This window comes from Solea solea, chromosome 5 (assembly GCF_958295425.1).
Source record: "Solea solea chromosome 5, fSolSol10.1, whole genome shotgun sequence".
Taxonomy (NCBI): domain Eukaryota; kingdom Metazoa; phylum Chordata; class Actinopteri; order Pleuronectiformes; family Soleidae; genus Solea; species Solea solea.
The window spans coordinates 29,533,491-29,602,743 of record NC_081138.1 but is presented as its reverse complement, the minus strand read 5'-3'; the positions used below and the strand labels follow the sequence as shown (position 1 = coordinate 29,602,743).

Here is a 69,253-nt window from a genome sequence, read left to right as displayed (position 1 = left end):
ATATGACATGATTTATGTGAGGACAATATGACATGTAACAAACATAAACATACAAACGAGAGCTTTAGGGTTCCTGTTGGACACACTTCCCTCATTTGCTGCTCATCATCAGTGCTCTGTTTGAATGTTTCCATGTTGTCAAAGGACTCGAATGAGTTAAGGATTAATTTTGCAACCATTTCCAATATCAGAGAAAAAATTAATCTCTCTCAGACCACAAATCAGCCGCACTTTAATTTTCATTCCAGCCAGCATCAGGGTAAACATGTGACCTTATTTTTGTAATTTTGCTGTGTAGTGGAAATTAAGCTTTTGTAGACTGGTGGACAAGAAGGGTAGCTGAGGATCTGGACAAAGTGTCTTCAGGAAAGTAACGCCTCCAGGCAGCTATTGTATTTCAGACGTAGAAGACGATTGGTGCTTTGGTCGGCACGGCGCGACTCGGAACATTTATTTTTACTTTTCCATTAACGATCATGCAGGAAGTACTGAAAACACAAAGATTCTTCTACCGACCTCTTGTACTTAAGCCTTAACAACAAATGCTTCTGCAACATTCATGTTGGATGTTCTGTTGAAAATGATTCCATATGTTCATTTACCACCAGAACCCAAAATGCAAATGAATCAGTTTTTCATAGACGTCCTCGTACGATCGTTGTCTCGCTGTCGTTGTGTATAACCCTGAACATGTGCCGCAGCTGATGAATAATCTAATATTACATCTTTTTGTTTTGCTTCAATCTCCCCAGTGTGTGTTTCTTTATATGAAACCGTGACCGGTGAGGGAGAAATGCCGTATCACTGGTACACCGACCAGCGGTTCGCCCTCTTCATCATGTGCCTCGTCATCATCCTACCACTGTCCATCCCCAAAGAAATCGGCATCCAGAAATACACAAGGTGCACAGCAACACACACAACACATACTCAGCCTGACATCCAGCTGAATGTGAGTCCTAACTGTCTCCTCCTCCTCCTCCTCCTCCTGTCAGTGTGCTGGGGACGTTGGCTGCGACGTATCTGTGCATAGCAGTGATCGTCAAGTATTACCTGATGGACAGTCACCCAGCCATAATCACTCCAGAGCCCAGACAAGGGTCAGTCACACTGGGATTTAATTAATGCACGAGTGTATTAAACATTTGTATGTGCATCAGTAACAGAGCGTGTGCGTGTGTGTGTGTGTGTGTGGTTTTCAGTGTGAGCTCATGGGCCTCGATGTTCAGTGTTGTACCGACCATCTGCTTTGGCTTCCAGGTACGATCATGTGGTGTATGAGGTCATCTATCTATCTATCTATCTATCTATCTATCTATCTATCTATCTATCTATCTATCTAGTATATTGTGATAATATCGTATCATGACTTAAATATCGTGATGATACCATATTGTGGTATCTCTGGCGATTCTCGCCCCTAAAGTCCATTATCCATTCATCATCCATCCATCCATCCATCCATCCATCCATCTATCCATCATCCATCATCCAACATCCATCCATTTGTCCATTTATCTGTCCTTCCATCATTCATCATCCATCCATCCATCGACAGGTCATCAGACTCATCAAAGGGCCAAAATACCGAGACAACCATTGGCACATATCATACAATTAACTTGAATGTGAAAATGACAAGATAAACTAATTCCATTTCTTACAGACTAGTGCCACCTGAAAGGAAGCCAGCGTTTCCCCATGTATTCTGAGCTTAATAAATATCCAGCTATCTTCTATTACTTACCCTTTGGTAGTTGGAGTTAGTCACCGTTGACAGCCTAGCAGTTTTTAGACATAAAGTTCTTGGAGTGTCCATGAAATTGGGTGCGGATACAGTATTTTAACTCGTACCACCACTGTGTCGTGTGTTTGCAGTGCCATGAAGCTTGTATAGCAATCTACAGTAGCATGGAGAACCAGAAGATCTCCCACTGGGTGGTGATCTCTGTTCTCTCCATGTTCTTCTGTTTGCTCGTCTACACGCTGACGGGTGAGTCCAACTCTAAAATATAGTCCTCACTTCCCGACAGACTCACCGGTAAGACGCTAATCATTTCCACTCTCGATACGTCCAGGTGTGTACGGCTTCATGACGTTCGGACGAGACGTTGCCTCAGATATTTTGATGTCGTATCCAGGAAACGATGTGGTCATGATCATCTCCAGACTGCTTTTTGGGATATCGATTATCACCATCTATCCAATCATTCTTCTTCTGGGGAGGTCAGTCTTTCCTGAGTTGAGCTGTTGTGACTTTGTGTTTTTTTTTGTGTGTTTTTTTTTTGTTGAACAGTTTGTTTCTCTGTTGCGTGTCGCACAGATCGGTTATCCTGAACCTGATGTTACGAGTTCAGAGGCGTCGCCGGGGAATCGTGTTGCCCTCCTTTGAGACTCGCTGCAGGGTCGTTCTCACTGTGATCTGGATCGCCGTCACTCTTCTCATTGCCATGTTTGTGCCCGACATGGGCGAGGTCATCAGTGTCATCGGAGGAATCAGTGCCTTCTTCATCTTTATCTTTCCAGGTATCGAAACAAAAAAAACTTTTTTGGGGGGGCTAATAGACGTCGCCTTTTGCCACGAGCTGTGCACATTTCAAAGAAGCAACAGTTGACCCGTGCCATGTGTGGCTCCTTGCTCGGTCAGACTGTGGTTGTGTTAAGATAACCCTTGGCGTTAGCAAGACCCCAAATGCAAACACAAAAAACTTAAAAGTAAAAGTTAAATCAAAAAAATCAGTCCAAAAAAACAAAAAAAAAAACGACAGCAGGGCTTGGTCAATGACAAGATCTAAGGAAGTGGGAGGAATAAACGAAGTAGCTTTAAAAATCAAGGCGGCAGTGGAGACAGCCCAATCTTTCCACATCAAGATGTCGTGTCCTTTTCAATATTGTGTATTTTTATCTCATAGTGTCTTTATTCTTACAGGTTTACAATGCTGTCAATAAGTTTCTGATCGTGTGTGTGTGTGTGTGTGTGTTCTACAGGTCTTTGCTTAGTGTTCACGATGCAAACAGAACCTGTGAGTCCAAGAATCAGGTGAGTGCACTCTCCCAGTTAATCCAACCAATATCTAATTAACTGTCAGTGAAACTGAGACTCCTCATTTAGTCATTGAGTAGAAGTCGAGTTTCAAATAACAAATGAGTCAAAACTTTGGTTGAAATGGAGATTTCTGCTCAGGGAAATTGTTTGAGCTAGAACTGTATAACGGAAAAGCACCGTAAAGATATTCTGTATGTTACAGATTATTTTCAACTAAAACCATCCCCTCTGTCCCAGGCTGATTTTAACAGTGTGGGGTGTCATCACCATCGTGGTCGGAGCCTTCATCTTTGGACAGAGCACAACCATCGCTATCATGGAGCTCTTTCACAAGTTCTAAACCATCCCATCATCACTATCCGCAACACATGGGATCATTCCTGCAGCATTCATCTGTGTGATGCTTACAATAGAGATAAATTCACTTTTTTTAGTTTCATGTTACTTATTTATGTTTAAATGTATGGGTTTTATTGTGTCGCTTTACCAATAACAGTGAAAAACCAGCAATGTGTTGCCTTTGTGAACGTTTGTTTGTGCATACAAAGTGCAGGCAGGGGGCAGCATTGCACCACTGAGCGTTGTTTATTTATTTTGCACACAGTCATCCATTCAAGCACGTGTGTCACTGTGATAATGTTTATATTACTCAAATCTGACAATACCAGAATGACCATAGACGCTATTTTGACTGTAATTACAAATGATTTTTATGAATTCACATGGAATTGAATGCATTTATTAATTATATATTAATTACAAATGACATTTTGACTGGTCCTCACATCTTTAAAGGGTTTTTGGGGGTTAAGACCTGGTTTTAGTATAAGGGTTAGAACTGGGTGTACATTAAGGGGTTAGGCACTTAGTTATGATGGTTAAGTTAAATGACTAGGGAATGCATTAGGTCTAAAAGGACATTTTCACTGGTCTACACACCTTTAAAGGGCTTTTTGGGGTTAAGACCTGGTTTTAGGGTTAGAATTGGGTTTAGGTTAAGGGTTAGGGTGAGGCATTTAGTTGTGATGGTTAAGGTTAGGGTAATTGGGGCTATGGGGTGTCCTTGCTAAGTTTGTGTGTGTGTTTGTTTTTGTATGTGTGGCTTTGTGAGGACATTTTGGCTGGTCCTCACATCTTTCAAGGGATTCTTTGGGGGTTAAGACCTGGTTTTAGGACAAGGGTTACAATTGGGTGTAGGTTAGGGTTAGGCACTTAGTTATGATGGTTAAGTGAGTGTCCTCATTATATATGAAGGGCAAACGTGTGTGTGTGTCATAATCAAACATGTCATCATAGCCGTACTCAGAGCCTGGACTCGTCTGCTTACAAAGCAGAGGATCAGCTGTGTTACCCTCACATACATGTGCAAACTTTGTTCAAAAATAGGGCATTTAAACACACAGCTGCCCCTTTATCCACGCTTCAGTTCAGTTCTAGTTTTTTTTCCCCATCTTGTGCAGCATTAATGTCCTGAAGCGAGGAAAGAAAAACAAACTCAAACTGTGATTCTCTGCTTGTCTTTGGCCTATAGGATTATACATTTCTCAACCTGCTGACCCAGTGATTAAATCCACTAAAAGCAAGGGGGGGGGGGGGGGGGGGGCTAGGAAATCACTGCAAACCACACAAATCACACACTCCACTGCACTCACGGAAAACTGGCCAACAGCAGGTTTGTGAACGCAGCACGGCAGCACTTCTGTCCAGAGCTGAGCTCTTCACTTCTGTGACGCTTAAACACATTTCTCCTCCTCGGGAACAATCGGGAACAATCAAATCAACCGATACAGTCAGAGTCGAGTCTTAAGCTCGATTGATGTAAAAGTCCCTGTAAAGCAAATGCAGAGATTCTCCTCCTTCATATACCAATGATGTTAGAAAACGGTGTCTGAACAGCAGGGGGACACAAGGAAACACAGGTGTTCGCCACTGATCGACAAGCTCAACTAAACTAAACTAAACTAAGGTCGTTTTCACACGGACGAAGCGGCAGATGTTTTGCCTCGTCTCGCACAATGCTGCTAGCATTGTTACACAATCACCCATCATCCTCTGCGTTCATTATCTTTTAATTTTCCTGGGTGTTTGAACATTTCCAGTCCTCATTATAACACTGTCCCCTGAAGCTCTTTGTTATGGAGAGATTACTGTAGGCTTCTCACAATGCTAATTAATGGAATGGCACTTTGTGGCGACGTCCCTTGTTAAATGTTTAATTGTCCCTGATAAGAACATCAGCACAAAAGGCCCGGAATGTTCTTGATGTTACTCTGTGTGTGTGTGTGTGTCTATACCTGGATTCAAGCTGCGTTCCATTAGCATCCAAAGTTGGAAGTCGGAAACTGGGAGTGACATCATATCCGAATTCACCACGTTCCAGACTATGGGGTGCAACGATGCAACGCGATATCTGTGAGAAAAGTGCAGGATTTCTTCTATTTATTCACAACATAGAGAACAAGGTAAAACTTTTAAAAGTGTTTAGACCTGGTTTTAGGGTTAGAATCAGGTTTATAAGCCCAGCGCTGGTGCTCAGGTTAGCTTTAGGCATTTATGGCGCTTTTCCATTGTACAGTTCTACTTGTTTTCTTTTCTTTTCCTCTCCATCAGTGATAGCACCTGGTACCTGGTGAACCCCACTGGACGATTCTGTGTACAAATCTTTTAAATGAACTGATTCTAATGATTCAGTTACACCCGAAAACAACTGCTTTGCTAGTTTGTGTCGCGTTTAAAACGGCGTCACGGCAGTTTCGTGCAGCCGTGCTGTGACGACCACGCCCACATTGAGGAGGAGCTATGGAGGCATGGAAGACGACGTGACTGATACCAAACCGAGTAGAGCTAGAACTGTATAATGGAAAAGCGCCATTAGTTGTAATGGTTCAGGTCAAGGTCACGGTGTAGGAAATGTATTATATCTATGAGTGTTCTCACCAAGGCAGCTGTGTGTGTGTGTGTGTGTTATCAGGTGTATATGTTATACCAATTGACACTTAAGTGAGTGGAGTTTTAAAGGTGAACAAAAATGTAATGCACTCAGCAAATATGAAGAGAGACATTTACACTCATGGTGTGGACTCTGTGTGTTACATTATTTCTAAAGGGCACATTCTGTACAGCTCAACGTGTCCCACAAAACCAAACTGAAATGCAGTGCAGAGATGTTTTTCAGACTCTATTTAACACAGTTAGTTCTCTTTATCTTGATCCACTGCACTGACACACACACACACACAAGGTGACAGAGGCCTCTCCTTCACCTGAGCTCATTGCCACTGCAGCAATTATCTTCAGGTTCAGGTCAGAGGTCAAATATTCACTGTCACTGCTTCAATAAAGGCTGAGCAGCTCAGTGATGGACACATGATAACGCCATCACGGCGCTCTGTGCACGCTGCTCATAACCTTGACGCGCAGAGAACGAGGTCAGACACGGGCAGGCGTGAACACAATCGTGTCGTACTGACAGAAACACACAACACAGACACACACAGGTTCCTTTGTTTTTAATATAAAAGTAATTCAGACACTTTACATACAATGTGTGTATTATAACATGAAAAGGAGAAATAAAATAAATATCAGGTGTGTAATAAATTGCAGTACGTTACAAATATGCCGCAGTGACTGACCCTGTTACACAAACACAGTCTGGTTTCCATGGTGACTGGACATTATATTTACCTACATTTCATGCTTTTCAATTTCTACAGTCTTTTGTGTTGTTATCTTTCCAAAATATTTGTTTAAGTTCACTCACTCACTCACTCATCTTCTACCAACTTCTGAAAATTATACGACATACACCTTTAAAAAAAAAAAATCACCCTTCCCCGCCCACTTTTTCCTGCGCGTAGTTGTTCCGGGTCACTCGCAGCTTGGTTTCGGTTTCCGGTTCGCATCGACAAACAGACCCGTGAGTGTTGTGCCTTTTTTTTAGTTTGTTTAGTTTGAATTACTGACATGCAGCGACACATACACCTACGATAGAACGGGGACGTCATCTGAGACGATTTAATGATGAAGGCGAGTCTTTAAATCCGTTGTTTTCGGGATTGAGGTGACCTCAACATGAACGCGAGCTAATTGCTGCTCACACCGGAACTGTATTACGTTTAGCTGCAGTAGCTGCGCACAAACTTCCGGCTACGAAATGTTTTGTTTTTTGTTTTACTGAATTTTAATTTAGACTCATTCACTCATTTAAGTTTGAAATTGGGGGGACATTAAGAGAAGAACACATTTTGCAAAACCAGCATCACAGAGAGATAACACAGATCTAAGCCAGTCCGAAATCACTCTGAATACTAAAGGAAGGAGTAAAGTTAAGAAGCAGTTAAAATATATTGACATATCATCTAAACATGAACAAACACTATGTGCTTATGAGGGGACATTACCTTTTCCTATGACAATAAATATGATTAAATTAAGCATTACATTTACATTTAAGCACCATCAACTATTTTGATAATTGATTATTCAGTTTTAGAGAGTTTTGTCATATTTCAGCTCCTTAAATATGAATATTTAAAAATTGTGGACATCATGTTGAGGTTTGGGAAATGCTAATCAACTTTTTCTGACATTTTATGGACCAAACAAGTTATTCCAGCATGAGAATAATCATTAGTTGCCGCTTTAAATAAGAGTGAATAATAAATCGAGTGTGTGAATGATTTCATCCATGTACAGAAAAACTGTGCCTTGAAATAGAGACTGTTTAAAATGTTATAATACACGTATTGCAAGTACTTCGTTACTGCACAATGTTGGACAGTGATAGTTGATTTATACCAGTGGTTCTCAAACCTTTTAAACCAAGTACCACCAGAGAATATATTAAAGTAGCACCTACATTAAACAGTGGTGGAAATAGGCTGAGCAAAGTCAGCTACGGACTTTTCAGAGGAGGAAGATTTATTCTCTAATCATCCTCCTCTTCCTTAAAGCCAAATTAGACTTAGATGGAGCGAGAGATAAGATGGCTCTCTTACATCAGAGTAAATAATAGAGTTTGGTGGTATCTAATGTTCTAAATGCTCCTTCCTGCTTTAAATCTAATAAATATAGAACTAAATCTTGCACTTTGTAAACCAAACTCTGTCAAATAAACTTGTGGTTGAAAAAATGTCTTGCACTTTGCAACATTTGTCAAGTTTCTGGGAACAGAAATTGTATAAACTTCCATGAATGAGTAATAATCAGATGATTGGATTAATTAATTAATAATCAGGAGGTGCTGATGGCAAAAATCAGCCTGATTAATCAACATGTACTTGAAAGTAAGAGTCAGATTTTCAGGACTAGATCGTTAGAACAAATGTATTCCAGTGTTGAATTACAGTGTAGCCTTGAACAAGAAAAATAGCGTGATGTAAAATGAGATGCTAATTCTCAGATTGGAGAAGCCAATGATGTACCAGTCAAATTAATTAATGCTATTGTTTATACATTTTCTGTCATTAATCACTAATTGTAATTCAGAGTCCCTGGAGCTGACAAGCACACAGATAATTAACATAATTATTGTTCATTTACATGATAATTGTTACTCTCATTGATCCTTTATAATAATCTCATGGCACATCTGCGATGGCACAGTTATTAATTAATTCTGTTTTCATCCGTGTGGGTGGGTTTATCTGTAAGTCCTACTGTTGGCAACCTACCGTTTTTTTGAAATTGTATGTTCGTATAAAATAAAAAGAATCCATCCACCTATGACATCAATAAAAATATCAAACAAGCAAGTCTCTTAACTCCAAAGCAGCCCTTGTTTAAATTGTGCAAGAAATAATGGCACAGCCTTTAATTCCTTTTTTTCCTCTTGTCATTTATATGGACATTTGGTAATGGGTGTATAGCCTGCTGGAAATTATTATTCAAAGAAGAAGAAGAAGGTTTTAATTAGCAGTAAGAGACTCTGTGATGTTGTCAGCTGTTTTGTTTTTTCTGTAGTTGAAGCATCAGCCTGAGAGCAAACAGCTCAGAGCTGGAGATGGAAACAGTCGCACACTTTGTAATTACTTCTATATCTGAAATATCTGTGGTCATTACAACCAAATGCTGATACCAAAATGCCAAATCGGCCCCCAATAATTAGCCAGGCTGATAATTGGTCGACTCCAAATGTGTATGGAGGATCAGACACTCTGTCAACAGAATAAATCCATGTTTCCATCAAGTGGAAAGATTTGGGTTGGTACAGTATTGAACTTTTTTCCCTTACTTTTCCATATTTTGGTGTCCTTCCCTTAGGGTACCAGGGTAAAATGCTGTGGTATGGTCTAGTAGCTACACTGACGACAGTCATCTCATTGAGCGACAGACTCTCCTGTCTTTTCGGCTGTCTTTCTCCTCAGTGCCTTGTTGTTTGCTATGTTGTATTTGATGTCTTCATTCGTTGACATTGCACCGGTACAACAAACCGAGCCGAACCATACCGTGATGGAAACAGCAGAAACTTCATCCGCACCCAATTAGGGATTTGGCGGCAATTTAAATTTACCATGACTGAGTAACATTTTTGGCCGGTTGTTCCAAGTTCAGATGTGTACGTATATCTCGGCGAGGTCTTAACAGATCTGGATGAATTTTTTTCATGTCTATGCAAGATGGTATTCGCAACAAGCAGGTTAAGTAAAGCAGGTTAAGTTAAGTAAATATTTCAAGTGCTGTTTTGTGACAACGTTTATAAGCCTTGGCGTCAGTCCGTGACCTTGTTCAATATAAAACTGATCTACCGATCTATAACAAATGCATAAACCTCTGAGTCGCTTACAGATAAGATGGTAAACATCTTGCGGGTGAAATGTTTACAGCGGTTGAACCAACAAACACACAGCACAGGGCAGATGACTTTCATACACAGCAGCAGCAGCTTTTTACAAAGATTTATGATGAATCGCTGATGAATGTGCCGTCGTTAGCTTTATGCCATATATTGCCATTCATCACCCAGCCGCTCCAGCTCTAATCAAGAAATAAGGCCAGAAATACGCCCGTTCCTGTCCAGTGTTGTCATCTAAATCATGTGCACATGAGCAGAGACGTTGCTCTGGGGTTAATATCACTCTGACTGTAAATTCTTATCATGTCGGGAATTAGAAATTGCTCAACAATTGCGTGAATCGTTCGAAAGTAATTCAAGCACAAACAGCTTCTCATCAAACATGTAGTTTTTCAAGGCGACATGGTGTTTCTCACCACACGGCAAATAACAATAATCTCATAATTCATTGATCTGTCGATTATTTTCTCAGTCAATCTCTTGTTGAAAAATGTCCAGCTGTGTTTCCTAAACCCAGAGATGATTATGTTCTCAAATGTTCTCAAACCCCAAATTATTTAGTTTTAGTGATTTTAATGATTCTTTGAACACATCATTTCTTCATGATGTTTGGTAGTTGGTATTTAAAACATATAAAAAATAATTCTTAACTAAAATGCTGGGAAAATTCATCAAATGTGTTTGGGGACCCATAAAAATCTCCCATGGTGCGTTTAAATCGTTATTGTAATAAGATTGCAAAACTGAAAATGTGAACCCAACCCTAAAATTGATAATGATGATTCAATACTGATTAAAATAGTATTTATATGTACACGTACGGTAAAATTCCACCATTCAAAGTGATGGTGTGTTTTAGTGCTGCTGTAGAAAACTTGTTATTCTGAGTGGGTGAAGCCCGACCTTGTGAAGCAATCGGCGGTATTTACAGCTTGTCCTGTCCCTGAGGGCACCACATCACAATGAGTCGACATTTGCTATTCAACACCGCTCATGCATATTACGGATAATAAAGGGCTTGCAGGGTCTCGGTATAATTCACTGTGAAATGTACTGTCTGCAAAAATGTGCAGTAAGCAGGTCACGTTAAAAAAGAATTGAGCAGAGGTTGGATTTTTTTTAATGATCTGAAGATCTGATCTCACGTGGACAGGTCTTAGTTCAGGTCTGAACCAAAGACTGAATATAGGATAGAAGTACTAGTTAGCCACCAGCGGGCAGAAAGTTACCTGATTTATAACGTCAGTAAAGATTTTCTTAAGGAGTCATTGGTCTCAATTATGAGTTCCATTACTTTTTAATAGAACACAGTTCTGTCCCCTTTCAGAGCATGCATACTTCTCATTACCAAAACTCCTTGACCGTTTGTGAAGAATCCTAGAAAACTCAAAAATGTTGGGCTGGTGATCAGGGTGTACCCCGCCTTTTGCCCTATGTAAGCTGAGATTGGCCCTGCGCCCCCCTGCAACCGTTCTGTGGATTGTAAAGATTGATTTAGTGCAGATAAGGCCTTGGTCATTCAGTGTCTAACTCCTTGTGTTGGTCCACAGCAGGTTTGGAGGATGAGCTCCAACAATGGGACCAGGAGGAAAGCCAAGCTGAAGCATTTTACTGACCTGGCGCCATCCGACCCTGAAACACGCACTGAGATTCAGGGCCTTTTTCGTAAAGTTAGAACCTACGTGAAGCCTCCCACTGGGGAGTGGCACGTCCCCAGTCCCAATGATGCTCTCAGACACGCGGTGAAGGGGCACTGTCAGCTACAGGCCCTGAAAGAGTCCTTGAACACTGTGAAGAACCAGCTCAGTGACAAGAATGTCCAGGTTTGGCATCAGCACACCAACTCCACCAATCGAGCAGGGAAGGTGATCGCCGCTGTGCGCTCTGCTGCCAACGCGGAGATCTGCACTCAGGCTTGGTGCAAGTTCTATGAGATCTTGGGAACTTTTAACCTTCTCCCAGAGGAGGCTCTTCAAAGTGGAGAGCTGAACACAGTCCACCTGTGTGAAGCACCGGGTGCCTTCATAACGGCTCTGAACCACTACATCAAAACCAGTGAGTCCACGCGTTACTGTGACTGGAGTTGGGCCGCAAACACTCTCAACCCATACCACGAGGCTAATGGGGGGAGCACAACCATCGTTGATGATCGATTGATTGCAAACACGTTGCCGTGGTGGTTCTTTGGTTCAGACAACACAGGAAACATCATGATCCAGAAACACTTGCTGGAGCTGCAGGTGTTTGTTTCTAACATGCGTAGAGTAGATGTAGTGACGGCGGACGGTAGTTTTGACTGCCAGGAGAAGCCAGATGAGCAGGAGGCTCTTGTGGCATCGCTGCATTACTGCGAGGCCACGGCAGCACTGCTGCTCCTGAGCCCGGGTGGCTCCTTTGTGTTGAAAATGTTCACGCTGTACGAACACTCTTCTGTCTGCTTACTCTACCTGCTGAGCTGCTGCTTCCACTCCGTCAACGTCTTCAAACCTGCCACCAGTAAGTCTGGGAACTCTGAGGTCTACGTCGTGTGTCTGAATTATGACGGCAAGGAAGCTGTGAGGCCTCTGCTCTCGAAACTCATCCGGAACTATGGTCCCCATCTGGCCGATCAGGAGGCACTTTTCCCAAAGGCACTGATCCCAGAGTCGTTCCTGAACCAGCATTACGAGGTGTGCTCTTACTTTCACACGCTGCAGGTAGAGACGATCACCGAGAACTTGCAGCTGTTTGAAGGAATGAGCGCAGAGCTGAAGCAGCAGCTCGACCACGTCAGAGATTCTGTAGCTCAGGAATATCTGCAGCGATTCCAGGTAAGGTGTCCCACCTTTAAACTGACTGAAGGTGTACTAGATGTTTGCATCAGAAAGTATTCTATAATGCCTTTGTATTTGGTATTTTAAAGAGAACTATCGTGGCCTTAGCCAGTCCAGGTGCTTATAGAACTGGGTCTCTAAAGATGCTGTCGTAAGAACCATTAAAGATGGTAAAGATAAACAAAATTGACGTCAACAAGCACGTTCTCCTTTCTTTGTCCAGTCTGATAAACTGGTTCCCAGCTGGGGAAGTCAGATTTAAGCCACCTTATTAAATCTATGATATCTTCATCAGTTTTCTTGCAATTTAACAGTGTTTTTGGACTTGAATCATTCACTCCCTGCACCAAAGTCCATACAGAAAACCAGTCATTTTACATCATAGCACACAGGACTGTGATGTACCAAACCAAATGAGGCAGCAGAAGACCAGCTCCACCTTTGTAAGTCTGCAAAGTAAAAACACAGTTTTTCTTTCTGGACTTTTGTGCAGGAGAGTGATCAATTTACAAACATATTCTCAAGATATCATAGACTTGTATAGGTAAATATTTTATTAGGCGAGCCTTTTAAGTAGGTAAAATCTTTTGTGTTGTGCCAAAACAAAGGCCAGAGTGGCCATTCCTTATTTTTTTGGACGGTGCGGTGGCTTTTTTGAACAAAGATCAGCTGCTATATGGGCAGTAAACATTAATTATGCACATTAAATATTTAAAATAATGGCAGTGATCAACATGATAAATTTGACAGCACTAATTGTATTGGATGTACAAAGTATTGTATTAACAGCTTAATTAAGTTTATTGCTTGGCACAACCAAGTAAAAATAACAGGAAAGGCGGAGTGGTTCAGGAGAAAAAGCCGCTGCCGCAGCAGCAGAATGTAAATCTCATCGTCATTTGTCTGCAGAAGCCGCGTCCTGTGTGCCAAGACAATAACATTGTGTAAGTGAGGCTAATAGGAGACCAATATAAACATGCATGGTATCATTTTTTGTTTTTTAATCACCACCATGTTTTACTATCAATTTTAATGTCTGGAGTTGAAGCTTAAGAAAAAGAAAAAAAAAGTGTCTCAGCGTTAAATAATGCTGCATGTAGGGAATTCAGTGGTCAATTAATCAAGGCTCAGTGCATAGCTTTCTAATGAATCCACCCATTTGAAATAAAAGTCAATATGTGGTGGTCAGTGTTGATACTGCAGTGGACATAAAAAACCCCGGTTGTAAAAAACAAACAAACTCCTGTTTCTTTGAAGCCTTAGATTTGCAATTTGACCGGCATTGTTCAGAGGCGTCACCTGCAGCCAGGCTCCTATTGAACAATACTAACTGTCAGTGATGCTGGTGTCCACTCATGTGCTTTATTGTCTTATTTTTCTCTCAATGTGAACACAATTTACAAAATCAACATCGTGTTCTATTGACTCTGAGTTGCCCTGTGTATGAATAGTCCTTTTTTCCCCGTTTATTTTTTAGTGTATATTTAGTGTTTCAGTCAAAGACGAAGAAAACACAATCAGGTTAGTTTGTATCCATAAAACCAGATTATTAATCTATGGTTTTTCCTTGACAAGGCGCAAGGAAGTAGCTTTTCATAGGACAAGTGATTCCTGTAGCTCAGTGTTTACCACATTTTTTACCCGGGACCCACGAATGTAGCCGCTAATTTGCTGCCATATCCATAGCATTTAATATCACTTTGAATTGGTAAAGGAATCATTTGCAAAAGATGTTTGGTAAATTCATTATTTAAATCTTCACTTAAATTTGGGGAAAGTTCTGCTAATTTAGTTTGGAGACCCAAAAGAAATATTCTGGGTATCCAAAGACCCATATTTGAACCCTGACAACCAAAGTTTGTGTGAACATGATTAGGTTTCTCTGTGTGTGTGTATGTGTGTGTAGGTGATCTTCCTTCCTCGGAGCCGATGGATTTCCCGCAACACGGTGACTCCCGCCTGCTGCGTCGCCTCTGGGGGCCGCTCTCAAGGACCGATGAAGCAAACAGGCTCCTTTAATGAGCGAAGGGAGCTGCAGACCCTGACCTGGAGGCAGCGCATCGAGAGGGGTAACCATGCCAGCTGGATACAGAGACACTTCACTGATGCCGGGGGGACGGGCTGCGTTCTGGAAGGCCCCCTGTCCAAGTGCAACGTGGATTCATGGTATGTTGTGGTTGGCGCGGCACTTCCCGCGATCATAAACTCTCCGTTCTGTGAAGGTGGATTGTTAAAGCACCTGAACGAAGCCCTGGCGGACACAGTGGTGGACTGGACCCGCGTCTCGCCCTGCGACTCTTGTCGTACGGCTTGCGCAGCCTCCGCCCTGTCCATCTCCAAAGACGACAGCAGTAAGAGCAAAGATAAAAAGCGGTGTCTGGTGTTTGGCAGCCGCTCAGTTTGGGCAGCATGTGAGAGCCAAACGGAGGATTTAATCCTGACATTTTCTGCAGAGCCCTCATTTCCTCAAAGAGGCTGTGTCACGCTGCACGACGGGGAGCCGCTCTACCAGCAGCAGCTCGTACGCTGCGCTGTCCTCTCCCTGCAGACGCTGAACCCCGGGGACGCCCTGCTGTTGCCCGTGTTTTCTGCCCTCACCCGTGTCACGGCAGCCGTTGTGCTCTGCCTGCGTTCGTGCTTTCACTCTGTCACGTTCAGGTGTCCGCCCCCATGCGGCGTCATAGGGGCCGCGCTCGTGTGCGCGGGCTTCTGCGCCGAAGCCGCCGCCCGGATACTCCCCACTCTCACGGGCGTCCGCGACTGCATGGGCGAGCTGTTGGGCGGAGATGAGGGTAAAGGTCAGTCGCGTGACGGGGACAGACAAGTGCTGCAGTTTGTTCCCATGGAGGAGCTTCTCAGTGCAGGGCTGACGGAGTTTCTGTGGACCATGAACTCTGAGATCATCCAACAGAAGCTTCATCTGCTCATGCAGCCGTAGACGAAGCCCATGTTAGTGTTCACGTATATCACACGACCAATTGGGTACACTGAGTTGCACATACTGGTGTAAACAGGAAGTTGATTCTCTGCCCTGGAGGTCACAGAGTATTAAGTTCACTGGGCATTCCTGTGCCAAACTTCACCAACCGTGACATATGATTCTACCACTGTACAAACACTTGTACTTGTACAGTTAACAGCACTTCTATATCATTTGTTTCACATTAAGTCGGTGTTACACATAGTAGGCTACTATTCAGTTTGAGGGATACGTTTGCGCCCATTCTGACGTCTCTCTCTCTGGATAGACGTTGGTGAGCTCACAGGTGATGTCACTCCCGGCTCCGTATTCCTGCTTTCACTAACAGCCGATTGTCGGGTTGTGGCCGATAAGAAACGGCGAGGAAGTGTGAACGCATTGTTTGTTTGTATTTTTGATTGTTTAAACTAAAAACGCAGCCAGTAAATTTTCTTTGAATGGACAACGGAGCGGGCAGTGTCTTTCAAACTCGTCGTTTGCCATGTCGCAGCTCACTGAGCTGTGACTCGTACATGTTCCAGGAGCTGTGCGTCATAAAGCCCGTTTTAGGGCCGTCAGTCAATTACTACACGAATCACCAGCTGTTTTGATGATGATTTTTTAAATAAATTAATTCAATAAATCGTGATTTTTTTTCTCAAATTTCAGCGTCTGAATGTAAAATGTCTCCTGGTTTACTATAAATCACAGAAAAGTAATGCGTTTTTCCCTAAAAAAAAGAAAGAAAAAGAAGCTTTAAATCACATTAGCTTTAAAGCTGCAGTGTGTAACTTTGAGTGATTTCTTTTTTAATGATATTGTAATTCTGCCTCTGTTTGGTGTTTTTAACATTATTTGTTTGCTGTGTCCTTCACATCAAAACAGGCTGTCAAGCAAAACTATCAGACCTGACTGAGGGAGTGTTTGAGTGTATACAGCAGCAGAGCAGGGTGGGCGGGAACAAGACGTATTTATCTTCCCAGCATGTGGCCTTGTCGTTTATTTCTCTTTCTTATTTTGTCTGATTTTATTCTTCTTCTTCTTCTTTTCCACTTTGTTTCCGGTTGCTAATATCAGTAGAAAGTTTGTCTTTTCATACAAGAATAATAAACATTTGCACTGACACGTGAAACGACGTCAGAGTCTTCTGTTCTTCTGTGAAGAAGAGTCCGTCAAATGTAGCCAAGCCTGGTGTCGTCCAACCAACTACCGTGTCAGTGAAGAGATGAAGTGGTGACTCCTCTGCTTTTCTCAGGCAGGTGAAAGTTTTCATGGAAACCAATATCTGGAATAAAAACTCTTCTTTGTTTGTGTTATTACGCGTGTGTCATACGTACATACAACATGATGAATTTCCCATTTTGAATTTAAATTCCTTGTATTGATTTACGTGTCTTCTGATTCTCAAACGCAGGATTATGAACTACGGAGCCTGTAGCTTCACCATGGAGAACAGAGGAAACAAAGGTATTGAGAGCACAGTGTTGTTTTTGGGGGGGGGGGGCGGGGGGGGGGGGGGGGGGTAAAGCAACCATACCAACTTTTGGCTCATGTTTATAAAAAAAAAGGATATAAGACACTCTATGTTGCACATTATTATAGCCTCTGTATATAATGTAGGTGTAAACATAGTGATGGATGATAGCAGCCAAAATGCTCTGTGTTCTAAGGGTTAATCATTAAAAAGAAAAACTCAAACCGATGAGTCGAGTTGAAGATGAATTGCAAACATCCGTTCCTTCCTTTGCCCCCGCTTGTGTTCATACATATGAATTATGGATTATCTTAAGGCACAAAGGTCGATATGAAATAGAGGAAAGAGATATGACCCTTGTCGGGTGTGGAGCGGTGGACAAAAACTGTACTTTTACAGAGTAAACGGCAACGTGAATAGATATTTAATTATTTAACATGAAAATGTGGACACGGTAAAACCCAAAGAAGATGTTAATCCAGTGATATGACGACGGGCTCATTTGGAATAAGTCACTTTCTGAGATAAAACCATGAGCAACTTTGCAGATCAGATTAATGTATAAAATATTTATACATTAATCCCGGAGACTCTACTTTAAAAAAAGCCACGAGTGGAAGGAATGAACAAATCGGGCTTTCAACGGATAATCTTTTATTTGTCCCACGACAAGTAAGAAGCAGTTAATGGTCTGAGGTTGTAGATACCGCTGAGGAGTCTGCGGGGAGAAATTAAAAAGCCTGTGAAAGAGAATAGAGGGATGTTGGTGTGGGGGGGTGACAAATCTTCCCGTGTGTGGCAGGCGTTTTCTGTTCATAAACAACAAACAACCAATTAACCTCTGACACTCGGCCAGAATTGGAGTGTCAATCTCTGTCGATTCCTGGAAATATTGCCGTTTAATTCCTCTTCAAATGGCTGCGTTTATGGATTGAGTATGTAAATCATGTTGGACGATCTTGTATTTATTGCCAAAGAACAAAAGGTTGTGGGGTTTTGTTTTTTTCTTGGTTTTGTCCTCTTAAAATGCAAATCAGTTGAAATGTCCTCCCGTTCTGTCGATACTCGTCTGTGAAGAAGAAGGAGAGGCAGCAGGAAAATTCTCGACACGCACTTTGTTTCTCCCGCTGCTGATGAAGCTGTGTTTTCACTGGAGTTATTATCTCTGTGTTTAATATCGTCGTTATAGTCGGATATTAAAAGTGATGTGATGATACATTCACACTTGCATACATAGTCGATGCAAATTACAGACGAGACGAGAGTTTACTTGTATTCATGACATGGTCCATTGATCTGTAAATTGGCCGCGTTTGTGTCCTGTCCTTAGCATAGCATTGCATTAAGTTTAAAAGAAAAATGTTGTTTAGTTTAATCAAGTTTTACTTTGATCTGGGTTTAAGACACTGGGTAATAGTCCTGTCTTTAAGTCACATGGATGGTATTACTATTCGTTTGTCGACTTTACGCAGACGACCCATTCAGATCGGCTGGACACAGCAATGTTTCTCCAGGATCAGTTGGACAGATATGGCATGTATGTGCAGGCAGGAGTCACCATAGGTCCATGGGAGTCACTTGCAAAATAACTCAGAAACACAAAAAAATGACTACGGAAAACAGAAAAAAAGTATTTCAAAAAAGAAAAAAATTACTCCAAAAATCAGAAAAACTAATCAGAAAAAATAAACAAATTATTTAAAAGAACAAAAAAAGGAAAAAAAAATACTCCAAAAGACAGGAAAAAAAACGGGGGAAAAAATTCAAAAAAACAAACCAAAAAATAAATTACTCATAAATTACAAATTTTTTTCTTGTTTTGTTTTTCAAATGAATACAATGCACTAACGTATGAGCTGGCCCTTCTGACAATCATGGGCTCGTGCTGATTTTAGGCTGGTTTGAACAGATTATCTGGCCAAATAATCCTGTAGCGTAAGGGGAAGTCATTGACTTTCTGTCAGATCCCAATTCCCTGGAATCTCCTTTATGATCATCCAGTCTGTGCTCTCTCAGGATTGAAAACATAATTCAAATTTGTGAGCGTTTGTTGTGTCTGTGGTCTCCCACGTTTTTAAGATCAAGTCAGATTTGAAAAGTCACGTCAGACAACAGTGTTTTTCTGTTACTTTGGTTAAACTTGGCTAACCCTTTAACAACCGCACCACGAAAAAAGCAATGAAAAAAAAAGTTTTTGTTTTCCATTTTTTGTTCCCTTGCATGAGTAATAACCACAATCAATGACTGGTTTTAAAATATATCGACCTCTGCCAAATGGTCGATATTTCACCTCATGGTTAAAGTTTGAAATTTCATACAAATGCCACAATGCCATCATTTGTTTGACTGCCCCCTACTGACCAGATGAGACACTCCAGGCCCTTTGAGTCGGACACCCTTGCTTTAAATCAATCAACTGAAAGCGTTAAAGGGCCGGTGTCACCTGACCTAAACCTACACCCATCACTCTTCGTCTTCATCATCATCTTTTTTTTTTCTGTCTTTAGAGGAAACATAAACCTGCACAGACAAACGCGGACCTCGCACGTGAAGGGGAAAGACGTTAAAGTCCAGGAGCTCGTGAATCACCGCCCGCCGACGCGTCTCCATATACAAACGTACTGGAGCGCGGCAAACGCTCCCACATGCAGGTATAAAAGTGCATTATAAGTACCTGACAAACACAGTAGTGTGTGTGTGTGCACACATATTGAATGTCAAGTGCGAGTGTCCCTGCGGCCCGATTTGTGCTCTCTGCCCCCTCCTCCTCCTCCGTCCAGGCAATCCCTTTTATTGAGCTGATTCAATCCAGCGGGTTAACTCAGGTCCACTGGTGAGGTGCCCTCAGGAAAAGAGCGAGAGACTCTTCTGGCAAACAGGTACAGAGAGAGAGAGAGAGAGGGAGGGTGTGAGATCAATGTACAGTGAACAACAGTGGCAAAAAGCTCATTAATCAGCCTTTGATTCCCATCGTCGATCAGAGAAACGGGTGAATCAGTCCCCGAGATTACAAGTCCTGAATCAAATTAATTAACCTGAACTAAAACCAGTGGCATATGCGGTTGAATCGAGCCGACAGAAAAAACATGCGTGAGCTTAGCAAAGCAGCATCTCACCCCTACAACTGCACATTTAAAGGTATAGTGTGTAGGATTCAGCTTCTACTGTGTTATTACACAGTTGTAGCACTACTCGTACACTAGCTTTTCCATCATTGATCGTACCTGCTACCTGAGGCCATACCAAAATGTGACTTTGACAGACTCTTGGCCACTGATCCACCGGTCACATGATGCACATACAGAAGAGACACCGGCATAAAAAATAAGGGATTATTGGAAAGAAACGGTGAAGATAAAGAGGTCAGATGATGATCATTCATTTATCCTGGTATCTCGCCTTCCGCTCAGATCAATTGACCTTTGACCCCTAACTTCCGAAGCTGGAGGTGTGGTTTGGTTTATTGGATGTGGATAAATGTCGGGGGAAAACTTGGAGACGAAGAGTTTGGAGACGACTTCTGTGCAAACATTTGCAGAAAGGCACGAGCAGGTGACTGTGGAGCGTCGGCAGGAGTGAGATGATGAGGAACAGCAGGTGAAACACTTGTGGAACTCCGCCTGTGGTGACGCTGGAGAGTTTGGACATAAAAAGTCGCTGAGGCGTGAGTCTGATCATTTCTGACACTGAAATCTGCTTCACACAGCGGCCGACCTGTGAAATGTGGAAAAGGGGGTTAGAACTTTTCCCAGTGGGGTAGTGTGGTCTACTGGAGTGAGTAAATTGTCACCTGTCACCCACCTCCCCACTCTACGCCCGCGCTGTCTCGCATTTCATTTTCCAGGGCTGTTTGGACCCAGAAATTCAGAGTTTTCCAATCAGATAAGTAGCGGCGCAATACACACTCATTATAAAATCAGAAAAGTGATTATTCAAAAACTGTAATTGATATCAAAACTTTGATATTTTTTTAGTTTTTGTTGCTATGGTTACTGGAAATGCTTAGAAAAGTCATAGCACACCATTCAAACTGCACATTTTGATATAGGATGTGTGGAAGAGTTAAAATAATAATGAGAATAAGAAGAAGCCCGTAGAATTTGAATAGATTGCTTTGCTTTGCATCGTTACGACAATGCTTAAAAGAACATTACACAGCAACACAACACAAATGTGCTCGCAGAGTGGGATTCTTTGTGTGTAGATGAATTTATGCCTCCTGAGTTTGACAGCCCGAGACATTTGCTCTGGTGTTTGCTGCAGATGAGCAGTAGAGTGAGGGGGGTGCGCTGTATGATTTGTGTAAATTGGAGTGACAGAATGTCTCATCGCACTAATCAGCCTTTTTTTTTTGTTGTTATCAGCTGCACAATGTCCGTCTGCGTGATATTCACAGATAGAAACTGCCGGAGTTGCCAGGGGCTGAAAAAGCTTCGCTGAATACAGATAAAGAGAAGCAATTTTCAGATTGTCTGCGCGGAGAGGGGCCGCCGTGCTGAGATGACATCCCGGGCAGAACACTGGGACGGATAAACACTTAGCAACTGCATCATTTACTGCATTTGCACAGGCAGTAAATATGTAGGGGGACTGCGTCTGCACTGCACTGCACTGCACTGCACTGCACTGCACTGCACTGCAGCCTCCTGCTGTGATAGAATCTCAGAGTACACAATGCGACCCAAACATCACATCGCCACACATGGCGTCTCGCAGATGAGGCAAGTGGACTGGATAAAAGTGCAGTTTTGACTTGGTTGAGTGGTTAGCAGTCTCTGTGTGTGTGTGTGTGTGTGTGTGTGTGTGTGTTCTCCCTCCTCCACAGGGAACAATTAGAACGCCCGATCTCCAAAGAGCAAATTTCTCAAATGCAAAAACAACCCCCGCCAAGTGCAATCGTGTCACCTGAGACGAGAAGTGATTATTTGTCCTTAATGATGCAACAGCGGCGCCGTGGGACGACGTCTGAAGAATTTGAATGTCCAGTGTAGTCACACCGACGGTGGGAGAGGGTTCATTGGCAGGAATTGAATGTTGTGACCTGTTTGTGTACGCATATGTACATGTACATGTACATGTAATCAGTTTTAAAACTCGTCATGTGTAACTTTTAAATCCTGTCAAGTGCAGAACGCCAAGTCTGACTCCAGTCCGACTAAGCATATACACACAGGAGTAATCGGACTATGAGTCACATTATCCAGGCATGTTAGTCTGACTAAGACTTTATTGTTTACATGACACTAAGAAAACCTAATTATTGCCTTAGTCTGACTAAAATTGGACTTTTAACATGCATGTAAACGCACTGTGAGAAAGAAGAGGAATAACAACTGCACTGTGCATCTTTTCAGGCTGCTTTTATTTACTTTCCATTGAAAGTAGATGGCAACACTGTTCAGACCTGCAGTGAGTGGATGTGAACGGGTCTTGAACGGATACTGTGCCGTCTTCTTCTTCTTCTTCTTCTTCTTCTTCTTCTTCTTCTTCTTCTTCTTCTTCTTCTTCTTCTTCTTCTGCATCGTCCCCATCTGAATCCAATTGGCCCCCATCCCTCACACCACCAGCATATGGGGGCCAATCTGGAGCGGGAGGTGCAGCACAGAAGATGAGAAAAATAGATAGAGGAGGAGGAGGAGGAGTGCATGGCTCATCTTGCAGCATGAGCAAAGGCGTGTTGGTGATTTACTGTCCATGCAACAGCCACTGCTGCTGCTGCCGCTGCTGCTGCTGCTGCTGCAAATACGGGTTCAATTGAGCGAGGAGAGTGAGCGCTCCTGCGACCTCTGCAGGTCAAGGATAATGATGGAGGATGGGGGGAGGTTAAGGGAGCGAGGGAGGGGGATGAAAGTAAAAGCAGAGAATATGAAGAGGATGCAGTGGTAATACTGTTTGGTGACACCTGCGTGCTGCCTTCACTGCAGCATTAAGCTGGTTCCACACTAGAGGATAAAAGATAATAATTCTGGACATGATCCGCTCGTCCTGACAATCGCGGGGGCGTTCCAATTTGAGGCCGGTGTGAAGAGATTATCTTGCAACATGATCCTGCAGTGGGAGGAGTTTACAGGCGCTTTTCCATTATGCAGTTTTAGAACTCGGCTCGACTCTATTCTACTTGTTTTTTTTGCTTTTCCATCTGTGAAACTACCTTCTTTTTTAAGTACTTTGCTCTGGCGAGGTTCCGAGCGAGCTGAGCCGATGCTAAAGTGTGGCGTCGACAGACTGCCGGCCATTGATTGGTCAGAGAGCTTCGTCACATGACGCAAGAATCAAAGCAAACAATGGCAAACTGTAGATCAGTTAAAAAGACTTAAAAATCCCTCAAAACATTAACGTTAATCTCCAACATTTAGCAAAGCAAATGTCTAAAGTTGCGTGTATTTAGCGATTCTGTGAACAAATCTTTTTAATGAAAAAGATTTTCATTAAAATCCCCCCCACTCCCTCTGAAAGTGCTTGTGTGTGCATCAGGCGTTCCATCAACTGTCCTGACTCCCGCGGACGAATCGTGTCTAATGTATTCATGCTTTATTAGATCAGTCACAGTTCAGTGATGACACAGGGTGCAGCGGAGAGGTCAGCTGACTCGCTGCCCCTGCAACTTTAAAGTGTTTGATGTGATTTTCTCTCCACAGCAGCAGCAGCAGGTTCTGATGATGAATAATGATCCGAGCAGGAACCTGGACAGTAGATAATGGTAAAACCCTGGAGAACCCCCCCCCCCCCTCTGTAATTAGTGTCTTGGTGTGGCTCCCTGCAGGCTGTCAGCACTGCGAGGCGCCCCCGTGTGGCAGGAAGGAGAAGAGTTGGAGAGTGGAGGAGGAGGAGGAGGAGGAGGAAGAGGAGGGAGGAGGTTTAAAAGCTCAGGCTGAGGAGGAGCCCCTCACACAAGCAAGAAGACCACGGCGAGAAAAGTTTCACTTCAGCTCACAGTTTTGAAGAAGAAAAGGGGAAAAAATAACGAGGAAAAAAGAAAGAAAAGAAAAGATGGCAACTAAAACTCAACAACCTCCTCTTCTTCTACTGTCTGAACTCACCGCAGCGCAGTTCATCGACATCTGGAGACACTTTGACGCAGACGGTCAGTGATCAGCTGTTCTTATGATCTTAAACTACAGTTATTGAGTTTTTTTTGTTATTTCTGGGTTTTTAAAGTTTGAAATAATTCAGAAGTGCTCTGCTTTCATTTTTGCACAGGTTATAATCTGTGTAAGATGTGCAGATTTCTTTTTTTGTCTTTTACTGTGAGAATCTCTCTCTTAGTATTTTTTTATTTAGTATTTAAAGTTTAAGATTAATTGTGTGTCTGTGGAGGAAATTTTAAATCTTGACTTTTAAAACCTTGAATCTTGAAAAACACAGCTGTGGTGGATTTTAATGCATTTTTGGTGAATTCAAATTCAAATGAATTCATCTGCCAAAATGGGATTGAATAGAGTAGAATTGAATAGAAACAGAATTCATCTTAACATACGATGGTAATTGGTCTATTAACACTAATTAATAGCAAATGCAGCCTCATCAAAGTATTTATGATTTAAGAAGAAGATACACACACACACACACATGCTGTACTGCTGTGTGTGTGTGAGTGAGTGGGTGAGGGAGTGAGTGTAAAAGGAGAGAGAGAGAGATAGTAAGAAGGGGCGTGTCTTGGGAGGAGCCTCTAGTCTTATTTTGATGCGAGTGTGTGTGTGTGTGTGTGTTTTTGCTCTTTAAGACATAAACACTGAACTTGTCAGGACCAGTAGTCCTCATAGAGACCAAAAACATGGTCCTAATGGTCTTCATTTTTAAATGAAATGGGGTGACAGTAGCTCAGTGGTAAATTGTCTTTCAACTTAAAGGTTGTGGGTTCATTTGCCGGCATCATTAGTCTACATGTCAATGTGTCCTTGGGGCAAGACACTTAACTTAAATTAACCTTATCACTTAAGGGCAGCCCATGGATAAGTGTAAAGGGAACTTGGCTTTTAATGGGAGGGTTGCTGGTTTGAGTCCCCACCAGGTCAAAAAAGAGCTGGGGTACCCAACGCCCCCTGCTCCGCGGCGCTGCTCAATGCTCCTACTTCTAGGAAGGTTTCTAGTAGAGGATGGGTTAAATGCAGAGAAGGACTCATTTGCAATATTTTAACTTAGTCTTATCTTTGCCGTGATCACGTTTGTAACCCGACATAATAACCACTTTGAAGTGAGTTTGGGACATTTTGACAACTGTCTGCTGTGAATTCAGATAGCACACGTTCTCCAAACCTGTGAGGCAGTTACAGGTGTGTTTTTGCTGTGTAACGGCCGGACGAACAGTTTTCTGCATTTCACAGCTGTATTTTTGCCAGAACAATCAGCAGACATCGATTTAACTATAAATTCAGGCGCAGTGCAAATGGCCCGCAGGCTTATTGATCCAGAACCTTTGAGAGCTGGACAGATGCGGGGACTCCTTTATTTACACCATCGGCTTGATGAAGGGGGAGTCGTGCCTTTTTTGGGACCACAAATGAAATGAGTGAGTGAAAAAAGAACTTTCCTCTAAAGTGTGGGCAAAATGTTACATGGCAACAGGGGTCTTCCAGAGACTTTGAAGGCCCCAGGCAGTACAGGGACCTTGGCGGGGCCCTACATGAAAACATATAGAAGGATGCTAGCACTAAAGATACTGTTTAAGTGAAGGATGTTAACCAATAATTGTATCATCACGCACACACACACACACACTTGTTATGACAAGGCTTCTTGTAGATAGTGGACTTCTTGTGGATAGTGGACTTCAAGCGCATAGCTGACTTCTTGAAGCTGCTTCTCTAAGGTTTTACATTATTTACAATTTACCAGGGTCGTTGAATGCCTCTCGTAAGCTGCTCCTGTCCAGCTCAACATGCATGTAAACCCTGCATTATTTTTTTTAATGGTTTTCAGAGTATTTGAATATTCCAATATTCCAATTACAATATAATACCATAAATTTGAGATTTTGGTCGTGATTTAGTTAGATGTTGATGACGTTGGTCATTTGACTGAGTGCTATTGTTTATGTCCCTGTTTATCAAAGAGATAATCTCCACAAATGTGAAGGATAATCCTGACGTAATTATCAGCAGTTTAAATTTGAATAATCGCCAGGTTTTAATGCGGCCGCACGCACGCACAGACGTCGTGTTCTTGTCGGCCCGTTTACTTCATCTCCACACTCAGAGCTTTGCTTTTTCGGCGCCTGATTTGCGTCTAATACACTGAAACGTCAACTCCGACGAGCACAGATGGCGACGTGGAGCACCTATCAAATACGATGTGTAAATGAGGATGATGGGAGGACGGGGTGGGTAGGGGGCTGGGGAGAAAATGATCAGAAAAGAGAGATGAGAGGATCAGATTAAGAGATTGGAAAGGGGAGCTGGGTTGAATCTCTATGTTTTATTCTCTACATCTGTGTTTTGTTATGAAGTTAAGTAATAAAAAAAAAAACATTATTAATATTTATTTTTGAGATGATATGGACCTCCAGTCCTCGCTCAGGCTGCTGGCACAGACAGATGGGACTCATTCATATGATTAAAAAACTGACTGTTCTCTGTGTTGCTGTTACTTATAGGCCAACCAGTGGAGTAAATGATTGCATGAAATCATCTGTGGTGTTGTGACTGTCAGGAGAAGGACAGAATGCCCCAGTAAGCATTAGGCTCCGACTGCCCACTGTCACCCTCTTGGGGGCAAGACGACGCTCATTATGCTGCTTATGTTTGTTTTCACTGCTCCAGTACATTACACTCATTTCATGCCATATTAATGGGAAACTCCTCTAAAGTCTTTCTTTAAAGTGTTTATTTATGCAGTCAGTCACTCATTAAATTAAATTAAATTAAATTAAATTAAATTAAATTAAATTAAATTAAATTAAATTAAATTAAATTAAATTAAATTAAATTAAATTAAATTAAAAAGTATTATTCTGTATGCAAGTGAAATAAAAGAGAAAAAAAGAATCTGAGCTGCCACCGCGTAGAGTTTCGTAAATTGGCCATCATTAGGTCAACACAATTTACCAGGGTCGTTGAATGCCTCTCGTAAGCTGCTTCTGTCCAGCTCAACATGCTGTAACGGGAGGAAGTGACGTGTAGTCGTGCTACAATGGCTACAACCACCTCTAGGACGTCACTGCGGGGACTGGTTAAATCCTCGACTCGGGATCACACTGCAGCTTTAATGTTAGTCAGGAGGTTTTTACACAGTTACTCCAGTATTTTTGTTTCATGATGTCAAACTTCTACTTAACCAATTCCATTTTACAGTTGTTATATTAAGGACAATGAAACATAATTCAATTAAGATAAGAGATCAGACAAGATAATCCTTTATTCATCCCACATGGGGAAATTTGCTGCGCTACAGCAGCATACAATCAATGTAGAATGTAGAAAAAAGATAAGGAAATAAAGCCTATTAAATACAATATGTGCAAGACGACAAATGTAAACAATAACCTAGTATGTACAAGCAAGTTTGCAGTATTGCACGGGGATGGAGGCAGTTTTTGGCATGATCTTGGTGCTGGTGTGGTCTACAGGACTGCAGCAGGGAGGAAAGACCTTGCGATACCTTTCCCTAACACACTGAGGGTGCAGCAGCCTGTCACTGTGAGGTCAATTACAGACGCCGCTTTAATCAAACCATAAATTGCAACACAATTGCACAGCAATAGGTTGGGGTCTAGTGAGGTCTTAACACTGTTGTACCAGGAAACAGATCAAGCCCTGACGCGTGTCCTGCAGTCAAATCCATGTGATGTTATTATCAGTTATAATTTGCTTCCATAAGATATTGGCTCTTGCATAAACCGGTCGGTGCAGGAGAGACTTAAAAAGTTCTGCTGGATTGTGTTGTTAATCAGGACTGGACACTGTCTGTGTCTCAACGAGCTCATCTTGGTGTTTTTTTGTGCTCGCAGTCTTTACTCGGGACAGAAAAAAGGGATGACGCAGAGCTAAACTAACCGAGATCCGCTGATTTAAGCACTGCTGTAAGCACATAACACGCCCTGGATGCGATCCAAGGTGGCACTTAAAACGTGCACTTAACACTCAATCAAACTGGACCTGAGAGTCTGCGATGAGCATTCAAGGTTTGGACAAATGTCAGACCCTGCAGTGGCTGTTAATCATCGGGCTTAATCGACGTTTTTTAATCAAACCTTTAAAGACTCATCAAAGTTCCAGACAACTTAACGGCTTCGCTCGCTGAAGTCGGTGCCAAATTAATTTGGTTTCTCTGCTGCTTCGCAGGAAATGGCTACATCGAAGGGAAGGAGCTGGAAAACTTCTTCAGAGAGCTGGAGACTGCGAGACGAGGAGCTGGCGCGGTGAGACAAGTCACTCTTAAGTGATTATTTATCAATTACAGAAACAAGGAATCTGATTCTACAGCTTCTTGACTGTGGATATTTTCTGGTTTCTTTGATGCGTAGAACAAAGAAATCGTTCTCGATTAATCGAGAAAATAAGCAACAGCACTTATTGGTAAAAATGGAATATATTACCCATACATGGAAGTGCATCATTTATAAATAAATAACTACAAATAATTATTTTGTTGTTTTGGAGCCTGAGAATAAGTTTCCAACATGTTCAAATGGACAAAGGACAAATTAGCCACTTACTGTGCAATCAAAGAAGAACGACATCCTCTCTGGGATGTGCAGGCCACCGTAGTTCCCTGAGACGAGTCAGAAATGGAGGGACGAGCGTAGGAGTTCTCGCTTTGTTGCAATCTGCAGTTTCACCATTAGATGTCACTAGTTCTTACACACTGGGCCTTTAAAATAATGGCGCTTTTCCATTATACATTTTGAGCAATAGACTGGTGTCGTGCTAGAACTGTACAATGGAAAATGCCAGCTGATTTTAAAGTACAGAGGATAGTGTTTAATTCAAAGTACATTACATTACTGCACTTGCAGGAACCTTCTCATGCTGCGTTCAAAGAGAAGATGAAGGAATTCATGGCCCATTTTGACAAGAACGCCGACGGGAGAATTGAAATGTCAGAGGTGAGAAGGTGCAAAAATATAGCGCCACTTGATTTTAAATATTCTTGACAATAATAACGTCTCTGTCTCTTTGTGTTTCTCTCCGTAGCTGGCTCAGATTCTGCCAACAGAGGAAAACTTCCTGCTCTTTTTCAGAGAGTTTGTGGGATCCAGCAGTGAATTCATGGCTGTGAGTGTGTGTTTTGTGGAGCCGGGTGTTAGCCCACCTGCAGAAATTGTACAAACCCATGACAGATTTTCTTTTACCACGTCAAAGCAATAATCCTCTCACTGTAACGCATTCCCTTGAACACCGGTGTAAAACCACATGTAAAATACTGCGTAGAAATTCAGCTCTGAACCTCTGGCGAAACCTAAACAGACGTTTTTATTTGACGTTTTGAAAAGTTTTCGGCATCGTTTTGGCAAAATGTCTCCATCCACACGGAACGACTCAAACGCTGCAGTACTCATGCCAGACCTGTGAGTGGCGCTGTGAAGGCGACCAGGGTGACTGCACAGCATTTGCTTCCCTTCTCTTGTCAATCGTCTCTTGACCGATGCTTTTCTAACAGTAAATGTTTACATCTGGTCTGATGAAAAAGGGGAAGAGTTGTTATTTTTATTTCAGTTTTAGTTTCCGTTATTTCGCTAGTTTTCACGAACTCTTATAACCTTGCTGTGTTTCTAAGGGCTAATAACAAAACACCATATTTAAATCAGACTGTCACATACTGAGTCGTCTCTCTTCTTCTTCTTCTGTTGCGTGAGAAGACAAGTTTTTTCCGTGGTGTGATGTTCAGGCTCCTCTGTGTGTGTTGCTATTCTCAGACTCCCATACATTATGAATGGACCTCAGCTTTTCTGCCGGGGGAGGGGGGAGTTTGCCGAGTGTATTTCTGTTAGTATATCCATCTTTGATGAACTCTATATTTACACAGTGTCTTTTACACTGTCACTTTACTTATATCACAGTGTTGTTTTTGTAGTTGTTGTTGTTGTTGTTGTGAGTCAGTGATGGTTTGTTGTAGTAAAGCGCTTGTTCTGTATTTGTGTGAAAGTACGTGACAGCGTGTCTCTGTTTCTTCTGCAGGCCTGGAGGAGGTATGACACGGACCGCAGTGGATACATTGAATCAAACGAGCTGAAGGTAAAACCGAATGTGGAATTATTTGAAGAGCAGCTGCTGCTGCTTTACGATATGTTTTTTCCTCGCGTGACTTGATCAAATCTGGTACTAGCATCCTTTCTTAAGATAAGAGAAGATACGATAAGATAAGACAAGGCAAGATCAGATCAGATCAGATCAGATCACATAAGATAAGATAGTCCCTTTATGAGTGGGTAAATTAACATGTCACAGCAGCAAAGACAGTAAAGATAAAGGTAATAAATAAAAAACATGCACTTCCACATCGGTGAATGTTAAATACAGAAAAACTAGAACAAGAATATCTGCAAAAAAACATTGGTCCCGTCCCATCCCGAGTAACGAGTAACAAAGACAGTTAGAGGAAATGTAAAAGTATACAATTAGCTTTAGTGGAGTAAAAGTAAAAGTTGCCAGAAAAACAAACAACAATAGTACAGTAACAGTAGTACTGTGTTTGTGCGTCGTTACACTACAACACTGCCGAGTTCATGTGTGAAACCCTGGTCTACTGATCGGCTGCTGACCTGTCCCAGTGTGGAGGTCACGCATGCTCCGCCTCTTACCCAGTCTCAGCTGGGATTAGCTGGGACACTCTAGGATAAGCGGTATGGATGATGGATGGATGGATTTTCACATTTTCTAAACCAATAATCCACTCTCTCACATCGTGAACTCTATCTACACAGACATCATCATCCTGATTGGTTTTCACCTCAGCGAGTGTGAAGTTAAATGTTACATCATCTCTCTTCTCTCCACTGACTCTGGTCGTTTGTTCGTTTGTTTGTTTGTTTGTTTGTTTCACTCTCTCTGCGCAGGGCTTCCTGTCAGATCTGCTGAAGAAGGCAAACAGGAAGTACGACGACAAGAAGCTGAACGAGTACACGCAGACAATCGTGAGCGTCACAGAAACACACACAACTCAGATTTTCTTCTTTCCACTCTGATACCAAACCATCTTTAGTTTCTGAGATACCACCGTAGATGCAGGAGAAGACCGGTAAATGGTTAAACTTCAACTTTGAACTGTAGATCAGTTAAAAAGACTTAAAAATCCTGGAAAACCTGCGTTAATCTACAACATTTAGCAAAGCAAAAGTCTAAAATGTCAATATTTAACAGAGGAGTCTGGTGTATTTAGCGACAGCACTGCTTAAAGCTGAATCACGACTCAATCAGCCGTCAGATTCTACTGATTCTTCTTTAATCGACTGATTCTAATGATTCAGTTACACCCAAAACAACTGCTTTACAAGTCACTCGCTTGTGCGTTTGTGTCGCGTATAATTTTGAAGTCGTTTTCTGAATCCACCACACCCTCAATGTGCAAATTCCTGACGTAAACTTCCGTGTCCAAATATGAATATAAATAATAATTATTAGTAATAACTTACATTCATGTTTACTTTCACAATTCCCTGATGAGTTCCATGTTGCATCTTCTGTTCCGTGCAGCTTCGTATGTTTGATCTCAACGGTGATGGAAAGCTGGGACTCTCTGAGATGGCGAGGTGAGACCAACTTCACTTTTCATTCCTAAACCTTTTTTATTATTATTATTATTATTATTATTATTATTATAACACTAAAACTTGAATCTGTGTTTCACCACAGGCTCCTGCCAGTGCAGGAAAACTTCCTGATGAAATTCCAGGTGAGATTCAGCTCGTGTCTCACAACTCTCTCTTTAAAATAGTGTGATTCTACATTATTGGATTCACTGCAACGGGATTAGTCAGAGTCCAGAATGCGGGTCCGTGTATCTTTAGGCCATTGGATTTTTTCCCATTAGTTCCGTGATGAGGAGAGTGCGGTGATGCCATCCATCCGCCACGTTTCCAAGGCTAAGAGTTGAAAGATCGAACCTTTGAAATGATTTTTTGCCACTTAACCGTTCATTTTTATGGTTTTTCAATATCCTTTTCTACAATCCAATGACCAAAAGGTACACGCACCAATGAGCATACAGAACAATGTTCCTTGCCCATCCATCTAGGGTAAAACATGTTAGGTGTATATGTAAAAAGAATAATAAGAAAAAGGAGCTAGCTTACTTTTTAGTGGACGTTTTAAGTGACGTCTATTGTCGGCTGCGTCGGGAGCTTCTTTTTCACACAGTGGAGCTGAACCACATCGTGTTTTAATGGAGTGAGTCGTCTCGCTTTCTATCTATCTTTGCTGACATTTGCTGACTCAGTTAGCTGTTAGCTTGGTCTGTTAGCTGTTAGCTCCACCAGGGCTAGGTAGCTTTCAGCGGTTTAGAATAACAATAAATGTACATATGATTATAAAAATAGACAAAACACCTAAAATAATTGTAAAATATAAAACTTAATATGTGTATATATATCAAATTATTCAAATTATTGTCATGTTTTTTAATCTTGGACTCCTAATCTTTAATCTTGGAATATCTGATGTAAAAATAACATGCTCCAGCTCAGTGTCACAGTGTTCTAATCTGACACACTAACCCCCATTTTGTGTATTGTTGATGCTTTAAATTTGCACGTGTCCTGTTTGTGTGTAACATGTACATGTACGTTGCCACATGCACACGCTGGCAGATCAACGATTTCCTTCTACGACGGAGGATTAAGTCTGTCTGATCAGGATTAACTCGACTCCAGTCCCAGTTATCATAATCTCCATGGATTAATATCTCCTCTGAATCTGGCTTTTACTGCTCTCCATAAATATCTGTCTGTTTTCTAACAATTCTCTCTCTCTGTGCGACGATCACAGGGCATCAGGCTCACGGTGAAAGAGTTCGACTCCCTCTTCACGATCTACGATAAGGTAAACGTGATGTTGGTTCTTTACTGTGTCACAGGTTAGGGCGACACAGTAAGTACATGTGGTCGAGGGCCAATTCTTTTGTAAGCAATTGAAAATTTGGGCCAAAACATCGTATCTTCATCAGGCAAAGGTGCCTTAAAACGTCTTCAGTCAGAAACAAGAACCCCACGTTTGTATGGAATTAGATTTGTGTCAATGTTTTAGAGCAACACAAACAAAAATCAACCACACAATCAAAATACACAAATTTAATCATTCAAAAATGTTGTATTTTATTTGAAAATACACTGTTTTCTACAATTCTTACAATTATTTTGTAACTTCGGGGGGACAAGTTCCAAACGGACAGCGTCTCCAAGCCTGTGCCGACTTCCAGTCCATTGAGCTGCCGCTCCAAAAACTCAGTAGCCAATCAGTGGGCAGCTTCCTAAGCCCCGCCCATGGTCAGAATCACAAACAACGCAAAAGAGTCAGAGCAAACTAAATTCCATACATTGCAAACAAGTCACCAGTTGCTGACCACTGACCCTATATGGACACAATTATTTGGACACCTGACTGTAATGATGTGTTCAGTATAGACAGCTGCCACACTTCTTGGAAGACTTTCCTCAAGATGTAAAAGTGCTTCTATGTGAATTTGTGCCCATTCATTTATTCACACTACAATTCAACCACTGCTGGTGCTGTTGTCTCCAGGACGGCAGCGGCTACATCGATGAGCAGGAGCTGGATGCTTTGCTGAAGGACCTTTGTGACAAGAACAAAATGGTAATGAATAGTTACCTCATTGATTGACGAGTTCAGGTTTCTTTAATTTAAGCCAAATATAGAGCAGAGAGACAGACACGGTACAGACAAGCGTCTGCTGGTGACACTGAGCTCTCTCTCTCTCTCCCTCTGTCTCTCTCTCAGGACGTGGACCAATCGGGACTCGGTGGCTACAAGAAGAGCATCATGGCTCTGTCCGACGGAGGGAAACTCTACCGCACCGAGCTGGAGATCGTGCTGTGCCGAGATTCCGCACTGTGACCTCCCTAAGCCCCGCCTCGCCCGCCCTCCTCCTCTTGATGTCACCTGGTGCATGTGTGACCCTTGACCTCTCTACACCACTTAAAGAGCTCTGAAGTGTCCTGCTGACCGTACTGTTTGAGCTCTGTTCTCCCCGCTCTCGAGTAGATTATATTCATTTGACTTACTGTTTTTATTATGCTTTTTTACATAAATTGCATATCTATATACATATATATATATGTGTATATATATAGAGAGAAATGTTCCCACTGGATTTGAAATGGCGGCTTTTGTTCTCCTGTGTCTCTTCCTTTACCGTAGTTGTAACATTATTTATTTATTCTGTTTAATTTGATATATTTTTTTTGTTTTACTTGGTGAAGCTTGAACTGCAAAATTAAAGATACTATATATAGAGAGAGAGATGAATTCAATAAATTTAACCTTACGACAATTGTCCAGCTTGTTCTCTTTCATGAAAAAGGTTAATTTCCCTGTTTTCGGGGAAATTATTCAGTTTGGTGTTGTATCTCATGTGAAAAAAAATAATATGAATACACACACACACTCACACACACACACACACACACTGAGAGCGTGTTGTGGCTCCTGGGAAGATTAATGCTGTAGCACAGAAGCCCAGAGCGAGAATGTTTTCTCCAGAATGTTCCACTATCACCTTCTAATCTCTCCACGTTCAAGAAAATGGTTAGTGGAAAAAAAAGCCTCTGCTGCTCCATTTTTCACAGAGAAGAGTCTGTGAAGCCTGCGTGGCATTTCTGAGATAAAGTGAGCGGAGTGTTGCACAAGCTGAGAGGCAGCAAGGACACAACAGCAGGAAAATATAGAAACCAAGCAATAAGCAGTTAAATCTTAAGAGGAACAAAATGAAGTGTAACTTGTCTTATGCAGATGATGTGCTGTTTGACTTTTGTATTTTGTCTCTTTCGTACCCACATATTTCTGCATTATGTCTACACTTCTATAAATGAATCATCAGCTCTTTCATGTTTAATTGAGTTCACTATCTTTTTAGAGCACACGGCTTCACACACACACACACACACAGTGAAGCAGTGAAGCTGCAGCACAGGCTGTTAACTGCTGACAAACAGGAAAAAGAGACTTATGTCCGCTCTGATTCCTTCATTTCAGGGAGACGAAGAAGACACAGATGAGATTCTCTCTGTCGTTTACTCTCTGCACACACACACACACACACACACACACAGGCCATTAAACACATTTAAATCACTTGTCTTTTATAATTATTGTGACTAAAAAAGAAGATGATGTTTTGTTCCAATGGACAGGAATGACACTATATGATAAGATTTATTAGTCCCGCAGTTACATTGTTACAGCAGCAATGACAGTAAAGATATAGATAATAAACATGCACTTCCACATGTGTGAAAGTAAAATTTTATAGTACATTTTATATCAGAAAATTACTTTTCATACTTACTTTAAGATTTTAAAAGTGACTACAACTAAAGTCATTTTCTGGTAACATACTAGACTGATGCTATATGATGCTTTACAATGTGAAACGATATGTTACGATGCTGTATGCTGATTTATTATGTGATATGATACAGTGCTATATGACACCTTACAACAGAGGTGTCAAACTCGTGGCCCACGGCCAATATGCGGCCCCCACTCGATTTTACACGGCCCGCCCCTTAATATCAAGTTATAAGGAGAACTGGCCCGACCTCCCCCCACTTTTAGCTCGATTATAGACATAGAATTAAACAAAATTATGTTAGCTATTGCATCAAAACACCGAAGCAAATTCCTTTTTCCGTACTGTATGTATTTGGCAATAAATTTGATTTTGAGATAAAAGTGCATTCTAAAAAAACAGCTGCAACTGAAAAGATTCTGAATTGTGTGATACTGCCCCCAACTGGAAAGATTAAGTAACTGCAGTATGCTGCTGCTGGGACGGAGATCTTTTTTATTTTCTTTAAAAGACTACAGCCACGCTGTTCGTAGATGAATTATCAATTCATGTTTTTAGGAAAAACTCTCATTAGTTTCCAAAACATGTCCGAATTTTCCCAGAAAATGAAGTGAATTGATGCATTTGGTATGTGTATAATTTGTTATTGAATTGAATTGAATGACTTTATTCCTTCCCCAGGGGGGAAACACACATTCACAAAAGCACAGTTAAGAAATGAGAATAAAGTAAAATAAAATAAAATTAAATAAAAAATATAGTAAGAAACTTACAATTTTTTTTATTTAAAGGTTTTTTTTTTTTTTTTTAATAAGACAAAACAATAATCCACAGTTCCAACAACAAAACAGCAATATAACCTACAAATGTTACAGCTAAATAAACATAGAACGTGGAAGAAGTATACAGTTATAGTTAGTATTTTTCCTGACTTCAGTCTTTAATACAGAAATATTATGTCTGGCTGATCACAAAAGCAAAGATAATGTTTAATGCTGATCATATTTCTTGCCAAATTCCATATATAGTGTATATATGAAATATCCCAACAAAAAAATTTGCAGGATGTTTGTACAATGTTGATTGTACTTATTTGAGCTTGTATTATTGCATTATTTGTGTCATTTTATTTTGTAGGAGATCTAGGTGTATGTTATTCGGATTGTTTTACATAAAGTTTCTTTCAATTAATAAATAAATCAAAATGACGCCATTAGCTACTTTGACGTCGGCACGTACTCGCTGCGTGCGTCTGCGTCGTGACGTAGCAACTCCTGCCCTTCACATCCGTCCACATCCTTCCAGGCTCTGCTCCCAAGCACACCGACCGCAAAGATGGCTCTCCTCAAGTCCAGCAAAGTAATCTCCTCTCTGGGAAACATATCTCCGTCTCTGGGAGTCCTGTCCAGCCGCCACAGGTACAACTGCAGCGACACGGTCCAAACCCAGTGGACACGCACACACATAGTGTGTCTTCGTCAAAATAGCGGCTGCGTTTTACGCTATTTCCGCAGATCGTGTGACCAGAACCAGGGGATGCGGTCGGTGCTGTTTGTTGACGTAAAGGTCAACAGCTGCGTTACGGCTGAGCTGTAGCATGCTCCGTGGCTAATTTAGCCACGCTAGCTTGACAGCTACAACTGACAGGGGTCAAATGTCTTTTCATCATGTGTCGGCGAAGACTCGCATGCTGCGGTTTGACAGAGCTTCGTTGCTATGCTAACTGTCAGGCGCTAATCTTGAAAGTCACGCCTAGCTTCGTGTTGGGCTCTAAGCGGTGTGTTAAAAAACATGACAGCGAGGTAAATGCTAGTGATTAATTATTATTATTAGTTGCTATTACATACGTTTGTGTGGCTGTTTTTTATGAGGACACTTGTCTTTTTAAAGATTTACATGATCGCATTAGCTTCCCACACAGCTTTTTGAGCTTCGCGACTTGTCGTAGTTGGGGCCAGTCCTGGGCTGTGATTGGCTGTTGCGTTCCGCCTTTGCTCTGTGATTGGCTGTTGCGTTCCGCCTTTGCTCTGTGATTGGCTGATGCCGATGCTGAAGCTGAGGCAGACGTCAATGTCCTTTCTGGTTCCGTTTGGAGGACAAACGGGTTTTAATGCTGTTCTCACGCTTTTATCTGCTTCAGGCAGTTCTTCTTTTTAGTCTCACTGTGAGGGTTTTATTCATGTCTCTGCCCCTCAAATGTTTAATTGTAAAACAAAAATAATAAGCATATATTAACAGATTAATGTTGATGTACATGGTCCATGTTCAATAAACTAAATAGAGGAAACTATGCTTTATACCAGATTATAGCTCTCCATCCATAATTTCCATCTGCAGTCCCTGAGACATGTTACACCTAGAACAGTACAGAATACAGTCCAGTGCATATATATAAGTATAATAGTTATAAAAATACATTATATAGTTAAGTACAGTAAAACAGTGAAATAATAGACACACATTAACGTCTGTGGAGGTCATGTTCAGACACCGTATTATCTGGTTTCCTGTAATTAAATAGGGGTTTTCCCCCTCCAACGCCTGCACCAACACTCAAAATTGTATTATTGGGAGGCACATGTGAGGTCTGTGAAGCCTGGAACTAAACCCCCTCTTGTCTTCATTGATCACTGATAACTGTCAGTCACTGCAATGTTTATATAAGTTCACATGTTCAAAGGTTCTGCGTGCAGGTTCACAGAATAAACCAGTGTTTTCCAAACGATTGATAAGGGGGCCAGAGTTATCACAATACTCTAGCTGGAAAAAACAATTTATACCATTTCAATACCACACACAGTTCACAAGCTGTATGTCCCCTTATACAACTGTTTTTCATGGTTATTTTCTGTGCTTCTGGTGACTTGGCACCATATTTTCTGTCTTTTTTATATTGCCACTGTTTGCCTTGTAGGTTAGTGATTCCCAAAGACTGGGTCGAGACCCACAGATGGCCGCTGTTGATATTTTTTGGTCCCCAAACAAATTTACAGAATTTTCTTTTAGTTAAGATTGACACTTATATGTTTCAAATAACATACAAAATAACAAAGTCACCCTAACAAACAGAAATGTTGAGAAGACTAAATTTGTTCAAGAGATATACAGTATGTTTGGTAAATGAATCACAACCTCATTAAATAAGTAAAAGGCTTGAAAAAAATAATCATCTAATGTATTTAGCATCCTGGAAAATAAATTCTAATTATAAATAAGTAAGCAGACACAAGTGACAGTTCAGTGACTAAATACACTGTAAATTCTTAGTCTTTTATCCCTTTAACAATGCAGATGTGGCAACAAAAACCTCTCCAATCTGAGAATTTGGAGAGTATGAACTGCACACCCACTTATATATAATATAACATATAACACACGATATTGCTCATTGATGCTGCTCCACACAAAACCACACAAACTATTCACCGGTGTTTTTTGTTTTTGTACTTGGTGTACAAACAGACTTTCTTCAATCTACTCTTAAATTGCTTATTGTGTATGTTTCCCTGTTTTTGTCCCTTGCTTTTTAAATCTGGAAATCTAATCTAATCTCCATCGTATCTTACATTTAGGAAGTAGTCTAGTCAGCCAATGCTTAAAAATACACCTTAATGTGAACATTGTTAACATTACACTGAAGTGTACTGTGGAGCCGCTCCCACTCAGTTCTCAGCCTGCTGGGTCAGGATCAAATGTCCCATTGTATGCAAGTATACGATCACAAGACTGGGTTAATTGCTATGTACAAGTATTGTGACCTGTTTTCCTCATTGTGTAGTTAACATATTTTTGTCTCACATATATAAACAAGTGTCATTTATTCATTTGAAACGACAGGTAGAGGATTGGACACTTCTGCCCTTTTGAAAGGCGTTCGGTGCTAAATTTAGCTGCTCAGTTTATAGAGTTTACAAAGTAGAAGAAGAAACCTGAGAGCGCGTGTGAGCAGCAGTGAAGGTCGTGACGTGCAACGATCTCTGTCTAATAAGAAACGTGATAGAACTTGTTAAATGTACTCATGTGAAGTATGAACAGACCGGGCAATGAGATGGTTAATTACGTTTGTAGTAGTAGAAATGAAGTTAGACTTGCTGGTTGATTAGTGTTGTTCACTCGCTGGTTTTTGTGTTATTTGTTATCATTAAACGGTTAGATTTTACCAGATGCAGGAAAAAAGAGAATTGGCTAAAGTAGCAATCAGACGCACTGCCATAATTTTCTTAATTTTCTTTTCTTTGGTTCACATTGTTCTGTTGTCAGTTATCCTTGTGTAAACTTTGTAGTGGCAAGACTTACCCAGATGCAGTTACTCTTGTTTTTGCACCCTGGAGACTGGATTATAACGTGCGTTCCGTGAAACAAACATTGTGTCGTTCACGAGATCAGCGTCACTCTGTTTTCCCCGAGGTCACATGAGGAAGTTAATCTGGAGCTTTAAGGGCGCAGCGTGTCACAGGAGCAGCACAGATTACTTTATTCTGTATTTGAATGTCATTGTGTTAATTCCCCCGTTTTGGTGTCTTTGCAGCTCATGGTGGGGTGGAATGCAGATGGGTCCCCCCGATCCCATCCTGGGGGTGACCGAGGCCTTCAAGAGAGACAAAAACCCCAAGAAAATGAACCTGGGAGTGGGAGCCTACAGGGATGACCAGGGCAAACCCTTTGTGCTGAGCTGTGTCCGCAAGGTAACTTTGCACACAAATCCATGGTCACGCATTGAGATTACATTTTAATCGTCTAAGTGGACAGATCAAATGTAAACACACATGGACACTATCCATGATCATATGACTCACTTTGGCCAGTGCAGTGAGGATGAAGGCTCAAACCAGTGGACTCATGCCGAAGTGTCACACCTTTTAAGCCTTTTGAATGAATGAAGGCTTTAAGTTCAACATGAAAACACTAAAAAGAAAAAAAACATGTCCAAAATGGAGCATGAAGAAGCATAAACATGTTTAATCCGAACCTTTTTCCACTATTTAATCATCAGTTGTCTTCTTATTTACATGTTTACCAATTTTGCTACATACGTACAAAGAAATACACGTACCTGTGGCAAAGATTTCAAAATAACACCATTTTCATTTCCATTTCTGCTTAACCATTGCCAAGCTCACCCTGTGGGGTAATACCAAATCTTTACTTTTTAAGTTATTACAGCTCAAAAACAAATGTGGGCAGAAACTCACCCTCCTTGGCAGAGAGAGAGAGAGAGAATGAATAAAATATTTATCATGAAAAGCTGGAGAATATCAGTAGAGATGTCTTGATGCCAGCTCTTTTTGTTTTCAAAACATACCCTGAGTCTTGACCAATACAATTATCAGTTAATACAATTACTGATATTGGCTTAATGTATATATAATATGTAATTTCCATCATAATTGAAAACACAGCCCCTATGATTTAAGTGTAGCACAGTCATGACACATGCAGCCTTCACTGTACAACTGTCACATCCTGTTTATTCATGAATCATATCAGAGTTTACGTTTTTAAGTGTCTGGTTTAGTGATTCTCATCGGCTCATCCCTAAAAACACAATGACAATGACTTGTGTTGAATTTTCCTTTTCTCGTTTCTTAGGCAGAGGCGCTGATTGCAGCCAAACAGCTGGATAAGGAGTACCTTCCCATCGGTGGTCTGGGGGAGTTCAGTAAAGCCTGTGCCCAACTGGCTTTTGGTGCTGAAAGTGAGGTGTTGAAGAGCGGCAGGGTGAGTTAACCCTCTCATGACCATCATGATATTTAGGCCACCTGGATTTATTTCTCAGCTGACATAGAGCAAAAGGCACTTTTTAAGTTGAGTTCTCGTCTCCCAACAGAACATCACCGTGCAAACCATCTCTGGAACTGGATCTCTGCGCATTGGAGCCAACTTCTTGGTAAGGTCCTTTTCTTTAGGTCTTACTGGAGAATCCCATTTTTTTAGACCAGGTCTTTCTCACCACGTGTTTTTCTTGTCTCAGGCTCGGTTCCATGACGGTTCACGTGACGTGTACCTGCCCAAACCTTCCTGGGGAAACCACACGCCCATCTTCAGAGACGCCGGCATGCAGCTCAAAGCGTACCGATACTACGACCCGTCCACCTGCGGCTTTGACTTCAAAGGAGCTCTGGAGGATATCTCTGTAAGATTATAATAAGAGAAGCATACAATGTCCTTTTAGCATTATCTGCCAGCAATTATACATCTTTTTCAAGTGTAATAATTGTATATTCTGAGTAGTTGAGGTGGCATTGGTGAGTTTTTGCAGTCAGAAACTCGCTCCACCTGAATATACAATGTGTTCTATGGAAAAGAAGCTGAGTTTGCTTATATAAGCTGTTTGCATTCAACCAGTGATGTAACCTCAGTCACTCATTCTGTTATTAGATAAGATAAGTTTGTCCTTTTATTATCCCCACAATTGAGAAACAACAGCAAAGACCATAAGGAAACTTTAAGGTCCCAGTTTGTAAGATTAAGCATTAAAAGGTAAAGGCATTTTCGATTGCTCTGTCGTTTTGTGCAGGCAAAGTTGTTAAAACATCGCTTACGTATTAAACTCCCGCTTCAAAAATGGACAGTGCACAGTGCACATCCGTTCAATCTCCTGTAGAAACATGTCGGCTCAAGATGGAGGCCACTTAAAAACCCTGAGGACAAGTAAAGGCTTATTATGTGCTGAAGAAAACCAAATAAATAACCCTCCCGAAAGGTTACACACCAGACTCGGACTAAAACCTTCTTCTTTGTCACAGAAAATCCCAGAGAAGAGTGTGATCTTGTTGCACGCTTGCGCTCACAACCCCACTGGTGTGGATCCTCGGCCCGAGCAGTGGAAGGAGATCGCAGACCTCGTGAAGGTGAGTAATATATATATATGGCTGCTGCTGCTGCTGCTACTACTACTGGTAACATCACTAACCAGTGTATCTCTTTCCTGTGTCCTCTCTCCCTCTGTCTGTCGTTCTCGCCACGCAGCAAAAGAATCTGCTGGTGTTCTTCGACATGGCGTACCAGGGCTTCGCCAGTGGAGACATCGACCGCGATGCCTGGGCCGTTCGACACTTCATCGAGCAGGGTCACAACATCGTGCTGTCTCAGTCCTTCGCCAAGAACATGGGACTTTACGGTCAGTGAGTGTTAGACAATATATTCACTGCACTACACCACAGTAGTATAGTATAATAGTATTCATTATATAGTGTAGTAATATGATATTTTCAATAGAATTGGATTGTTATGTGTGTTTGCTGCCCAATTTACATCAAAACAATACAATTTACTGCTTTTTTAGATAAAAGAGATAAAATTAAATTTTAATTAAATCAAAGTTGGCCCTCAACAATATTTTTTGTTTCTCATGTGGCCCCTTGGGGAAAATAATTGCCCACCCCTGTCTTATACTGTATGTGGCCTCTCTCTGGTGCCACCCAGTGGGCACAGGAAGCAACAGCAGCTTCCTCTGAGCAGAGACTAGTTCATCGTCGCAGTTGATGTCCCATCCAGAGCTACATGAGGCGCCGTCAAACTCTCACTTATGCTTTATGTTACAGCTCCATTCATAACTGGATTACTGGGATTAAGTCATGAGTTTCAGGAGATTAACTTTGAGCTTGTGTAACTTTGAGCTTGTGTTTTTCTCACAGGTGAACGTGTGGGAGGCTTCACTGTGGTGTGTAAAGATGCAGATGAGGCCAAGAGAGTAGAGTCTCAGCTTAAGATCCTCATCAGGCCCATTTATTCCAACCCGCCAATGAACGGCGCCAGAATCGCAGCGACTATTCTCAACACACCAGACCTGCGTTCACTGTGGTAAGTGCTTATAGAACTGTTGAGATGATGTGCCGATTCCAGTCACTGTCACGGTCACGGTTATATGGTTCACAGAAAACTACAGAGGCCGTATTTTGTTATGGACCAAAATATGTGATCGTGAGACTGGTTAAGATACAGGTTCCAGTACTAACGCTGCTGTCGTTGACCTCAGGCTGGAGGAGGTTCATGGTATGGCTAACCGCATCATCAAGATGAGAGAGCAGCTGGCGGCCGGACTGAAAAGTCAAGGCTCCTCCCACAACTGGCAGCACGTCATCGACCAGATCGGGATGTTCTGCTTCACTGGCCTTAAACCTGAACAGGTACTGAAACTCGACGCATCTCTGCATTTAACTGACAATGATGCAGAGCTGCATCGTAAACTGTCAGCAAGTTCAGTCCTTGAATTTGAGGGAATTGGTCCTGGATTTGTATAAGTACCATGTCTTAAGTACTGACGTGTGGGTGTGTGTGTGTGTGTTACAGGTGGAGCGTTTGACAAAGGAGTTCTCTGTGTACATGACTAAGGACGGCAGAATCTCCATGGCAGGCGTGACATCTGGAAACGTGGGCCACCTGGCCGAGGGGATCCACGCGGTGACCAAGTAGAGTGGAGCGTGAAAGTCACAGCCGACGTGTGAGCGAGGGGCTCTCGCGTCTCGCTTACGATTCTCCGTTTGCTTCATTCCACCGTTTAGAAAGCGAGCTCGATCTTTAGTCTCCACATTTTCATGATTGGATTTCATTGTGAGTTCAACTTTGTCCCAGTGCAAGATTTTCTTTTTTGTTTTTAAACATTTCACTTAACAAGCTTCCCTCTCCGTTTGTAAAAGACACGGTTTCTCCAACATGAGTCTGGTATTTTTATATTGATCATCTGTGGGCTGTGCATCAGTGTCCTCCTGAAATGAATGTGCTCTGTGTTACCACCAGGGGGCGTGCTGGACTGTGCATAAGTTTTACATGCAGAGATTTCTCCTTTCTTTAATTTAATGGTTGTTGTGTTGTAGCACTTTAAAAGCAGCAAAAGCACTGTTTGAGTTTCATCCGCACTCTTATTATCTACTCGGACTTCGCTGTATTAACATGTATCTGTTAATCAATTCACTATCGGGATAATCTGCGGTTGTTCATCAGAGCTAATCAATCGTCTGCTAATTTACTCTGCTCTTTATCTCTGTTTGGAAATTGCTCAGCCACATTTTTAGTTACATTTTGGTTTTTTTCCACTAAACCTGCAGGTCAGTCAGTAGGTCAAACCCCTGTAACTAACAGTCCACGCGCCACAACGGTTACATTTAGTGATCAAAGTCAATGAATTAATACTATCATGAAGTATTTTTATATTCCCGCTGTTGCCCCATCGTTGTGCACTCACACGTCACTGACTCGGACACGTGTTGGCGTCTTTGTCCGTGACGACGCACGCAGGTGGTGTCCAGGTACAAGTCGTCCCCTCATGCGTCTGAAACTTGTGTCTTTCTGCTTCGGTCGCTTTGCAATCTGTCAAGAGATAATCGTGGATCGCTGGTCATGAACCTCACTGAGCAAACAATAAATAAATTATTATAGAGGATTGATCTGTTTTCATTTGTGTTTCACTCAACATCCCACACATACATATAAAAGCATGCATACGCAACCCTATAAAGAGGCACTTTCTCACTAATTGAGTCCTTGGTGGAGGTTTGCACGATTCAGTGCTTTCTCCTGTTCTGACTGATAAACAACAATGATTTAGCACTGATAAAAGGTGTTTGCCAGAGTATATGTTGTTCCCCTATCCTCTTTCAAATCAGAGACTGGACTTGTGGACCTGGCTACTTTAACTCACCATGTTTCCTTAAGGACATACTGACCTGTGGATTGTCCAGGTTTTGAAATGGTGTCCCTATAAGGTCCTGAATATTTAATTTTATCTCCTCCCATTCATGAGTGATGCTGCAATGTACACCGATATAATAAATATGGGTTTTAAAGGGTATGTTGGTAATTTTGGTAATTCAGCCTTGACCCACATGATATAAGAGACAATATATAAAGGGAATGTGGTTGTCTGAGGCATAGTCAGTGCTGATTTTCGCCTAGTATGTGTCAGATGCTCATCCTCAGTGAAAACATGACTTGGAAAAAACAAATTTTTGCCACTTAAAAAAAATGTTCACTGACTAAAACAAATGGCAGATACAAACCTGCTACTCTATCTTCCATTACACAACCTTCAGTGACTGGAAACTGAAGTGAATGTTGCTTTCTAAACCGCTTACTCCCCGCACCAAAGTCCAAAGAGAAAAACAATGATTTTTACATCACAGCGCACAGGTGTTTCTGATCCACTCCTGCCTTCATCAGTAAATTCTAATATGTTATTTTTGCGACTTTGGTGTTTGAAATCCTTCATTTGGATTCACCTATATTGCACAAACTAAACAAAGGTGTTAGTATAGACCAGAAACAGCTGAGATTTTCTCTATGGACTTGGCGTGGGGAGTGTGCGGTCTATGAACTTCAGTTTACTGTCATAAAAAAGCTGTTAAACGTTGAGATAAAGCAGCAAACATATTTATAATATAGCGTAGGCTTCAGCAGATGTAGATTTTATTAGTTGGGCATTTAGTTGGGTAGCTAAAATCAGCTTTCCCTTGTGTCCTCATAGCTAGCCATGTTTTCTGTGACAAGTTTGGGCTAACAATACTTCTTTATATATAAAAACTATAATTTAAACGCTCAGGAGAGCCTCTAACATTCAATTGCGTATTTAAATGTGTGTTTTTTAATACTGTGACGCAGTATTTTGAGACAATCCTCTTTTGTTTTTGCTATTTCTTCAAGCTTCTTCCGGAAATACAATACCCGGAACTACAATACCCACAACTCCACACAAACAGGAAATGGAACGCTTAGTCGGCAATTTTTTTTTGGCAGTCATGTGACAAACGTGTCACGTGCCACTCAGTCGGCTTTCAACGGGTGACACGAACACAGCGCTCAGTCATTCTCTGTGCGGGTGATAAACAACGCAGGTAACAGTCAATTTTATCCCTTTTAAATCACAAAACGCGCTAATTAACAGCCACGACACCACAAATAATTCATTTATACACGCGTGGCACGCGTTTGTTTACGTGTTTCATGCTCAGAAATGTGTAACGTTTGCTAACTAGCTTCTGTAAGGACGCAGAGCGAGTTTTGTTATTGTTAGCTTAAAAGGGAAATAAAGGTGTATAATGTAGAGGTATATAGTGGCTTTTATTCTAATTATAAGAACTGTGTTGCTTACCTGGTGGTGTCCGTGGGCTGAGGTGAGTGAAATCAGTTGTTTCAGTTCTTTGTGATTCGTGTTTGCTGAGTCTCCACAGTCTCTTACAGGCTGAATTTTTACACTGAAATACATCACCTATTAATTATTCACCTGTCCCTGTGTTAACACAACTTTTCTTTTTATGAGAGCCACCTTTTAAAAGACCACAGTTAACAGCATAAATGATGACAAGAGCAATTTTGTGCTTACTGTAGTGTTTTTCTGACTGCTAGATAAACATATTTGAGCAATTTACCTAAGGCGTGACTAATATCAGTCTTGTATAAAGTACCTAAAAGGGATACTTGAGTTAAAATACAAGTATCTTGCCAGAGAATGGTAGAAGTTGTCAGATTTTAGTCGGACTAAGACAATAATTGGGTTTCCTTAATGTCTAAAATCGAGCTAATACTAAGTCAGACTAACATACCTGGATAATGCGATTCATAGTCTGATTACTCCTGTGTGTATACACTTAGTCTTTGACCCGGAAGTAGAAGGAGACAACATATAAACTGCAGCACTGTTGTCGGCGTCAGACATACAGGTTAATAAATGAATTTTCTTCTCCTCATGTACACTTGTCTGATTGCCGTAGCTCGATTACATGTGCATGTAAACGTACCGAGTGTTTCCCAAAGTCTGGGTCGGGACCCACTAATGGCTCATGGGAGTTTCTTTTTGTTTTGAGTCCCCAAACAAATTTGCTGACTTTTTCATTCATTTACTAAACATCTCCTGTAAATGATTAATTTACCCATTCAAAATACATATAAGAAACAACCAACCAAACAACCGCTCACACTACATGCCAAAGTCCATAGAGAAAATCAGTGATTTTACACCACGGCACACAGTTGTTGATCCCCTGCTGCAGCCGTGAGAAAGGTCAAATAAGATATTTTGTCACTTCGAGGGAATGAAAACCTGCATGTGGATGTAACTTGTGACACAAACTGACAAAACGAGGCAGCGGAAGAGCAGCAGCTCCTGTGTCCCCATGAGCTTAAAAATGCTGATTTTCTCTATGGACTTTGGTGCAGGAAAGTGAGCAGTTTACAAACCAGTAAAAGGCCGTCTTACAGTGAGATTTAGAGGTAAACATTATTCAGCTATCTTATACTAAAGCAGGCATATATTTTATTCGGTGAGCCTTTTTGTTAAGTGTTAAATGTCTGTATTTCCTTGTCACAATTTGCAAAACCTAAACTGTCCCTTGTTTTAATCTGATTTAAATAGGAATATTTTTACCCATGATAACCTCAGTTTGATCAATAACACCAAACAGTGTGTCGCCTGCCCCAGCTTTAAAGGTACAGTGTGTAAGATGTAGCAACATTCATTGGTGAAGTTTCATGTTGCAGCGGAGTATTCCTCACCTCGTGCGTCCCATAGAAGTGTGTTGGAGAAACTATGCGGCCTGTATTTAGCATCAAAACTCTAAAGATGTGTACAGTAGTTTGTCCATTATGGGCTGTTGTAAAAAGAACATGGCGAAAAAGAAAAGTATAATTATTTTATCTTCAGTTTCTGTCAAATGCGCAATCTTTTTTTAAAAATGTAAACATTTCTTTTCAGATTAATCACCGAATGGCTCCACCTTCACTCTCACTCTGGTCAAAAGCTCCTTAAATCACTGGACGTATGAGCTCAGCTCCACCCTGAGAGTTTTTGCGTCTCTTCACTCAGCAGCTCGTGGAATCATGGCGATTAACGCCGACGCGGAGGACTGGGGCGGAGTCGGGAGCAGTGACCCCGGCGAAAGGGCGTGGCTGTTGCAGAGCCCCAGCGTGGATTCCGTGGATCACCTGGACGCGGAGAGGAGGCAGAGCAGCGGTGACGGCGGCGTGTCGTCCCTGGGGGCGGTCTTTATTGTCGTGAATGCGGCGCTGGGAGCCGGTCTGCTGAATTTCCCCGCAGCCTTCAACATGGCGGGCGGAGTTACTGCGGGAGTGATGCTTCAAATGGTGAGGACGACGTTGTGATTTAAACAGAAGTCCGTAATTTTGTCCCAGTTGTTTTAGCTGAAAAAATGACTTGATTAATCGATTACTAAATTAATCCTCAACTATTTTGATAAAAAATTAATCGGTTTGAAGCTTTTTTATGATTAAAACAAGATTTCTGATTGTTTCAGCTTCTCAAATTTAATTTAATTTAATTTAATTTAATTTAATTTAATTTAATTTAATTTAATTTAATTTAATTTAATTTAATTTAATTTGAATTGAATTGAATTGAATTGAATTGAATTGAATTTAATTTAATGAATTTATTTCTCCCCCAGGGGGGAAACACACATTCACAACAGCTCAGTTAAGAAATGAGAATAGAATAAAAATAAAAATAAAAATAAAAATAAAAATAAAATAAAATAAAATCAAATACAATAAAATACAATAGTAAGACAGTAAAATGTGAACATTTTCAGTTTCTTTGTTCCAGAAAACAAAGAAATCATCCACATTTTTTGACTTTTATAGACCTATGCATTACTGGTTATGAAAAGAGAAATCATCATTAGTCTGTTCAGATTTGTCTGCTCTCTGCTCACAGACTCTATAATGTGGAACTATAGTGACACTTCCTTCTTTTTTTTTTAACTATTTGTCTTCCAGTTTATGCTGATCTTCATCATTACTGGACTGGTGATTCTCGGCTACTGCTCGCAGGTTTGTGTCGACACATTCTCGCTTCCTGAAAAGTCTCTTTTCTTCTTCTTGTTCTTCACGTCAGTATTTTGCCCTGCATTAGTGGTTAGTTGTTTTTTTGTCATGTAAGAGCTTTTCCTTCATTCTGTGGGTTTTATTTCTCATTCTAAGTGACGCACCACACAGACGCCTCCCCGAGTGCTTCAGACTCTTGCCATTTAGGAAAAGTATGTTGTGATATTATTGTGTTGTCGCCCTGGTGTGAAAGTGTTGGTCAAAAATCACGTGTTAAACGAATACAGCGACTGACAGTCTGCTGCAAATGTTCAAACCCACTTGGTCAAGTGAAGAAAAAACCTATGATGCTGCAGTGTTTGTTTAATTCACATTCTATTACAGAATTGGCATAATTGACAGAAACATAGTGAAGAGAAGTGTAGTGTTTTTGTTTATTTTAACCATAAAAGAGCCTGAAAATGGTACATTTACTGTACTTCAGTATCAAAAGTCATGTTCTGATATAAAATCTTCTTAAGTTTTAGAAGTAGAGTCAGGATTGAGCCATGGTGGCTCAGTGGTAGGGCGAGTTGTCTTTCAACTAGAAGGTCGTGTGTTAAATTCCTTGAGCAAAGACACTTAACGTGTAAAGAGCTCTATATAAATACGGACCATAATACCAACTCTTCTTCTGCTGATTTTATTTGGCAGTAGTGAGTAACAAAGACAGTTAAGACCACGTTCTTTGATGTGTGCGTGTGTGTGTTTCCCCTCAGGTGAGTAACGAAAGCACGTATCAGGAGGTCGTCCGGGCCGCGTGCGGCAGAGTCACAGGAGTTTTATGCGAAGTGGCCATCGCCATCTACACCTTCGGCACGTGCATCGCTTTCTTCATCGTCATCGGAGACCAGCTGGATCGCCGTGAGTGCATTCACACGCACCATGCAGTAAATCTGCTGCCACACATATGATTTATTATTTATTAAACGTTGTATGCTCGAGGGAGGCTGTGCAGTTGCAGCATTGCAGTGTTCTATAAAGTTAAATTCAAACTAGAAAGTTCTGCGGCAAAATTTTTGATCACGCCTGCTTCTTGCTGCCGATTTGGGTGGATTGAACCTTTTAAAACTTGAAGTATTAAGTCGTATTTTTGTGGAATCAACCTTTTAAAAAAAAGAGAGGGAGAAACTGACTCACAAGCACCTGCTTCCAACTTTCTAAAACTGGTGAAAAACATTGAAAACAACATGTTTTTTTTTTTCAGGTTATGTTTTTGGTTTGTGAGCATCAGGAGCTCCCACGTTTAAATTTGTGAAAAACGGGTGTGAATTGACAGAGAAATGACAGTAAATTCAATAAATCCTGTCTTTTTTATAAAGAATAGCAACAGATTTGGATAATTTACCTTTAAAGTGTTCTATGTGTGGTTTCCAACAAAGTTTGTGGTCTACAGTGACTCCCAAAAACCTTGTTTCATAAACTCTTTCAATTTCAGCTTTATGTCAAAAATCATACATTTTGTTTTACTTTCATTTAACGATAACTTATTGTAGTCAAAAAAAATGAACTTCATCATCTATTTATGTTGATAACCAGTGTTTTCCCGTCTTTCTGTTGCAGTGATAGCAGTTGCGACGCCCAGCGTTGACGGCGTCTGGTACACTGACCGCAAGTTTACCATCGTCGTTACCGCAGTCCTGGTCATTCTCCCTCTGTCCATCCCCAAAGAGATCGGCTTTCAGAAATATGCCAGGTACACGTTTGTCCTTTTGACTCACTCATCCTTGAAATGAACCTTTTGTTTATTTATTTATCTATTTATAGATACGATAGGTAAGATAAGATGCGTTAAGATAATCCTTTATTAGTCCCACAACGTGTCAAGCTCATTTACGTAGAGCGCAAATCGCCAAAATGGACGGAAAAATTTAAAACAACTTCCTGTTGAGTTGAAGCCATGGTTACAGTTTCGGGAAATTCGGTGAAACTCAATTTTTCCCCTATTTTCACCTATAGAGCCCTTGAGCAAGGCACGTGTCCAGGAACCTGACCAGACCTGACCTCCATGCGCAGTTTCAGGAGTTTTTATGCACGTTAATGCCCTCAAAAATTACTGTAAAGCCACGGATATAATAATAATTTGAAGGAATAACGATGGTTCCTCACACAAATTTGTGCCAGGAGCCGTTTCGGCCCCTAAAATTATAGACAGAAAGATGAATTTGCATCGGTGACTGAAATGTTGTCCTTCATTGCAGTGCGTTGAGTGTGATGGGAACCTGGTACGTTACCATAGTAATCATCGTGAAGTACATCTGGCCTGATAAAGAGGTGACTCCAGGCCACGTGCCCACCAGGTGAAACACACACACACACACACACACACACACACACACACACACACACACACACACACACACACATTAACCATGACTCTGCACTTACTTCATGAAGTTAACGGCTTTTAGACCGAGTTCAGACCTGGTTTTCTAATATGTCAGATATGCCTATTGCTCTGTGTCAGCTGAGATTGGCACAGCACCCCCTACAATCCTCCTAGAAAATGGAGAATGGATGATTTTTAGAGCTGCAACTAATGATTATTTTCATAATCGATTAAGTTGACGGTTTTTTTCTTGATTAATCGATGAATCGCTTATATATCAGACAAAATATCAGAAAACCTTAAAAAATGTTGATCGGTGTTCGTCAAACCTGGAAACGATGATGTTCTCAAATGTCTTGTTTTGTCCACAAACCAAAATAATTCACTTTGAATGATTTATTTGTTCTCCAGAGCAAAGAAATGAAGAAAATACTCACATTAAAGAAGCTTAAACTATCGGAAATCTTGTTTTAATCATGAAAAAAGCTTTGAACCGATTAATCGATTAGAAAAATAATTGTCGATTTAATAATTGATTAATTGTTTCAGCTCTAATGATTTTCATTGTCACAATTATCATTTTTAAATGGCAGTGTAACCAAATCTAGTAGCCACACAGGAGTGGGGAAAAATGAAAAAGAATCTGCCTTTTTTTCCACATCCTGAGTCAAATTACATAATAACATAATAACATAATATGAAATGAGTGCATGTATCCGTCACAGCTGGGTTTCAACCCTGAAGACAGTCACAACAGAAACATCTTCATTGTCTTTGTTTGTTTCTGTTTCAGTTCCGCGTCGTGGACAGCAGTTTTCAACGCCATGCCGACCATATGCTTTGGTTTCCAGGTGTTTTTTCTTTGTCTATAAATCAAATCATATTATATGATGGAAACTAGTGTAATATGTTATGAATGAATGAATTGTTTCTTTTCTGTCTGCAGTGTCATGTCAGCTGTGTGCCGGTGTTCAACAGCATGAGGAGGAAGGAGCTCAAACCCTGGGGACTCGTGGTCACGCTCAGCATGATCATCTGCCTCTTTGTTTACACGGGGACAGGTCCTGTCAGTGTGTGTGTGTGTGTGTGTGTGTGTGTGCTTTAGGACCTTAAGTCCGATTTTAGTCACAAACACAAAAAAAAAGCATTGTTTTCATCAGTTTGTGACGAATCTGGTGCTGCGGTGCGTCAGGTTTCTGTGCGGCGGTGATTAAAGCCACCAGCACTCGAACCGCCTGCGTCTTGTGTTTGCTCAGGCGTCTGCGGTTACCTGACGTTTGGCTCCAGTGTCAGTCAAGACGTGCTGATGTCGTATCCTCCTGACGACATCGCCGTGGCCATCGCGAGGGCGTTTATCGTCGTCTGCGTGATCACGTCCTACCCCATTTTACACTTCTGTGGCAGGTAAGAACATCTACTGCTCTTTTTGTATAACTAGAGAAGTCAGTCCTTTCTTTTTTTTGTACAAAAATCAGCCAAAAACATAAACTCCCTCAGGAAAGGTAATTGTCAGTAATCATTTTTTAATTTAACTGCTCTTCGCTGCCCCCTGGTGCGGCGGCGTGTCTTTGCAGGGCGGTTCTCGAAGGCCTGTGGCTGCGGCTCCATGGCGAGCAGGTGGAGGTGTGTGTGCGTCGCGAGCAGAGGAGGCGGATCCTGCAGACCCTGGTGTGGTTTGTCCTCACCCTCGTCCTCGCCCTCTTCATCCCAGACATCGGCCGCGTGATTTCTCTGATCGGAGGACTCGCGGCCTGTTTTATCTTCATCTTCCCGGGTAAAAAAACCTAACCCCTCCTCCTCCTCACCCACCGCACTCATAGCTTCAGACTCATCGTCGTCACATTTTAATGTCACACGGTTTTTGTGGTTTTTTTTCTCTCGAACTCAACAGGTTTGTGTTTGATGCAAGCGAAGCTTTCAGAGACGGACGACAGATCTACAAGGTGAGCCAGATTTGAAAAGCTTAGGGGGGTTGATGCTAGAAGTGTTTTGGAGACGGACATTACACACTGGAGCTTTAAAATATATATTTTTCTACGATAAATTGCTAATTTTTCACAATTGTTATGTCTTTTTAACGGATCTACAGTTCGGTTTGATTCTTGCGCCTCTTCCTGTCCCATTATCCAGGGCCATGTTCAGGCTCTTGAACGCCTAATTGTGACATGAGTGTGATTAAAAATGTGTGATTCACATTTTTTTGGAGAATCGTGCAGCTCTGATGTAAAATGTGGAGGATAAAGCGGAAGAACTCACTCATTGAGAATTTTTTGACAATTCTACAGCCATAAATAAAATCAAAATAAATCCAGACGGCCTGAATATAAACATGTTCTTAAGTGGGTTAAACAAATATTGATTGATTGATTGATTGATTGATTGATTGAGACTCTCACCCGTTTGGTTCTCTTCTGTTCGTCTTTCACAGCTGGCACGGACTGGTGATCTTCGGTGCTGCCATGGTTACGATTGGCGCTTTCATCTTTGGCCTCACGACGACCAACTCCATCTACCAGGACGTCATAAGCTAAGAGGAGAGCGTTTCTCTGCTCTGTGCTGCTATCACGGACATGTGGATAACGGAGAACCTTCTCACGACACTCGCGTTTCAGATTAAGCAAATCAAAAGACGAGCATCGCGGCATCGGCGTCCTGCTCCGTACAGGAAGTAGATCAATCCAATGTCGAGTGACTCCGGACACTTTTTTTAAATTATTTAATTGTGGTTTAAAATTTGCACATTTTATGCTTTTATGATGGTTTTAACTCGCAGTGAGTTCGTGTTGTCATTCCACAACCTCTGGACCTGCAATTCAAACATTCCTGTTTACAATCTTTACACTAACTCTTATTTTTGTTTTCAGTGAAACTACAGTCAATCGTCTGGGCTTAACGTTGGCTCTGCTTATATTTGACTCATTGATTCACAATTTTCTCACACCAGGACACAGTATCAACACTATCACACTTATTATTATTCTCCTAGTCCTTAAAATGACAAAAAAAAAAAAAAATCGCAAAATCGTCAAGGACCAAAAAAAACCCAAACTTTTGACATTTGAGACTTTGAAATCCGAGAAATTCAAAATAACTGACAGTTAATTTAATAATGGGTTACTAATTGATTAATCATCTCAGGTCATTTAAGTGCTGACTTACTTTTTCCTTCCTTGTGAATGTCATGACGTTGAATGAATTGTGAACGGTGACTTGACAGTTTTTGCTTCCGGGCTTTTTAATGAGACAAAGAGTACGGCAGAGGTTTAGTGCCACATATGAACATTTTGGAGACCAAAATAAAATGAAATAAATAAGCCAGAATTCCAAATTAAGTCATAGAAAACTGCTTAGAATTCTGGCTTGAAAAAGAAAAAATATCTTCACATGTGGCACTAATCGTCTTCCGTACGAGAGGAAAGCACATTTTACATAAGATATTAGTTAGTACTTGAGTTGGTTAACGTGATTCCAGCTCACAAAAGATGTTTGAGCCAAAGTGTTTTTTTTTTTTAAATGTATTTATTTTACATGGACAATGTACAATTCCAGTTACTGTAGCTTGTAGCTAATTTTGCATTGGTCGTCCCTTGAGCAGGTAAAACAAATATTACAGCAATTTCATCAAGAACGTAGGTCGGAAAACTTTCCATGGGAATTGATGAGATTTACCTGGAGATCCTGCTCTCATGCGAAAATAACTAGTGAAGTGCACAGTGAATGGACGGGAGATGAGTTCGCGAGGGTCGAGCGAGGACCCTAACTGACCCTGAACTCTACCAGGGATTATCAGCAATATCAGTTGTAGAGAAATACTTAGTGTAATCCACATTTAAAACAGTTTTTTTTTTTTTTTTAATTCTTTATCAATGTTTTAGGGAACAAATGGAGTGAAACGAGTCATTTTACTTTAGTAAATAAAGGGATAAATGGTTAAAAAAGGGAATTTTTAAACAGAGAAAGGCACCAAAGTTAAAACTATAGAGCATCGCTATATTTTATTAAACATTTCGTGCTATCATGTTTTGGTTAGTTTGAACAATTTTGTGCCAAGTTTGTTTTTCTTTTTTTTACCTCAGCTGAAAATGTTCTGTTTGTGAGTAACTCAAAACATAAAAGGATATTATTGATGAATTTGGAGTAAATAATTTCTGGAGATGTAAGTCATGGCCACATTTTCCATACCAGAAACCTGATTTGTTCTAATGCGTGAAAGTGTGGCTACTTCCCGTTAACGCTAATGTTTTAAATAATGATTTTATTCGCTCGATTTTAAAAAGTCCAACTGTGACTATTTGTAATATATGTAAAAAGATGCAAAACAAATCTTTCGACCCCTATGACCACCTAATTTGTAGTGTATCTTGTTACCTCCAGGTGGCAGCAGCTATAAGTTAGCTGCTCCAGATCCAAGACTATAACAGCTGCGACCAGATGCAAGCTTCCAAAATTCCGAGTTGTCATTAACGTAGCACGGTGACGTACTGGATGTGGGCGGAGTTGGATGTCCCACAGGTCGCAGCCATTGGTACTTCATAGATCCTGCAGAAGTGATCAAATTTACCAGGGTCTTTGAATGCATCTCGGTAGCTCGATATATTGTAGATCCGAGGCTGTAATGACCTGAAGTAAGCTTCCAAAATTCCAAGATATCATGAACGTAGCACGGTGACGCACTGGATGTTGGCGGAGTTGCAAAAGTGATGACATTTACTCGGGTATTTGAATGCATCTCGTTAGCTCCCCACACTGTGAACCCTGCTTTATTTTACTAGCTCTCATGCGCCGCTGGATAATACCATGGAATATTTAAGCAGCATTGTTAGCAATGCCCATCCCTACAATTTATAAGAATAACTACATTCGTAAATTGTTTCTGCAGGAAGTAGCTTCACTTCAGATTTGTATAAGGCGTATGGATCAGTTTGCATCAATCTAGACACAAATCCAGATTCAAGAACTTTTAAAATGGTTATCAGCTTTGTGGGAAAAGATGATTTGTCAATATTTTCCATTCACCCCATTTTTGTTGATCCCATATAATCGTCGTTTCTCAGAAATCATGTTTGGGTTTTTGATGACCAACCAGTGACGTACAATAAATGATATGTGAAGGCATGTGAACAAATTCTGACAATCCATCCATGTGTTCAAAAATAGCATTTAATAATAATAAAAAACGCCAAGTGAAATTACAGTTTTTAAATCAAGACTGAATTTTTTTTGTGAGTTTGTTCGACATAATCACCTTGTATTTATCGCATGAGTTAGCATTGCTTACAGGTAGCTTTTACATAAAATGTCATTGATGCAGCATAAACAGAGATTCCTTAATTTTACAATTAATTTTCAACAATTTATATTCTCATACAAGGCAGAAAAAGAAGACTGGTGGATGTCCTCCACTGATGTTGTCGTCGTATTGGTACAACATCATGTGGCCACACCCCGCAAACCAAGTAAAGCAAAAACACAAGCCTGACCCACGGCTTTACCATCCCAAACTGTCACATTTCTACCAATATCCCTTGTATTGACAGTCCAAAACCACTTAGTAAGCAAGTCACCTGCCGAGTTTGAAGCCTGTCACGTGACCGCTCCGAGTCAATGTGATTAAGAGACAGATGTAAACTTAAGCATGGGGACCCGTTTTCCCACAAAGAAGCACCAATTTCATTGGCCGTACCAAAAACCAGATGAAATGTTCCTTCATAAATTTGTATGACTGAATTTGATTTGAAGATTGTGTGAATGCTGAAAAGTAGGAGTGGCTTGATATTGTGTCAAAGAACAATACCGATATCACAAACCCAAGTATCCTACCGACATCAGTCGTATCGACTCATCCCTAGTATTTTAAAACGGTTAGTTTTTCCTGCCACAAAATAACAGTGGGGAAAAATGTGTAACTGCCCTAGATAATCACACAATATCGGTGCATCGTCACTTTTATTTATTTTGACAGAATTCACAGCGTTTTAAAATGTAAATGTTCAGATATCTAGTGCGATTGAACAGCAGTAACATTGATCATGAGAAGAAGTGCATTTACAGACATTTTCCCTCTTCACTGATCCTCCCTGAGAAAAACATAAAAACAAACAATCAAGGGCCTTGTTTTCAGAGAGTAAATTAAAAGTCTTGATGATGATGATGATGATTCCTGACGCAGGACCAGATTTCTTAAACTCTGCCTCGGTCACAGCAACGGCTTCCTCTCAGTTTAACAGGTCAACATTCTCAGACCACCCTCTCAGGTCAGGATTCATCAAGTCAGAGGTGGTTAAACCTGCTCTCTGAAAACAGGGCCGCAGGTTTACAGACGGACAGGAGACGAATTCGTGTCCACTGTGGCTCAGTAGGACGTATTTGTTATGAAGGACTGGAACATGTGGAAGGCTGGACCTGGAGCCCACTGAGGAACCATGTGACCAGCACCCTGAAACACAACAGTGGGGGTTCCACATTAAATGGCATCACGTGACCTAAAAACAGGACAGATGTGAACTGAAAACACACACGGGAAGTTACCTTGATCGTGAGGAAGGTTACGTTTCCAAACCGTTGGTAGAAACCAGCGACCTGGTCGTCATGAATCCACCTCTGATACTCCGCGGTCGTCTAAGAGCATTAGCGATAAAGGTTAGTAAGTGTATCTGGTTTAGTTTTGAGTATAAAATGGCAGAAGAAGCTCCGTTAGCAGGTTCACCCAGGTTTAAAAACCGTGGATTTACCTGCTAGTTTCCCTCTGCTTTCTACCCCCATCTGTCTTTACTTATTTACCGAGTTCAAAGTTCCTACCTTCAGGCCAAGGTCTTCGACAAACCACTGGTTTCCCAGGAAGTTGCAGGCCATGTCAGTGTCTCCGTTATAGACGAGCGCCCTCACGCCCATAGAGAGCAGCTTCAGATAAAAGTCCTTCATGGAGAAGTACTGGGTGGTGTAATTTCCTCCCACGTCGTCGCTGCAATGAAAAATTCACTCTGGTGATCAAACACGTCACAGAGGTTTTCCTTCACCCTGAAACCTAAGTGCAGAACTACAAGACTGGAAGCATACTGGTCACTTTCTGTCCACAGGGTCGTTACAAAACTTAATGAGCTTAAATCAGAAGTTTATCGTAGCGCTTTTGGGCAACGCTAAAATGTTTTTTGAGAAATGCTAACCCTGTGCTGTCGCGCTTTTGGGCAACGCTAAATTGTTTTTGAGAAACGCTAACCCTGTGCTTTAGCACCTTTGGGCAACGCTAAAGTGTTTTTGAGAAATGCTAACCCTGTGCTGTGGCGCTTTTGGGCACTGCTAAAGTGTTTTTTGAGAAATGCTAACCTTGTGCTGTAGCGCTTTTGGGCAACGCTAAAGTGTTTTTGAGAAACGCTAACCCTGTGCTGTAGCGCTTTTGGGCAACGCTTAAGTGTTTTTGAGAAATGCTAACCCTGTGCTGTGGCACTTTTGGGCAACGCTAAAGTGTTTTTGAGAAATGCTAACCCTGTGCCGTATCACTTTTGGGCAACGCTAAAGTGTTTTTGAGAAATGCCTACCCTGTGCTGTAGCACTTTTGGGCAACGCTAATGTGTTTTTGAGAAATGCTAACCCTGTGCTGTGGCACTTTTGGGCAACACTAAAGTGTTTTTGAGAAATGCTAACCGTGCTGTAGCGCTTTTGGGCAACGCTAAAGTGTTTTTTGAGAAATGCTAACCCTGTGCTGTAGCGCTTTTGGGCAATGTTAAAGTGTTTTTGAGAAATGCTAACCCTGTGCTGTAGCACTTTTGGGCAACGCTAAATGTGGTATTTTGACAGTGTTTTCTAAACATTTGTGCCATAAAAATGCATTTTGGATTGTTGTCATTCACGATACAGGAATTATTTAATATTGCACCAGATGACTGTGAGTTTTAATTGTGTAACGAATTACTTTAGTCAAATTCAAGTGCTTAACATTGTATTTATATAAGCGCTGAATTCAATTCAGAAATTAAATGATCGTAGAAATGTAATTTTTTATCAGTGACCTATAACAAAATAGGAGTATATTTAAAGATGAAGCATGATGATGGTTGATTATTGTAAATCAGTATTTTTCTACTAGGATACCTGCAGATGTCCCATGGAGGCAGCGTGTCTGGGATGTGCAGAGCTTTCCTCACGTCGCCTCGGTTCAGCCAGTTCTTCTGTGCTGTGCTGTTGATGCAGGGAGGAACTTCACCCACGGCCACTCGGTCTGAAACCTTCAATTTAAAAAAAACAAAAACAAAAAATCGTTAAAGAGACAAGACAACTTCTGTGTTTGGGAAAAGAAAAACAGGATAAAAGCTCACTTTGTGGATTTTGTGGACGTGTCCACGTTCCCTGTAGTTCTTAAACAGATGAGTCATGGTTCTCTCGTAGCCTCGGTGGAATCGGCCTCGACCCTCACAGTCCAGGTAGAGAGCGTACTCGTTCAGTCCGCTCTCGTACACGATGTTAAAGGCCACGGACACCTGAAGGTCAAGGGAAGAAGTCACAATCTGACCCGAGGAGAATAATCGTGTGTGAACGTACCATCGTCTGGCAGCTCTCTGAGCTGGAGTTATAGAAGTCACAGTTCCCCTTGTCACAGCACGCAGTGGTCAGGTCATGCCACAGGCTGCACAGAATATACAGAGGAACCAACATTATTCACTTTTAATGATTTCTTTTTAAAAATATTCACATTTAAGAAGCTGAACAAACTGATTAAAATCCCTAAACTCTATTAGTTATTGATGCACAAAGTACATTTTATGTATGCACTGCCATTATATACAGTATAGTGTATAAACTAGACATTAAATGTATGAAACAGGTCATCAAAAACAAAATATATAACATTTTTGGATGGGAAATTAAGTTTTAGTGATTCATTTCTAACAACTGGCTAATAAATGAATAATGATTGTCAAAATAAAGACTCACTCTTCTCCAAAGAGGCCGTGATAATAGCCAAAGTAGATGAGACTTTGGTCGTTGAGACGGAAGCTGCTGATTCCATTTCCCACTGCGAAACCCTAAAAAAAACAAGTTTGTGTTCAGAAATAATATTAGATCATTTATAATGTTGAATATACACATTTAAGAAGCTGAAAAATCCGAAAACTTGTTTTAATGGATCAAAACTAGCTGATTAATTTAGTTGCAGCCCTAAATCTTAGTAAATGTTAGGGTAAGCGTCAATTCCTGAAGATGCTGCGATGATGATGATGACGACTGACGTTTAGACACAGAACACTCACCTTGAAGTGGATCTTTAAAGGTCCAGTTGCGACTCGCAGGCTGAGCGTCGGCGCGTAGATTCCACCGTAGCTTTCTCCAAAGATGAAGAAGTCGTTTTGTGTGAAATTTGGGAACTTTGTGAAGAAACTCTGCAGGGCTTTGTAATTATCATCGGCGACCTGAGAGACAAAAACACATTACAGTGGCACAAACCGTCGTGTCATTACGGTAATGCAAAGTGCGCCTGCGATACGCTCAGTGTTAAAGGGTTAATATGATACTAAACACATAAGATCGGGATCCGGCCGTCTCTACTGCGCAGAACACAACCTCACCTGATCGTCACTTGTTGTGTAGTCCTTGTCATCGGAGTAGGAATATCCCACTCCTGCAGGTGATTCCAGGTACAATATGTTGGCAATCTGGTTCCAGCTGAATGTATTGTTGTACAGTGTGGCTCCATCGTCATTCACCTTAAAGGAGGTTAAAGAAAAATAAGAATATTCAGATTCAGTTCAATCTAGTGTTCATATGCAGTAACAGACGCTCACATGAAACGGTCCGTTTTCTGACAGGAATCCGTCCAGCGAGCTGCAGCCCGGGCCTCCGTTCAGCCACAGCACCACGGGATCTTTGAGAGGGTTCCTCTGCGACGTCACAAACCTGCACAGAGGAAGAGGAACGGTAACAACGTTTAAAAACATGATACAAGTGTATACATTTGTTTGTTTTTTTTTTTAAATATTGAACTCTTGCTCAGACAACAAGGACAACTGACTGCAAATCAAGCTGCTGGGTTTTCACTTGACTATATTCATGGATACTGGGTACAGGTGAACAACGAGGACAGGTGAACAACGAGGACAGGTGAATTGGCGCTAATTAAGGTCCCTGGGTGAGTGAGGAAGCTGAAGCATGTGTGACCTTTGACCCATTCTGACTAATACATTATGTGTTAACATTTTTTTATTTGGCCAGCACTTTAATTTGTAAAAGTTTGCCTTTAATTAAAAACAATTCATGTGAGATTTGTGTGTACATTTTAAACAAGTTAATTTTTTTATTTTTTTACTTTAAATTGACATTTTTAGCCAAGTACTTTTACTTGAGTAAAATATTCCTGTACTCTTTCCACCTCTGGTACCGAGTAACGAAGACGTTTAAGAGGAAATGTAGTGGAGTAAAACTTGCTAGAAATAGAAATAAAGTAAAGTACACATACGTGAATTCTGTACTTAAGTACAGTAACGAAGTACTTGTCCTTTGTTACATTACAACACTGCGAAAAGGAGCTCCATTGACGCCACTAACACACCGAGTCCAGCACCGGTCTCTTACCAGTAATGGAGGAACTTGCCCGGTCCAGCCTGCAGGTGTCCGGACCACTGTCGAAAGTTGGGCTTGAACCCCAAACCGGGCAGGTTTATCACCTCATCCGGGTCGTACTGAGCCCAGCAGCCGTGCAGAGCGAACACACACACCAGCAGACCAGAGGCGAACATCACGGAGCCGGAGCCTGCGTCCACTCTCACCCACTGGTGACAGGAAAAAAAACACGACGATAAAGAAGACACGACGTGAGAAATGACCAAGTTTGTCCCTCTCACTTTCCCTCAGCACCGCCACACGCAGTCAGTCCAGGTGCGTCATATGACTGCTGCTGCTGCGGAATGCGGATCACGTGACCAACACTACCACTTCCTTATATACGAGCCACTTTGATTTTTTTTCAACCACAAAACTTTATTGAGCTTTTACAAAAGTAAGTAAAGTATCGTGACATACGTTTAAATAGCAAAATAAAAAATAATAATACTGATAATCGTTGATTCTATTTTTTTTAAAATACTTTTATTTGAGGGCAACGGTCGGGCTTTTATTTTGAAGTCAGGTATTTGAGGCTACCGGAAGTAGAAACGCTCAGCGGGTGGTGTAGTATCGCTAATGTTAGTGTAGTACGTTAACGTGTGGCGTTGTGTTGAAGTTTAACCGCTTATATTTAAATTTATACGCTTGAATTTGTTTCGTTAATTCACACACAGTCACTTCTCGTTGACGGAACTGCTAGCCGTAGCTTAGCGGATCCAGCGTGAACTGTGCACCGCTGTTCGTGACAACAACCAGGTAAAAACAACTACTTCTCCTTGTATTTTGTTTCGTGTTGCAGTCGCATAGAAAACGTGCTTGTGTGTACTTATCACCACTGTTTAGAGAACTAATTATTTGTCAATAATTAGTTATACACTTAATTCTAACTTGAAGCCTACTAATAAAGAGCAACGCAATATGTATCCGTTTCCGCTACAACCCTTTCACAACAAAACAGTAAGAGCGAAGGAGTGACGAAAGTAAATACTTTAACTCAATAAATGTGCCTTTCCTATACACTTTAATCTGTTTTCGCATTCACATTTTAGATTCACATAAAAAAACTACCGGCGTGTTCGTATGAGAAACGCACGTGAGCTTTTATTTCGAAAGAATTATTTTAAATTCCGGTAGTATGTGAAGTGGCGGCACGACGCAGCTGATTCAAACAACAAAGAGCAAAGAGTCAGTGTGGGCGGGGCCGCGCGCGAGTATAAACAAGGCGGAGTACAGCGCGTGAGGGAGGGCCCTCTGGCGGCCATTTTAGTATAGGTTTCTTAGGCCAAATTAATTGGGTAAATTAAGCTTTTGTGAAGAACTGAACCACCTGAGTTTGACACACAGTCAACTCAGGTGGTTCAGTTCTTCACAAAAGCTTAAATTCACTCCCAGTTCCGAAATTAATTGACATACAGTGTGAATGGAAGGCCGTCAGCTGTGTTTACATCTCATACATCACCTTTGTGTCTCTCAGTCAGCAGCATGAATAACAAAAGAAGCCCAGACTGTCTGGACAGCGAGGCCACCGGACAAGACCCGCTCCCTAAAATACCAAGGATTATGAAGAGCCTCCAGCTGATCGCCATTGGGTTTGTTAAGCTACTACAAGAAGCTGAGGGTGGAGTGGTGGACATCCAGGACGTGAGTGAGCTGAGAACATTCAGATAGATTATAAGATCTTTCTCCTCAACCTTTGTTTTATAGGTGAATCTGAGGTTTATTGATTTTATTGGTCAGTCCCAGAGTTCCTCAATAGGAACTCTTGATAGAACAGTTTTGAGGTCAGAATGCCTCCTCAACTCGGAAACTCCAGCTCCAACTGTATCGAACCATAAGTGCTTCCCTGTGAACGACAGATTGCACAGGAAAGGAAATATTCCCACACTAAAAAAAGCTAATGAAGTGTTTTGTGTTGTTTCAGGCTGCCAAAATCCTGGCTTCCGATCAGAAAAGGCGGATCTATGACATCACAAATGTGTTGGAGGGCGTCGGTTTAATCATGAAAATATCGAAGAGGAAAGTCAAGTGGATGTAAGTTCTATTTGTTTTGTTTTGTTTTTTCACCAGCATAATGTTTGACAGTATAAAGTAACATATATTGTATTTGCCTTTTTTCTGAATGAGTGGTGCAAAGCCAGGCCAGGAAACGTTTGACCGCAGAGTGTTGGAGTTAAAGTGTGAGCTGGACGATTTGGAGCAGAGTGAGTTTATGTTGGACCAGCAGAGACAGTGGGTCGAACAGAGCATCAAGACCACGAGAGACGACTGCAGCAAATATCCTTTTTTTTTTTAATACTTTTATAGAAGAGGTTTCAAGTGTTATATAATTCTGTCCACTCATAATTTTCACAAGCACTGCACAAGGTTTTAGAAATGCAAATGGTTCACTTTTCCCTTATAGAGAAACAAGGGGAAATTTAAAATATTGCCTAGAATAGAGTTCAACAATGTGGGTCTTGAATAATAATAATACATTGAATTTATAACAATGCTTTTATTTCATTTGATTCATTATTGTAACATTGTTACCAGAAATTAACGTTTTTGTGCTCAGTTAAACAAAGATCAAGTTAATAAAGAGTAGAATAAAGTATCCTAGAAATTAGCAGTAAAAAAAGAGCAATCAAATACTAAATTTAGGGCAGAATAAAGTTAAAGTTTGAACGTACAATGTACCATGATCCAAATCCCAATATAAATTGTGACAAGACCAAATTTGACACGAATGTAGCAACTCATTGACAGCCATATCCGTAACACATTATTATCATTTTGAATAGATGGTAAATAAATTAAAACTTTAATTTTTGAAAATTATTTAAAACATACATGCAAATCTTAACCGAATGTTTGGGAAAACTTGTTTGGGGGACCCCAAAAAAACTCTCCTGCAACCCATCTGTGGGTCCTGAGCCAAACTTTGGGAGCCACCGCCAAATCCTTGTCGCTGCTTTTGGTTGTCTGTCATATTTCAAATTGAACCTTAACTCCGATCAACTCTGACATATGTGAGTCACGAAGATATCTGCAACTGCTTCAGAGGTGACATATCATCACTCTATCATTACTACCTCAGCTAAAGAGGTTATGTTTTTGTCTTACTGTCAGCAGCATAGCTCAAAAACTAGCACACTAGCACGCTACCATTGAAAACCAAGTTGAGTAATGGCCTCTTGACTGTGCGGTGTCTCTGTCTCATCAGGCCACACACTCTTGGCAGTAAAAGCACCTTCTGGCATCCATTTGGACGTCCCCATTCCCAAAGCTGTAAGTTCGTCCTCACTGGAACCTGCTGTAGCCTTCTGTCCTCATCGCGCTGCATTTAATCCAGATCAGATGACTGTGTTGTTTTTTTTGCTGCTGCTTACGTATTATTTCTGTCAGAGCCTGAGAGGTCCAGTGCGGTACCAGATCCACATGAAAAGCACCAGTGGACCAATAGACATCCTACTCCTGAGCACAAACTCTGCCACCTCTGATCCCGTCACTCTGCCTGTGCCGCCGCCCGAGGACGTTTTACGGAACGCCAAATTAGCCATGCAAACTTCAGATGCGGCAGGAGACGGCGACACACCTGCTGATGCCGTACACTGGAATGAAGTGAGACAGACTGACACACAGCAGGACACACAGCGTCCTTATGCATCATCTTTTCTTACAGCAAAGACCAACAGAATGGACTCCCCACTAAGTGAGTATTTTTGTTGTTCACTGGCCTCTCAAAGAATGTTTTTGTGTTGTTTCTCGGTACAAAACTGTTCTTCTGACAGTAAGGGCTCAGAAAGTCAGAATTCTAAGATTAAAGTTAGAATTCTGAGATTAAGAAATCAGATTTCTGAGATTAAGAAATCAGAATTCTGAGATTAAGAAATCGGAATTCTGAGATTAAAGTCAGAAATTCGGAATTCTGAGATTAAAAATTCGGAATTCTGAGATTAACGTCATAATTCTGAGAAATCAGAATTCTGAGATTAAAGTCAGATATTCGGAATTCTGAGATTAAAAAGTCGTAATTCTGAGATTAACGTCATGATTCTGAGAAATCAGAATTCTGAGATTAAAGTCAGAAAGTCATAATTCTGAGTAAAAAACAAGTTTTTCCATAGAAAACGAGGTCAGTTATCCCAAGATTTAAAAAAAATCATGTATCCTGTTATCACGAGAAAACAAACCTTGTACTTGTTAAAAGAATTAAAATCTATAGTAGCAGGCGTCCATGGCCACTCTCAGCCTCCGTTGGTTTTTTGTCATTTTTTTTTTTTTAACCTCTTGATGTCTTTTCCCATAATTAAAAAAAAATAATGCTTTTTTGTTTCCAGTGCAAAATTTATCAAAGGAACTGAGGAAACTCCTGGACCCGACTTCAGGTACCGTGTCCTTGTTTTTGCCAGTTGAATCATTTATCGCTGTTAAATTGTTTCCTGTTAATTTCCACGTCTGTGTACTTGATGATCAAATATGTTTCCTCTCATGTTTGTAGAAATAACGAAAGCAGATATTTTCACAAAGCTGATCTCCTCTGAAGGTGAGTCCTGGCCTTATATCTGTTATACAGTTATACAGCATATTTGTATTCATGTATTGTTGTTGTGTGTGTGTGTGTGTGTTTATTCTCTGCTGTGTACGTCTGCTTTTTCAGTTTTTCCTGCGCTCAGACACTTATTTCCGACTCCTCCATCTCAGTGTGACTCTGATCAGACGCTGGTGACCGGGAACTCTTCATGACGAGACTTTGTATGTAAAGTTTTTCCCTCTTTGCACACAAAAGTCATTCGATGTAGGCCACATTGGTGTTGCAATGGCTGAAGAGTGTTGCCTCATAGCAAGAAGGTTTTGAATCCCTGTGGTGGAGTTTGCACGTTCTCCCAAAATCCAAAAACATGTGGAGGTTAACTGGACACTCTACCAGACACTAAACCTGACCGTGTGAGGTGTGAATGTGAGAGTGAGTGGTTGTTTGTCTTTGTGTGTTTGACCTGTGACCCTCATGTGGAGGACTTTTTTAATACTGTGTTCACCTATTCACATATTTAATGCTGTATGTTTATACGGACAACTATTTTCTGATATTAAGACAATAATCTAGTTAGACTGAAACTTAATAATTAATAACAATTTTAAAAATTCCAACTCAGAATCAGAAATACTTTACACTTAACTGCTGCTTAAAATAGTGAGATTGCAGTCGTTTTATCAGTGTTATCTTGTTATCATGAGAAAACGACAGAAGAGTATTAGAACCACATGTAAAAAAAAAAATGTTTTGAAAGAAAGTGGAAAAAAATAAAATAAAACAGGAAGCATTCTCAGAAAAAAAGACAGAATTCTGAGATTAAAATTAGAGTTCTCAGACAAATACTGAGGAAAAGGGTTGGAGTTCTGAGATTAAAGTCAGAAAGTCGGAATTCTTAGGGAAAAAAAAGTCATAATTCTGACTTTAATCTCAGACATGTACCAGATTATTGCTGGGAAAGGTTTTACAGTGTAACACCACAATACAGGGCCGAAGGGATGAATTGCAATAAAAGTTTGATTTTGTGGACTTAAATGCTGCCGATATTACATGTTCCCCATCACATTTGAAAAGCTAACAGTGACACAAGTCTACCTCATGATGGCGCCAGAGGGAAAGCCAGTAAGGATCAGTGCTCGAAGGAAAGTTCTCAGTTCAACAGTGCAGTGGTTACTGTGCTATTTTCAGATCAGGGCCATCAAACCTCTAACCTCAAACTTGTCTGTGCTAAAAACTTGTTCACATCTGCTCAACCTGTAAATCTGGGTTTTCGTTCTGTTCTTCTTCCTCGTTGACAAAAACTAGACATGCAAAATGTGTCATAATGTAGCTAAAATCTGTCAATTTGGATATGAAATGTGTTTTGTTTTGTTTTAAACAAAAAAACATTTGTTATGAAGTGAAGTACGAATAATAAAATTGATAGGATTCCAGAGTGTCATTGAATTAAATAATAAATATTTAAGAAACCTTTATTTCGCTCATTTGTAGTTAATTAATTGAGTATAATCTTATAATGGAACAGGTAAGAGGTTCTCAAACTGTGTTTCGCCAGTGGTGGTACTCGGAGGAAAATCAGAAAAAGTCTTAATTAATTCAAATTTTAACGTGTTTCTTTGAACTCATTTGTCATTCTTCATCCTCCATTACTAATGTACGACTGAGACGAAACAAAAGTTGGACCCGGACCAAAATATTCCAATCTGAACCGCGTTCACGGCGTCTCAGCAGCTGATTTCCTCGCTGCCGTGACTCAGTTTCCAGCAGAGAGGAGAGGAACATATGGGGCGGATCTGGTTTCTCATTGAATATTCCAGTGGTGAATCGAGCCCTGCTGCACTGAGTGATCACTGTTCCCTGTGGTATCAATAATACAGGAGGAAGTTATTGTCCCTGTGCAGGCCACAGTATCATACAGCTAACGCCAGCGGGGGGAGGGGGTGGTCCTTTCACTGAGGCCTCTTGGGTTTCAGGGGCCTGCAGACAGTGCTCTGACTCTGGAGAGTCTGCCGCTTTTGCCCTTGCTCTGGGGCTCAATTGAAAGTCTGCACGGCCGATGGATAAATGTGTCTGAGCGGTGACAGGCGGCCCGGTGCTGCCGGCCAGGCCTCGTCAGTAAGACTACACCCCCAAACAAACCCACAGTCACAGGACCAGTCCCAGCTGAGAGACGCATCAATGCAGAGGTAGCGGGTGGGAGACATCCGACGGTTAGAGCCGGGCATGGATATCACGGGTGTGATTAACATGACCCAGATTTTCACCTTGTTTGAGTGGCTGTGACCTTCCTGTAGCCTCGCGAAAGGCCCAGACCAGTGAGCTGGGAAAACAACAAAATGTTTGTACACTCAACAGCCACTTTATTAGGTACACATGGCGGCGTGTAAAGTGGCTGTTCAGGCCGTGCGTCCAGTTAAAGGAATACTTTGCATTTATCTTTGTACTACTAGAATAGGGGT

General features: G+C 41.2%; 7 protein-coding genes across 9 annotated transcripts in view; 6 read left to right on the top strand and 1 right to left on the bottom strand.

The window, feature by feature from the left end:
* LOC131459669 (putative sodium-coupled neutral amino acid transporter 8) overlaps positions 1-3,814 on the top strand; it is a 6,750-nt gene extending 2,936 nt beyond the window's left edge. Inside the window, exons 3-10 of the mRNA XM_058629695.1 lie at positions 753-903; positions 996-1,100; positions 1,203-1,260; positions 1,879-1,993; positions 2,079-2,226; positions 2,324-2,526; positions 2,989-3,040; positions 3,284-3,814. Of these exons, the coding sequence (XP_058485678.1) occupies positions 753-903; positions 996-1,100; positions 1,203-1,260; positions 1,879-1,993; positions 2,079-2,226; positions 2,324-2,526; positions 2,989-3,040; positions 3,284-3,386 (935 nt within the window). The 3' untranslated portion in view covers positions 3,387-3,814. The remainder of the gene's footprint in view (positions 1-752; positions 904-995; positions 1,101-1,202; positions 1,261-1,878; positions 1,994-2,078; positions 2,227-2,323; positions 2,527-2,988; positions 3,041-3,283) is intronic.
* Positions 3,815-6,917: 3,103 nt separating this feature from the next.
* cmtr2 (cap methyltransferase 2) lies at positions 6,918-16,746 on the top strand. Of its 2 annotated transcripts, none has more exons than XM_058630281.1 (3): positions 6,918-6,965; positions 11,393-12,652; positions 14,562-16,746. In XM_058630281.1, the coding sequence occupies exons 2-3, from the start codon at positions 11,405-11,407 to the stop codon at positions 15,591-15,593; spliced, it is 2,280 nt and encodes a 759-aa protein (XP_058486264.1). In that variant the 5' UTR covers positions 6,918-6,965; positions 11,393-11,404; the 3' UTR covers positions 15,594-16,746. The 2 variants fall into 2 exon arrangements, with proteins under 2 accessions (XP_058486264.1, XP_058486263.1); XM_058630280.1 differs by having other exon boundaries at positions 6,926-6,965; positions 11,396-12,652.
* Positions 16,747-23,967: 7,221 nt separating this feature from the next.
* On the top strand, positions 23,968-34,530 carry LOC131459130 (calretinin-like). Its single transcript, XM_058628586.1, has 11 exons — positions 23,968-24,172; positions 28,368-28,444; positions 29,042-29,131; positions 29,220-29,300; positions 30,204-30,260; positions 31,082-31,159; positions 31,719-31,774; positions 31,878-31,917; positions 33,009-33,062; positions 33,762-33,833; positions 33,978-34,530. The coding sequence occupies exons 1-11, from the start codon at positions 24,079-24,081 to the stop codon at positions 34,092-34,094; spliced, it is 816 nt and encodes a 271-aa protein (XP_058484569.1). The 5' UTR covers positions 23,968-24,078; the 3' UTR covers positions 34,095-34,530.
* Positions 34,531-36,807: 2,277 nt separating this feature from the next.
* On the top strand, positions 36,808-44,929 carry got2b (glutamic-oxaloacetic transaminase 2b, mitochondrial). Its single transcript, XM_058630251.1, has 10 exons — positions 36,808-36,965; positions 40,076-40,232; positions 41,137-41,265; positions 41,375-41,434; positions 41,519-41,680; positions 42,294-42,398; positions 42,517-42,667; positions 43,185-43,350; positions 43,526-43,676; positions 43,840-44,929. The coding sequence occupies exons 1-10, from the start codon at positions 36,883-36,885 to the stop codon at positions 43,960-43,962; spliced, it is 1,287 nt and encodes a 428-aa protein (XP_058486234.1). The 5' UTR covers positions 36,808-36,882; the 3' UTR covers positions 43,963-44,929.
* A 1,361-nt stretch (positions 44,930-46,290) lies between these two features.
* Positions 46,291-56,086, top strand: slc38a7 (solute carrier family 38 member 7). 2 transcript variants are annotated; one of them, XM_058629540.1, is made up of 12 exons: positions 46,291-46,376; positions 48,233-48,621; positions 49,273-49,326; positions 50,079-50,223; positions 50,923-51,055; positions 51,561-51,659; positions 52,482-52,539; positions 52,635-52,749; positions 52,945-53,092; positions 53,263-53,462; positions 53,580-53,631; positions 54,117-56,086. In XM_058629540.1, exons 2-12 carry the CDS (start codon positions 48,358-48,360, stop codon positions 54,217-54,219), a joined length of 1,371 nt encoding a protein of 456 aa, XP_058485523.1. In that variant the 5' UTR covers positions 46,291-46,376; positions 48,233-48,357; the 3' UTR covers positions 54,220-56,086. The 2 variants fall into 2 exon arrangements, with proteins under 2 accessions (XP_058485523.1, XP_058485524.1); XM_058629541.1 differs by having other exon boundaries at positions 46,296-46,376; positions 48,344-48,621.
* Positions 56,087-56,830: 744 nt separating this feature from the next.
* On the bottom strand, positions 56,831-62,590 carry si:ch211-122f10.4 (cathepsin A-like). The gene is made up of 11 exons (XM_058629539.1): positions 62,252-62,590; positions 61,465-61,576; positions 61,249-61,386; positions 60,934-61,092; positions 60,617-60,708; positions 60,224-60,308; positions 60,001-60,162; positions 59,777-59,910; positions 58,487-58,649; positions 58,217-58,306; positions 56,831-58,124 (listed from the first exon to the last, which is right to left on the bottom strand). Exons 1-11 carry the CDS (start codon positions 62,413-62,415, stop codon positions 58,041-58,043), a joined length of 1,383 nt encoding a protein of 460 aa, XP_058485522.1. The 5' UTR covers positions 62,416-62,590; the 3' UTR covers positions 56,831-58,040.
* A 239-nt stretch (positions 62,591-62,829) lies between these two features.
* LOC131459680 (transcription factor E2F4-like) lies at positions 62,830-68,269 on the top strand. Its single transcript, XM_058629722.1, has 10 exons — positions 62,830-63,037; positions 63,756-63,922; positions 64,203-64,312; positions 64,406-64,555; positions 65,280-65,323; positions 65,484-65,548; positions 65,666-65,881; positions 66,601-66,648; positions 66,762-66,806; positions 66,921-68,269. Exons 2-8 carry the CDS (start codon positions 63,764-63,766, stop codon positions 66,622-66,624), a joined length of 768 nt encoding a protein of 255 aa, XP_058485705.1. The 5' UTR covers positions 62,830-63,037; positions 63,756-63,763; the 3' UTR covers positions 66,625-66,648; positions 66,762-66,806; positions 66,921-68,269.
* Positions 68,270-69,253: the final 984 nt, after the last annotated feature.

Excerpts from the sequence above, each read along its gene's own strand:
- si:ch211-122f10.4 (XM_058629539.1), bottom strand. The coding sequence starts at position 62,415 with ATGTTCGCCTCTGGTCTGCTGGTGTGTGTGTTCGCTCTGCACGGCTGC. Across the intron at positions 61,387-61,464 it reads CAGAAAACGGACCGTTTCAT|GTGAATGACGATGGAGCCAC; the intron begins GTGAGCGTCTGT and ends ACCTCCTTTAAG. Across the intron at positions 60,309-60,616 it reads CACGGCCTCTTTGGAGAAGA|CCTGTGGCATGACCTGACCA; the intron begins GTGAGTCTTTAT and ends TATTCTGTGCAG.
- LOC131459130 (XM_058628586.1), top strand. The coding sequence starts at position 24,079 with ATGGCAACTAAAACTCAACAACCTCCTCTTCTTCTACTGTCTGAACTC. Across the intron at positions 29,301-30,203 it reads CCAGCAGTGAATTCATGGCT|GCCTGGAGGAGGTATGACAC; the intron begins GTGAGTGTGTGT and ends TTTCTTCTGCAG. Across the intron at positions 31,775-31,877 it reads GGACTCTCTGAGATGGCGAG|GCTCCTGCCAGTGCAGGAAA; the intron begins GTGAGACCAACT and ends GTTTCACCACAG.
- slc38a7 (XM_058629540.1), top strand. The coding sequence starts at position 48,358 with ATGGCGATTAACGCCGACGCGGAGGACTGGGGCGGAGTCGGGAGCAGT. Across the intron at positions 49,327-50,078 it reads TTCTCGGCTACTGCTCGCAG|GTGAGTAACGAAAGCACGTA; the intron begins GTTTGTGTCGAC and ends GTTTCCCCTCAG. Across the intron at positions 51,660-52,481 it reads CCAGGCCACGTGCCCACCAG|TTCCGCGTCGTGGACAGCAG; the intron begins GTGAAACACACA and ends TTTCTGTTTCAG.
- cmtr2 (XM_058630281.1), top strand. The coding sequence starts at position 11,405 with ATGAGCTCCAACAATGGGACCAGGAGGAAAGCCAAGCTGAAGCATTTT. Across the intron at positions 12,653-14,561 it reads AATATCTGCAGCGATTCCAG|GTGATCTTCCTTCCTCGGAG; the intron begins GTAAGGTGTCCC and ends ATGTGTGTGTAG.
- LOC131459680 (XM_058629722.1), top strand. The coding sequence starts at position 63,764 with ATGAATAACAAAAGAAGCCCAGACTGTCTGGACAGCGAGGCCACCGGA. Across the intron at positions 64,556-65,279 it reads ACGAGAGACGACTGCAGCAA|TCTGACATATGTGAGTCACG; the intron begins ATATCCTTTTTT and ends ACTCCGATCAAC. Across the intron at positions 65,882-66,600 it reads ATGCCGTACACTGGAATGAA|TGCAAAATTTATCAAAGGAA; the intron begins GTGAGACAGACT and ends TTTTGTTTCCAG.
- got2b (XM_058630251.1), top strand. The coding sequence starts at position 36,883 with ATGGCTCTCCTCAAGTCCAGCAAAGTAATCTCCTCTCTGGGAAACATA. Across the intron at positions 40,233-41,136 it reads TGCTGAGCTGTGTCCGCAAG|GCAGAGGCGCTGATTGCAGC; the intron begins GTAACTTTGCAC and ends CTCGTTTCTTAG. Across the intron at positions 42,668-43,184 it reads CAAGAACATGGGACTTTACG|GTGAACGTGTGGGAGGCTTC; the intron begins GTCAGTGAGTGT and ends TTTTTCTCACAG.